Below are 71,513 nucleotides of genomic sequence, written 5' to 3'. Positions count from 1 at the left end.
TTAAATTTGCTCAATTGTCCCCCTAATTTGAAGAAATTTGTTGTAATGTCTTTTCCGTCAAAATCAGGTATTAATCTGGATGGAAAACGTCACTCATGGTTACGCATGCTTTGCTAATTAATTAAATGACTAGATTTTCCTTGAAGGGACTGCAAATGGTATTAAAACACCCAATCCCAGCCCAGACCTCTTTTCACACACATCCACCGGCAGAACCCACACAGCCCCACCCACCCAAAGCTAGCACCAAAACCAGATACATTCCTGTCCGGTCCTTTCCATTACCATCAATGTCTCCTCCTCCTCCTCCTAGCCTCTTCTTGATTCTTTTCTTGATTGCTTCAACTCCCTCCTCCTTTCTCTTCCAGATCAGCTGTGCAACCCACGAAGATGAAGAGTTGATTAAGGTTGTAGATGCAAACATGAAGTCTGACTGTCTGAGGACCCAAGGCTTCACCAAGCAGACGTGGCCTCCAAGCTTGGAAATCAACCATCTTCTTAGACCCATTCAACTTCATAGCCAGCTGGAATGGCTTGAACATCTGCTCCTACACAGTTGTCTATTCTGCCCCATCTCCTACCAATGCCTCCCTCAAAGCGGTTGCAGGCATTGACATCAACCATGCTAACATTATCGGCTTCCTCCAACCACTCGGCCTCCACATAGATCTCGCTCTCTTTCACCTCAACTTTAATCGTTTCTAGTGCATCGTGCCCAACACTTTCAGCCTTAAGCAATTGTGATTTAAGCTCACTTAGGAAACCAATTGTATTTTTCAGATTGGGATAACATATATATTGATATATACGTGTGAGCGCACGGGGGGTACCTTTTCCTGTTATGCATTTAATAGAATCTTCTGGGTTTTGGATGTCCCTCTTAGATTATCTCTCATATTTGAAACAGAGTTTTGAGACCCGAGTATTGTCATGGAATTGCCTTTTTGGTGCTAGGGAAAACATATTTGCCTTTCATTAGGGCTCAATCATGGAACTTGCTTACGTATTTTGATTAGAATGGGATGATTGTAATTGGAGAATGAGAATCTGATGCGGTTTAGTGTTTACAACATGTAACTACCCTTTCCTAACTACAAGGGTTGACGACATAAATCCAAAACTTTGCCAATTCAGCTCAGAATCACAACATTATGAGATTTACTGTTCTCTTCACAGTTCTATTGATTTACCGTGGTGGTCTTCATCTTCTTCTTCACGGGGATATTCTAGACATTTCTAGTAACTACTCAAGCGTAATGGGACACAATTCGAGAGTTAAAAATTGACTACAATGGGCCTTTAACAAGGTTTATAAAGACCAATTGCTGCCCAAACCAAAATCCACTTTAACAAGTGTAAACCTCATCTAGTAAGAAACATCAATATATTTTCATCCAAATGCTTTTTACTTTCATGGACAAAACCTGAGGAAGAAGCAGAAAAGTCCAACTCAAAAAACAGAGAGAAAGAGAGGGATAACATAAGAATTGAGGACGCCCATTAGAAAATCAAATAATTTTAAAAACCAAAAGCCAAAAAAAAAAAACTTGATTGTAGTCCAGTATGACTGCAGCATCTCCACATAAAAGCTAAACAGACTATTCTGGCCCGCTTAGAAAACTTTCCAAAAAAATTGGGCCTCCACAGGTGGCAGCCACCGCCGCAAGACAATTCCAGCGGCCAGATGGCCACTAGACACATGTGATACTGGTTCTCTTTTTTTTACTAGTTTTCAGGCCATTTACCAAACTTGTTTTTAAGAAAATAATCAACAAAAACCTTTTTTGTGTTTTTCGTTGTGTTTGGAAATTGCTTTTGAAAACGAAAAAAAGAAAACTATTTTTTTGTGGGGGCCACATCTGAAAACTTGTTTGGGCAATAATTTTTTAGAAGTGTTTTTTGTTTCCAAGAAGAGAAAACCATTTTTTAAAATAAGTTGCCCAACGGAATGTTAAACTTCCCAATTGAACTCTGAAATATTATCTGCCTAAAAATCACCATCCAACACAATACAAGCAGACATCCTTTCATGGCAATACACTTTTGCAAAGAAGCTTTATCATGAGAAGAAACAATAGTGAGAAATGAAAGATCTTAAAGCATCCTAGAACACTTTTCATATCAACGATAGTGCAAAACTAGTTAAAACGAGAAGGTGGGTGGGCAGCATACTTGTGAGCACAATTAGCAAAAATAATATTATAACAGTGCAGCAATTAAGTAGGACCTAGGAGTAATAATAATAAAGTGCAATAGTAGTCATTATGAACTTCCAAACTCACTCGGTCAGAGAGATGCATCGGGCAGAAATAGTTAACACAAGGAGGTGGTGACATCCTATTCTGACAAGAGGACAGTGGTGGCAGCATCCTTCTATCATATAAACGTGCAAATGAATCACTGCAAAAATTCAGGAATCAGAGATCTGTAGGAACAGGATATGTTTGTTGGGGGAGAGGGGGAGGGAGGGAGAGATCTTAATTTAAGCAATTAGTATTAACCAACAATAAGTACCTCCCACCAACAAGGAGCAAATGAGGTCTAGTGGAACTGATATCGCAAGATTTTAGAGCAAGAAGCTGTTTAGGAGGATCTGAAAGTGACCTCTTTGCTCCACACCGCAAGTCAAGCTGCCATTATGTATTAAATGAGAAAAACAATGATTTCCAAGGAATTCAGCTGGAGGGGACAATTCAAACAGAAAGCACCTCAGAGTCAGGAATGCAAAAGATTCATAAGTTTACAAAACTAGAAAGTATATTTCGAGTGCCAATATGTAAATATAGCCAAAGGCAACTACAATGTGGATAACGGCCTACTGTCTCAAGGATCAAGCTGTTGGCATTGGGCCTACTAAGTAAGGTCTCACTCATGTTGGTTCCGAGAAGATCCCTCTTATATAGGGTTTCCATGTAAACTTTCACAAGAAAAATAAATCTGCAATATTTGAAATATTTTTCAGAGTACCATGACAGAAGTAAAAACAAGGAGTTGTGTAACCACTTGAACATAAAGAAGCGAAATTCATAGAAATATAGCTTTAAATTGTTAACACTAGCATACTTCGATGAAAGGGAAATTGGGTTTAGGTTACAATCAAGAGAAAATTAGTCGTTAAATAAGCACATAGTTTCTGAGGTCTTATACAGGAAGGATTATACATGTGTCCTCATTTACTGATTTGACAAGTCAATTGGTTCAAGTTCAACAGAGTCTTAATGGCTGACAACTAATAAGTAATATTTCTTCCACCCTAAATATCAATATGTGGACAAGAAAAGCAATGCCATATGCACATCAAAAAGCAACAATTACGCAAAGTCAATAGCATCAAGCCAACACCTGACAAGCAAATGGAAGCCAAGCTCTAAGTTCGTCAGATCAACATGCCTTCTACAATATGCTGCTATGAAATATTTTAAATGCCACTGGAGAACTCATTTGTCAACAAAGGCAATTGGAAATTTCGGAATGCATTCCATCATAAATGATGAATGGGAAAGAAGATACAATTGTATATGCCACTTACTAGAACATTGCGACATTCTTGATGAGAAGATCCAGCTGGAGGACAAGATGTGCCCTCTCGAAAATCATGCTGTCTCAAAGTCCCATCTTCACTAGCACTCCATACCACATTGGGGTTTCCAACTTCAACCTGCAACCAAAAAAAGGCTGGTAGACATTATTAGAAGCAAAAGCAACTGACACTTAACATTTACCACGATAAACAATCATATACTTATGATTCTATTAAAGCATGTTAACAACAGCAGCAAACTAACTCTCTCAACAATGATTTTAACAAAATTCTTACAGCTAATTTTTTTACTCTTCTAGTGTGACACTGATACAGTGCAGATGGAGGAATAACATTATCATCTGGTCCTCTCCCACTTAAGCGAGACAAATTAAATAACCGAACCTGCAAAAAAATCAGTAAGTGCAATTCACCAATGATACCTGACAGCACATAGACAGCGTCAACCTATAAACATATAAACTGATTAGGAAATTACTTCTGCATCTCCAGCTCCAGATACTACAAGCTCATCAGAGGTTTCAGGCACAAACTTTGTACAGAATATGTTTGCAGAATGCCCTGTCTCTATAGAATGCAAAAGCTTCCGACTAGAGTAGCTCCAGATATTAAGCTGCATGAAAACTGAGCATTAATAACTATATGACAAGATGTGTACATAGGAGTGTTGGAGAAACAGTATAGAAAATCTAGCATCCCTAGCTGATAAGTCAATTAGCTAATTAGCACTCTCCCTTATGTTAGTAGTTTTAAGTCCAGAGATAAGCTCACTTTAGTCATGATATTTTCATTTTCCTCACCCTGCCTCCAATCCATGAAAGTTTATAGCTAATATAAGAATAAGAGGATGTCTCTCCCCCACCCACCCCAAGCAACTGTGTACTTTCACTCTTTTCTCAGCTGACTTCTTGAATGTGCTCGATACATTCATAACTTCAAATAAACAAAAAGAACCCAAGGAACAAGAGGATATAACTGAAGTATTTACTAACATAGAATTATACTGAAAGTCTCACTTCTTAAAAGGTATTATGCAATGGCATATTAGTTAAAGCAACATACAAGGAAAAGGCATGATAATTCTAAAGCAAAAAATTTTATCTTCTTCCTTAACCATGCATACTTATACAAATATGTCCATGGGCATCTCCATGTTAAGAAACATATCGCACAAATTTCTTCAAATGTATTCCAAGTCATGCTTAAAAGGTGAACACTGGGCCTGGTACTTGTTCGAGCCAAAATAGGCAAAACAATATCAGAATTCCAGAAATTCACTTCAGCAACCAAATAAGTCATAGAACACGAAAAGAGAAGATGAAAAGACATAGGCAAGAGGAATCACAACTCCCCAAGAGAAAGTATTGAAACAAATAAGAAACTATAATTACTTACGTGCTAAAATGGCAACCATAACCTTCTGTAAGGTAGGTTAAAACTATAGTTAATCACAGGTATTCCGAAGTAATAGACTACAAGAGTTGTTCTAGTTAACTGTAAAGTACTAATGACAATTACAACTAAATTGACAAAACAAAGATTGTGGGTGAATTTGTTTTGTTCATTTGTGGGTGTGAGTGATGACTAGGAAGCCAGGGAAAAAAAGAGATGGATGAGGCAGGGAACACACACAAACACATGAATGCACTGTGCATGCACATATGGAGGGAGTATGGTCACACTCCTGAGCAATTATCATGAAACTAATGCAGAAAATAATGCACTGTAACTACATATCACCACAACAAGAAATTTCTGCATTTAACCTCTGCATAAGGTAATGCATGATGTAATCGATAATGACAGGGATTGCAATAACTTCATCTAGCCTCTACATCCTCGTCTGCTAGGAGCCATCAGGTTGGCATTCTAGCTGCTACTAAAAATTCATTATTTTCCCTCCCATGACTCCTTTGATGAAACCATTTTTGCAATCTTGGACAAAATGCTCAATTGCTCCAGCAAGTAACCAAAACTTTTCATTGGACAATGATGTGACGCAATATACAAATCACCAATTATCTATTTGCATTTTTCAAGACACCAAACCACTTCTTATTCACAAGACTAAGTTTTTATAAATTTAACTGAATGATGTGGTATGAGGCACAGATAAATCACTCAAAGCAAATGGCTAGGGTTTATCAACAAGGCTTATCAGGAATTTTTTACAAAATAAAGAGGAATGGAGAATGCAATAAATTTTTTTAAAAAAAATAAATGTGGCCTAGTCTGATAAAATATGATACCAATACATAGCACACGTGAAATTTTCTCATGCTTAGCACATAATACTTAGATAATGCAAAAACAGGTCACACATGCTCCAATGTAGCCTAATGAGAAATACAATGACTCCTATTATCAATCAATAGAGAATAACTTCTATTTATCAAAAGACGAGTAATGCTACTTTTCATACCCATTAATCACATCAATTTCACACCGGTTGATATGGCATGTTTTAAATGGCTTCCCACATCAATCATTAAAAACACGCCACATAAGCTGATGTGAAATAGTGTAATAAATTGGTATGAAGAGTAGCATTACTCAAAAAAGAATCATACCCTTGTGTCATCTGATCCAGATATCAAAAGAGAACCTTTGGCATTCCAAGCCACAGCATTTACACAACCTTGATGCCCCTGATGCGAGAGAGAGGAGAAGAGAGGAAGGTAATAAATACAGTTAATTTTCAAAATATGGTTGGAACTAAGAGACCAAATACTATATTACACATAGTTTTAATGATTAAGATGCCGTGAGTCCTTATCATGGCACTCCTTTTTGGTAATCACTATTCCAGAGTCCTAGGAGTCACAAATTAGCAAGGGCTTTCATATAACAAATCTTCTGAGCTTCTTTAAGGAGACATTGGTTGAACTCTTAGTGGCTTTTTTGAGCAAAGTAGACAAATATAATTTGGATTCATCATAGTTTTGGTGTTTCAAAAAAAAGATTCCTAGAGTGCCTTAAACTTACATATTGCTTTGGCCCTTTTACTACATTATTTCTATATAATGTGGATTCACATAGGTGGACATTTTACAATCTATTATATGCTTTGACAGGATCACAAGGAAAAGTAAGAAATTCAAGATTACATTAATAGAGTACGACGAGAGAAGAAGAAAAAAAAAAAAAAAAAAAGATACAATATGAATATGTTATAAGGCCACATAAACCATGACCATTGCATCGTTCACTAAAAACATTAAATGCTAAATAAGACTAACCTCCATTACTTTTTCGAGGGAGAGCCTCCTTATCAATGATGAGTGCATCTGTAAACTGTGATTAACATCCTATATAGGTACCAAAATATTCTCTTAGACCTTGAATAAAGAAGAATTGTTTATCACATAAGAAATCACATACCTATGTAAATCAAAATCAATGCCCCAGGTGGGCAATATGACATAAATCACTCACTTCGTTTGTTATTCATAGAATTTAACAAAATTAAAAAGATACCAACTAGTGGAAGATGCTATAAACAAATGCTAGAAAGCCAGAGATCCTTGCATAGAGGAAAAAAAAAAAAAAAAGTAAAGATATTCAATTCCCCAAGTAGAATTCTCCGATTATTAAAAGAAAGTACCAAATTCTAGCTCTCAATTAAGACTACACCCACATTACTAAATCACATAAAGATGTACTTGACACTCTCACCAACCTCACATAACCCCAATCTTTCACAAAAAGGTGAGTTCCTCCCCCCAAAAGTTTTCTTCTTTCAGGTTCACCAAGCCTTAACATGATAACATATTCATCGTCCGGCAATTCAACGAAAGTGCGTGCACCACTTATAAACAAAATGCGAGCTAGAAGTACTCATGAGAACCTTATATTCAATCAAAAACTTCAAGAACCGTCACGCCAGACAAGCAAGTTTCAAAGAATTTCAGACGGAGCAACTCCTTAACCCTCCTATTCCCTTCCTATGATTCATACGCCAGTCGACTAAAATTGAACGAATGCCTCTATTCATCCAAAACATGCTTCACTCGCAGTGCAAAGTGGAATAGGGATTCAAACGCAAAAGTTAAAAAAAAAAAATTCGAATAACCGAGAAAGAACATCAACAATAATCCTATTATCACAGAAATGGGAAAATACTTGGCGAGCATCGAAGCGACGGGTGTCGAGCAAATCGTAGATGTTGCCGTCGTGGAAACCAAACGAGTCCATTGAATTGAATAAGCTCCGAGAAACCCCTCCCGAAAACCCTACCCCCGATCGACTCCGATAACCGCTTTGATCAGCACCTGGAAAAGGCGGTTCTGATCCTTTTGTCTAACTGATTCGGCACCTTTCTTTATCTCGGGCGCAGCCGAATAAGGATCGCCTTTTATAGTTTTTTTTAGTCTATCACTCGTGCGAAGGCGCTCTTCACAGCTCCACGGGAGCCTTCTAGTTATGTCCGTTTCTTATATTCTTCTACGCCTTGCAGAGTAAGTTATGCCCCCAGACCGATCCAAACTAAACTATTGCTTTCTCTTCTATTTATCATAACCGGCCGTGACACCTTTGTATTTCTTCTCATGAAATTATTGTTTTTTTAAGTGATGATATGATAGACCGTATATCATTTTTTATTTTTTAATACTTGACGTGGCACCAATCAAATAATGTCACGTGTTAACAAATTGTATAAGAATTTCGAAGGCATATATAACATTTTTCGAACCGATAATCATTGAAGTTTCCGTCATCCGCACATAACCATTATCCATTATCCGTTATCCGTATATGCGGATACGGTTAACAAAAAGCCATTATCCGCATATCCGGGTTCAAATAGCTGTTTTAATGTATGCAGATTGTGGTTTTGGAGTATACAAATTCATTTAATAACCGCATCTGCATTCCATTTACATTATATATATAATTAAATTCACTAAAACTACGTTGTTTTGAATTTGATAAGTTTATGACTTTTAAGTTATGTTAAGTTTTTTTCATTATCATCTCAAAGTCATACCTCACTACATTTTCTTTTTTTCTTTTCTTTGGGTAATCCAAATTCCAATTACTCTACGAGACAATGACCATCTATGGTTGATAATTATGAATTGTGTAACAAATGTTATCTTAATTTATTTCAGTTTGCATATAGCAATAACCGCATATAACAACCGCGCGGATATGGATAGTAATTGCATGATGCTGATGCGGATACCTAAATGTGATAATCGCATTATGCGAATGTGGATATTACTAATAACCACATTTGCATCAGCATTTTCATCCCTAGTATCGGGAAACAAACCGAAGCAATGGGATGTGAGACTTCCTTAGGTGGAGTTTGCTTTCAACAGCAAGGTCTACAAGCAAATCATTGTTCAAGATTGTCTACACCAAGCCCCCTACGCACGCTTTGGACTTGGTTATACTTTTGAAGGTCCTGAGGTTAAGCATAGCAGTCGATAATATAGCGCAACAAGTTCAGCAAATACAGCTAGATGTACGACATAAGTTAGAACAAGCAACTGACAATTACAAGGCGACAACTAATAAAACACAGCGAGTGAAGGTTTTTCGAGAAGGCAGCTAGGTCACGGCACACTTGTGCAATAACCGTTTCCCCGTCGGTTATTGAAGAGTTGCAAGTACATGTCATTTTTGAAACACAAGGAAAATCATGACAATGCCTATATGGTGGAACTCCCCGACGACATGTTAATTTCAAACACCTTCGATGTAGCTAATTTGTTTGAATATTATCCATAAGACCTATTATATAACACCCTAATATTAATAATTATAATAATTAAAGCATTTCTTTTTTTTAAGATGAGATAATAGGTTATAAAAAAAAAAAAAAAAAAAAAAAAAAAAAAAAAAAGAGCAGTACAGATGGACGTGTGTTATTTTTGTTTAGCATGAGATTTTCTGATTTTTTTTTTATGGTTGTCCGTGAATGCCGGGATCTGCAAGTTCTTTTTCTGTTTAAGCCTTATCTCCCACGTTCGCAACTTATCTAAATTATATATACCCTTAACTCTTACTTCTTTTTCATCACCTCTTCACTGAACTGAGAAAGCTTGCAAAACCAGAGCAAAACCAGCAGGTATTATCTTCAGTTTTAGTGCATTTCGTTTTGCTCTTTAGTCCTTTAATAATCTTGGCATATGTATATTACTTCTTGTATTTTTATTCTTTATTTTTTTTATGTTTCCTTTCTCTTCTTTCTATAAACGTGCGGTCCCTGCAGCACTTGATTATTTTTTTTTTCTCTCTTCTTCTTTCCTTTCTTCTTCTTCTCCTTCCTCTTTTCTTCTTTCTTCTCTGCTTGTTCTTCTTCATTTCTTTTCCTTGCACCAACCGAGAGTGGAAATGAGGGAGGAAAGAGCGTTGACCGAGAGAGAGAGGGGAGGAAGGTAGAAGACCCAGTCGGTGGGTTGGCCACCGGACTGGGCGGTCGGCGCCGCTGGGCCGGAAGGCCGCGGCCCTGCATCGGCAACGTCACCGGAGAACTTTCCGGTGATGTTTTCCGGTACCCATACCATAGAAAACCCCTTTTCTCCATGGGTAAGTTTAATCCTTGTACTTATACATTTTTGGGTTGATTTTGGTTCAATTTTGGGAGTTGATTTCTTGGGTAAATCGGTTGAGATGTGGGAAAATTCTTAGTTCAAGAAAAATTCTGGTTTGGTTTGAGCTAGGGTGGGTGTGCCGTGAAGTGGATGTGATGATTTGGTGGTTTTTGATGATTGTTATCTTGGTTGGCTTTGTGGGTTCGGCCGGTTGGTTGGAGAGGGCAGTGGGTTCGTTTGTGATTTTCTATTCAGTTGAAGGGCTGGCCGAGTGTGTTGGGATGTTGATGATTTTGGCAAATTTTGTGTGTGCAGTGTTTCAAACGAATGGGTGTTTTGTTTTGTGGTTCTTTGAGCTTTTCGGCCACTGAGTTTTGGTGAAGAATCTAGCCGTGTGTTTCCTGTTTTGAATTGTCAATTTTGGCCTGTTCAGTGTTATTGCCCTTTAAGTCTTTAGGTTCCAATTAATATTGTTTTATTTGTTGTGCTAACCGGTTTGAGTTTTGGATTCCCTGTGGTTTTGGTGGTTCTATGCCGTGTAGATTTTGGTTTTTGGTGTGTTGTTTAGGTTAGTATTAGTTTACCCTGTGTTTGTTGTGTTTTTTGGTAGACCTGTGAGTTGGGGTTGAAATTGTAGAGTTTGAGATTTAAGTTTTATTAGTTAATTTATCTCTAGGTTTGGAATTTTTTTTCTGTTTTAATTATGGGTTTATTTTTGGTTAATTAGATAGAATAATTTTTTTAGAAAAGGTATAAATAAAATGATAGTGTAATATTAGCTCTAATTTAGATTTTTAAGGTTTATAATTTACTGTTATAATGGTTATCTAAGCTACAGAATATCCTCTAAAATTTTACCCTTGTGTTTTATTTAGGTAAAAGCTCAATCTTGTCGTTAAGAGTGAATCCAGGTAAGGGGATACAACACCGAAAAATCCCAACAATATTTTATTCTAAAACTTTTGAGAAAAGTGTTGGGAAAATTTTATAAAGCATTATATTTATGTGAAATTTTAAATGTCACGCTGTTATTTCTCATATGTTTTTATTCATGCAATTTTATGCATTTTTATAATTATGATTAAGAGCACTTTTAAGATATGGATTATGCATAAGAGTAATTACAAAGTTATGATAAAGAGCATTTCAAAGATATGATTACAAAGAATTTCAAAGTATATGACTCTAATTATGAATACAGTTTTGAAAGAAAAGAGATTCTAAAGTTAAATTCTGCACATGACTACAGTTATGAAAACGGCTCTTACAGTTTTGAAATAAAGTATACAGATAAAGCAGAGCCTACAGTATTACAGAAAATCGTTCATGTGCAGTAACTGTTTAACCCTGAGGCACTATTACAGCTAGGATTGGTACCCATAGGGTAGCATGGCAAGCATACCATGTGTTGGTGTGTGCTACTAGCCGATGTTGGCCTTCACCTAGGGAAGATCCCCAACTCGGAACCGGCTCTCCCCTGTGACGACAGGCTGAGTCCATAGGTCTGTGTGACAAAAGCCAACGTGCTCCGCTCACGGGTAACAGCAGTTTAGAGTCTATAAAGGGTTAAACCACAGTTAAAGGATAAAAGAGAAAATAAAAAGAATTGATTTGATTATTCATGCCATTATTCATGTTTCTTGTTCATCTATTTTTAAGTTCTGTTAATTATACTTATAAATTCTGTCTTAATTGCTCATTTTGATATTTTTGTCATTATGCATAATTAATGATTTTATAGCATGTTTTATTTTCCTGGTGTTGATATTTCCTTACTGAGTTGCCGAACTCACCCTTTTCCCTTATAACCATTTTCAGATGAAGGTGTATATCATAGTCTTGAGGGGAGGAGTGCCTGTAGGACTCCTGGTAGTCAGTGACCCCCAGATCTGGCCCCATCCGTAGGCAACTTGGACTTACTGTACAGTGGACTAGAAGAAGATGTAGATATTTGTAAATAGTAGCAGTTATAGTACCTGGGGACTCCGTCGTGGACATAGACTGTAGAGCTGATAGATCATGATAGTACAGTCATATTTTGTTGATGGAAACTGTACTCATTTCAGTCTTTTAACTTATGTGGTGGTTTTTCTAGCAATGTTGATTGCTAGCTTTTGCTTTACCACTTCACTTTTGAGCTGTAAATAACCTTGAGCCCCAGTGTAAAATTTTGATACTGCTATCATAGTTGGTATAAATAGTACTTGTGTTTTGAAACTCTCTGTCTTTATTTACTTATTTATTTATCTTTTAGTTCGCGTTTCCCTTATTTTCCTAAACGGGGGCGTGACATATTATAAAGTAAGGGAGATTGATGTAGGACATACAGTTAGGCTTGACAATTCGGGTTGACAGGTCGGGTTCGTGTCGACCCGATTTCACAATAAGGTCCAACGCAAACCCGACCCAATTATTAATCGAGTTGGAACCTGTAATCCAAACACAACCCTATAAACACGATTACTTAATGGGTCGGCGACATGACCTGATTTTCTATTTGAGAATGTAGCCGCTGTTACCATCAAGATTCAGACACGGGCTTCCACGATCCGAGGGGCCTAAACCAAAAGCTTCAAAGCATCTCGCCGCTTCATTATTGGATGCCACGGACAATGGGGGTTATTTGGGCTTTAAAATAAAACTGTGGGATGTTTACAGTACAGACAGAGGAACAAAGATTAACGTACCTGTAATGTGTCGGTCGGTTAGAGACTCAAAGTCTCAGACGGGAAGTGCGCCGCGTGAAGGCTGAAGCCGGTGAGGCGTCGTGGCTGCCAGCTGTGTGAACGGTGAACGAGTGAAGGCAAAAATGAGAAGTGAACGAGTCCAGAAAGACTGAAAGAGTGAAAGTGATGAAAAGAGCCAAAAAGCATGCGGCTAGGGTTCTTTACTAATTCACTTTCTATATATATATATATATATATATATATTTTTAATGGAACCTTGTCATAACCATGTTCGCGTGTCAACCCGCGAGTTGACCCACCAAACACGATTATAAACCGGTCATATGAACCAAACCCGATAATGCCAAACCTAAACCCTGAATTTTCAAGTCGTGTTCGTGCCGGGTTCGAGGGTCATGTCAAAAATTGACAAGCCTAAATACAATGCCATCCCATACCGTTAGGATTAGGCTTATCAACGAATTGATGGAAAGCAAATTTCCAGGCATATCAAATGTGAACGAATGCTTATCAACAGGTTCTTCAAAGGACCAACGAATCAAAGAAGAGTGTGATTCTGCTTGCGAGTTTAATGAGCCGGACTCAAGGATCTCGACCAAAAAGAAAAAGCGACAACTAAACTAACATAGGGTGATTTGGAGAATATCCCACATAATAATTCTCATCTTTAGGTTTCATTTGGCACCAACCACTTCTATAAGTAGTTTATTATTCCGCCTTTTTGTTTTATTCTCATTCTCATAAGTTTTTTACTTTTTGTAGCTTTAGGATTTCACTATAAATTTGAACCAATTGTATCAGAATAATCAGTTTTTGCTATCAATAATGTTATTAGTTTTATTTATCAAAATGTGTGTTAAATTGTGTGTTGAGAACACAATTTTTCTTTCACTACGTCAGCTAGACGTTATTTTTCCCGTCTGTGTTGTTGCTTTGCAATTTGCAAATAAGGGAGAGGGACTGAGGGAGGGTTGGACCATTGAAAAGTAAACATGACAGAGAATTTCCCAACATACTAATATGGAATTTTCTAGTGGTGAGCATCGATTAAGTTGATTTTTGGTTCGGATAACCGACTTTGTCGGTTAAGTCAGTGAATTCCGACAAACTATATTTTCAAAATTATCGGTTAAAATAGTTAAATCGATAGGTGGTCGGTTAAGTCGAAACAACAAGTACAAAGTTTTTCTTGTAGAAACAACAAATCAAGGGAAAATTAAATCTATTTGTTTAACCATATATAACTAGATGCAACAGATCGAAGTCAGAAGCTATATATCAAGGGAAAGATGTATATCATTATATGCTTATTTTAAAGGAAAAGTAGCTAATTTAAGATTTCCAGCCATTTTTTTTTCTCTTGATTCCAGCAAAGCCAACTTCACCAATCTTGTATCCAAACCATTGCAGCAATGAATCATTCATTTTCATCAGTTTCTGAGGGGGAGGGGCGGTTGCGTCGACTTCAAATGTGAGGGTTAGGGTTCAGCGCAAATGCGGAAAGAGGAGGAGAAATGTGAAATGGGGAATGTGTCTTAGGGTTAGCCAAAATAGATGAATATATAGTCTTTCAAAACTACGTTGTTTCAATTGTAATGGAACGATATCGTTTTGATTTTTTTTTTTTTTTTTTTAAAGATCAAATGAAACGACGTTGTTTCTGTCCTGCGAAAACAACGTCGTTTCGTTTATGTCGATTTGGTTTGGTTTGAAAAGTCGGTTAAAGAGCAATTCGATTCGGTTGGGTACTAAACTAACTTTCGAAACAAAATTTTATATTGATTATTGACTATCAAACCAAAATTAGTTGGTAGACAGCAGTCGGATATTTTGCCCACCCTTAAAATTTTCATAAGTTGTTGCGTTCCTAAAGGGATTAAGGTTGGGTTTTTATATGAAGTTTGGGTTTCCATAATAGGGCTACAGGCATCAAAGCTAATATGGGTCAAACTTAATCTTCTGGCCAAAATAATATATATATAGTTCTCAAAATGAGGGGAGGGGCCATGGCTCCTACGGCTCTCCTCTTGATCTGTCTCTGCTTGACTCCTCCCAATTATCACATTCTATAAGTTATACCATCTCTTAACAACTGGTGTTAAAATTGGCCAAAAAATGTTACACATGAAGCGCTCATGAAGTTTTTATATTTGAACTACCCAAATTAAAAAATGAAAACAAAGGATTTTTGTTTTTGAATGGTGATTGAATCAACTCTTAGGCTCTTAGCCTATGGGAGTGGTTTGGCCACTCATTTATTTTATTATTATTTTTTTAAAAAATAAAATTTAAGGGCCATCTGAGTAGTTCAAATAAAAAATTCATAGCGCGTCATGAAAAAATTCATAGCGCGTCATGTGTGGCTATTTTTTCATCTATTTTAACGCTAGATGTTAACCACGCGGCGCAGGGTTGGGGGCGGAGTTCTAACTTGCAATGGGGTAGTAATTGGAGTGGGTTTTATATATATATATATAAAAGGGTTGGTCTAAATGCTAAAGGGCCCCAGGGGTGATAACTTTAAGAGGGCTAAACATGTTTTTCCCATAATTGTGCCATAGATGGCACTTTATTCTCACATATTATCACCTTTATGTCACCTTTTTTTTTCTTTTCTAAATACCTTTATGTCACTTATCCCTACACAAACTTTTTTTTTTATTATTATAGTTATAGATACTTGAAAAGAGAATACAACAGTAAAGTCATAACAATTTGGAAATCTCATTCCATAATGAATTTTTTAATGTTGAGAGAAATGGCCAAAGAAACAGCCAATTGCGCCGCTAAGGCTTCACCCATATTGGAAAGATACTTGTTGTTGATTTGGGATTTCATTTGAATAATTTGCCTAGAATAATTCCTACACACTGTTGCTTGTGCTGAATAGGACTCTCGGATGGCAGTGTCAAAATTTATTTTAAACCAAGTTGGAGGAGGAAGAACCCATTTTTCTTCAACAGGCCCTGAGAAAGATTTTTCCAAGCCGTGATATGTTCTAAAGATACCTGATTAATATTCCTGAATATTTATAAGGCATCGAAGGATAGACCATCATGATAAGCTCTATTTTGATAAGACCAAAGGAGATCACAAACAACAGCAACAAAATTTTGAAATTTGTGGTGATCTTCTTCTGGAATATTGAGTCTTGAACATGGAGAAAGCATGATTCAATCCTTCATAGATGAGAAATTCAACCCCTATTTTGAAATTTCAGTGTCAATTTTTCCTGCATCCAAACCAACCGTTATATGTGAAATTGCTAACTTTGTCCTTAACCACCAATGCACCATCCTTCCTCTTTGCCCACCACTCCCACAGTATTTTAGTCAATACTACTGGATGTGCTCTAATGTGAGAGAGGCTCTCTTTTTCACAGAAAAGGTCAATTTAGTCATTTTACATACTTTTAGTCTAACTTTACCTTCGATTTTTTTTTTTTTTTTATTTTATTTTATTTTACCTCTGATTTTGACGGACAGGATAAATTGACAGCGAAACTTCAAAATAGGCTTATTTGTCCTTAATTTTAATATTGGACTGATGAAGTGGTTGTGCTTCTCATGGGCCCATTTCTGAAATCAATGGACCGAGATGTCAGAGCCCAGATACAACACAGCGATAATGTTTGCCACGTACCCATCTCAACAAGCGAGCACATAGAGTTGACCATGAAGGCCCATAAAGTTGACGGACCAATTGAGGACTTCTTGGAATGTTCTCTCAAGAGATTAATCTACAACCTGACCCATATAATTACTACCCTTGAGAGCATTTTTCCAAAGACCCAATAAAAAATGGGGGAAAAAAAAAAAACAAAATAAGTTCCTTGAGTTTTATCGACCGGCAAATAGTTGGTACAAAGGGGACTAAAAACTTCGTGTGGGGACTAAAATTGTTAATGCTTTGTTTGTTTTGGCGTAAAATGATTTTTGAAAAAATGATTTCGGTATTTTACAGTGTTTGGTAGGGGCGAAAATAATGGTCAACGAAAATCATTTTCGGTTTGACCGTAAAACCTTCTTTAATTTTTGGAAAACGATTTACGGTTTTAAAAACCGTAAATCGTTTTCCGAAATTAATCTCTTATTCCTAGCACGCACTTTTGATATCCGATTGTCGGAATCTAGGCGGCACCGGAATTCGGCAGCATTCTCCGGCCGGATCTGGCCAAAATGGCTGGCATCTGGTCGGACCTGGATGGATTCGGCCGGATTTGGCCAATCCGACAATTTAGGCCGGATCCGGCCAAACGTGCTCGTCAAAATTCGGCAACGGTGGCCGGACGTTGACAGATTCCGGGAATAGTTGCATTTTCTCCTTTCGTAATTTTTTTGTGCAAACCAAACGCCAAAAAATATTTTAGAGAAAATTATTTTTTTTTAAAATGATTTCGTCGAACATATTTTACGACGGAAATCATTTTACATCGAAACAAAATGGAGCATAAATAAGTCTCTTTGCATCCAATTTTTATTTGAAATTTTGAAAGAAATCGTTAATAGTATCACGTCAGCACTAATAATATTGCGACGTGTGTTCTCTATAATATAAAAATATAAAACACAAAGAACAACATACTTATGAAAATTTCAGGATTAGATGTAATTTTGGTTGTAGGTTGGAATTTACCATATTAATTGCATTAATAACTATTTGAGAAGTCTTAGACTTATTGTCGATAATTAGGGTGTCACCATTACGAATGATTATACTTAGCAAACAAGGTGTAGAAGGATGCAGACATTTAATGCCAAAGGCACATGAATTTTCTCTATTTTTTGGGATTTTTGTTTATTTAGCATGGAGCCATGGACCACATCTTTTCTAATATTCTATGTGTTGTGCTCAAATATTGAGGACCAAATTGGCTTAAAAGTTAGGGTTAAAGACATATTTGGTATTTAAAGTTTAAAAATTTTAATTTTTAGTATTTTAGTTTTATTTTGTTTCACAAATAATATTTAAATTTAAAAAAAAAGATTGATTTAGTACTTTCGTCTATTTTTTCGTCCAAATTTTAATGAACTGTCACGTGTCAAACAATGAAGATCGATACGTGGTATAATAAAAAATTTAAAAATAATATTAATAAAACTTCAAAAAAAATATATTAAAAACTTAAAAATATAAAATATAAAGAAAATAAGAAAAGAAAGAAGAAGAAGAAGAAGGAGGGTCGTTGAGCCCTTTTAAGCCATCGCAACTGTAAAAAAAAAAATGTATCACGAGTGTAAAAAATGGTGGTAGCTGTACATTGGTAGAGGAGTACAGAGTACTTGTGGTACTTGAGAAGTGGACAGGTTGACCCAAAGCCACGCGCAAGAACCTAAAAAGTAACTCCTGCAACTTTTATTTAATTAATTGATGTCCTTAATCTTACCCACAATTCTGCTCAATCACCCATTTTCCTTTTCCTTTTCCTTTTCCTTTACCCTTTGCCTACAAAGGATTATTACAGGCCTGGCCCAGCCAGCAATGCATCTCACTTGCATTTGCATGACTGCCTCTACTACTACCCTACTACTAGCTGTTATAGGGCCACCATAGCAGCCATCGGACTTTGGAGGTCAGGCAATTATCTTCTAAATTTTTAAAATTTTTAAATTTAGTTTATTAATATTTTAATTTTTTAAATTCTCTTGTTCTCATAAACCATGTCAAAATATTTAATATATTTAAAAAAATTTCAAAGATTCAAGCATAAATATTTTTATAAATTCTATTAAATCTTATAACAACTACTAAATCCTTCTAATTTTCTTTTTCTTTTTTTCTAAAACAACGTAAGGGTATTTTGAAAATTTTGTCAATCATTTGATATAATTTAACGAAAAATCATAACAGATTGATGAAATTGAAAAATAAATATACAAAATTGATAAACTTTTAAGTTTAGAAAAATAATTACAAATATGATAGAAGTTTAAGGGGTTAAGTGAAGTTTTCTCAGCTACTTTTATGATTTTTCAATTTGCTCTGGCGATTCCTCTGCCTCTGAGGGCATCGTCCATTTGTTGAGCGTGTTTTGGAGGAGGGAAACCCTACGCTTCCCTCCTCCCCTGTTTATTAGTTTTAGGTTTGTTTTTCAATAAAAAGTATTTTTTCTTTGTGCTTCGTCGGCACCCTAGAGAAGAAAATGATTGTTTTTTCTTGGCCTTTTATAGTTTGAGAAAGTTGTTTTTGTGTTGGTTTGTTGGGGTTAACGACAGTCGTTCGAGACTATTTCGTGGCTACCGATGCTGATTTTTGGGTTCAAGATATGGTGTTTTTTTCCTTTCCGACGGGTATGCCTGATAATGCCCTATTATTCTTGATTGGGTCTAGGGGTTTTTATTGGTGTGCTTTGGGTGCGTTGTTGAAGGGATTGGCTTTATTTCTTGGATTTCTAGATGTGCTTGGTGGATTACGGTGCTGGATTTGGCGTTTTTTTCCACTCCGGCGGTTTGCCTGCTGATGCCCCTGTTTTGATTTTCCTAATAGTCTTGCCAGCATCAGTCCGTTGGCTTGGGTGACAGTTATTTCCCTAGGTAATTGTTTCCTTGCACAAGGGGCGTATTTTTTGGATTCAGGGGTTGTCCCGTGGGTGTGCTCGTGGGGGCGATTTTGTTGGGTGTTTTGGGTCTAGATTCTTCTAGACGGTTTGTTGGCGTAGCCCCAATTTTGTTCCGGATTTGTCGTTGTACCCTGTTGTTTTTTGTTTTAGTCTTGTTGTAATATTGTAAGGCACTTGCTCTATATTTTTATATCAAACATGGTCTGTAAAAGCTAGTGTATAGCACAGAATGTGTGACCTCTCCTCAATCTAGTAGAAGTTTATGTATACGTAGAGACATCTTCTGTTGTTTAGGTTATTTTGTAGTAGCTGTGGTCTGTTGTGGTATAAGTCTGACCTTGCTTGGGTAGAGGATACTCTGCCCTTGTGCCCCTGACTTAGTTTATTATGAAATCTTTGTAACCCTAGACATTAGACCGATTTGGTATTGTTTTCTATCTATGGAAATGGATCTTTCACTTAAAAAAAAAAAGTGAAGTTTTCTAAAAAATTTATATGAGATCCACCTACCTGAATAAGTGGTCGAATAATCTAAAATTTATTTAAACAATGAGTCTCGTATAAGATCTATCACGTTACCTGTTTAGACGAGACAAGTAATTATAATCCCAGCTTGCGCGGATGGAAGAGAAGGTTTTTATTTATTTTTATTTTTATTTTAGTATATGAAGGTCAATGTGGGCTGCGCACGATTATCCAGCGTGATAGATAGACAAAACCTAGTGCTAATTTATGGGTACGATGAGCTCATTTTGTCAAACAAATTGCTTTCTTAAAGTATTACCACGGGGAAGAAGTAAAGAATGCATATTTACTATTAATTAAATGTTTATTTTATGTTGAAAGCGACGCCCTATTCAATAATTTAAGACAGACGGGTTACTATAGCCCAGGCTAGGCGGTGACTTAACAAATTCTTTTCTTTTCTTTTTTTTTTTTTTAAAAAAAAAACTGTAATTTAGCCTGTACGAGATATTTATTGATTTATGTGCTTAATATATACTATGCACGTGAGCTAGGAATATTAATAATGTGACTATGGGTAACAAAATCTACCAAGACCTAACAAATTCCAACACCATGTTTTTTAGAATTATAAATGCCTACTTATATTATCTTCGGTCTAAATGGTTTGTTGAGATTGAAAAGATATTAAATTTTTAATATTACCGACTCAAATGACAAATTATACCGACATTCAAATTAAAATAAAGAGTAGTTCGTGAAATTTATTGAAATTAAATCCAATTAACTCTTTTTAAGCAGGCTGTATTTTCAAACATCCCAAAATATATAACAAGATAAATATCACTTACTATGAGATTAGTAAGTTGATACAAATAATTGTTAAACATTTTTAGATTAAAAATTACAAGTAATCCATCCACCTTGACTTGAAACAGGAACCGCCTTTTTTGGGGGTAGAAGATAGTCAACGGTATTCTACTACAAGTTTGGACGGTGGGAATGAAATTCCCAAAAATACATTGGGGCTGAAAACGGAAATACCGAAAAGACCGAGCACCAAACCAAGAAAATCACCGGAAAGTATGCAAAAAGTGAATAAAAGACGCCAAAGCAAGCACGCCACTGGCGGCTACGCGTCCTGAATAGCCGCCGATTGATGGACCCCACCGCACCCACAAGCGTTCTCAGTCTGACACACGTCACTCATCCGTGACTCCACACCAAACCCATCTCTATCCGCCTTTCAAATCCCCCCTCGCGTGCATGGTACCCCATTTAACTATAGTTTGACCGCGCTCGCGCGCACACACACACAACACTCTCTCTCTCTCTTCTGGAACCACGAGCCAAGGCGTGCACGAATGCATGCGCCTCTAGATCCCTACGGTGATGCGGTGCGCGCACACACACACACAGCCTGCCCTGTTTTCACGCTCATCATTTGTTGCTTCTTTTATCTCTACCCGCCTGTTATCGAGGCGTGACCTTTTGATTCCCGCCACGTGTGAATCCACTTTCTCCGTATTGGGTATTACTTTAATCCAAATTGTTCCGACATCTCCGTTTTCAACGCCTGATATCCAATGGCCCCTATTTCACCCAATATATTATTGTAGTGATCGGACGGTCGAGATAGGACAGCGTGTTAATTAAAGGTCAAGAGCCGCGTGAGAAGCTTTTCTCCTAAAGTCTGATGTTTCTTACTGTACCGGGAGATTTGGTGGTCGGGATTGCAAGATTTCGTTCCATTTTAAAATTAACATCCGGTAAACCCGAAATATCTTTCCCTTTTTAGGGTTGCCCTCTATTTTTCTAATATCGGGTACTCCGGAAATTACTTTTGATTGTTTATTGCACTAAAATCCCAAGATGAGGCGTGATCATTTTATTACAGGACTGTAATTACAATTATGGCCCTCCTCCTCAATGTGTTGTTGTCCTCTTAAATTATTTATGGGCAGCATTTCTATTTACTCCTATTCGTTTACACAAAAAGTTTTACTGTGACAGTCATAACTTTTTTTTTTTTTTTTTTTAATAATTCATTTAAAAGTTGATTATAACTAATGCATCAACATTATTAGATAATTTTAAAATATAAATATAGTTTATAACATTACTCAAAATTTATTTTCACTTTCATGAGATAAGTTCAAAGTTTTGGATTATGATTTTTTTAATCTAATAGGAAAATTATAAAAGATGTAGTGAAGAAGCAAATGAGTGGAAAATAGGATTGAGATTCCCTACGCTTGTTTGCTCAAATTGCACTCTTTTTTTTTTTTTTTTAATAATAATAATTATTATTATAGTAATGCTCAGATTGCACTAAAATAAATAAATAAAAATAAGTACTTATAGAATGACATAAATTTCTTTTAAATCGGTTTATAGGAAATTTCATACAACCCATATATAAGATTGACATGTGTCCATTGGCATGCAAGAATCATATGTTTTAATAACATGTGCTTCTCACATGTTTTTTTTATTAATGCTATTAAAATAAAAACATGTGCTTCTTATATGTTTAAAGGACACATATCAATCTTATATGTGAATTATGAATTTTTTTTACAAACCGATTTTTAGGAAATTTTTATTCATTATAGAATATGACTAAAAAGCATAACCCGTCAACTTAAGCCATGAACCCAACCCTCTATTAACTTATGGAGGCGTTTGCCTATGGGGAAATTCTGGAGTTTTTTTTTTTTTTTTTCAATTGATTTAAGGAAAATGTTACATGAGAGATTCTTACCACTTATGATCTCAAAGGAAGAAGAAGTGGCTGATCTTATAAAAAAAAGAGAAATGATCCCTACACTCATTTCTAACAACAACCCCACAACAAGCTGACGTGGCTGGTAATATTTTATTATTTTTTTTCAAAAAGAAATGAAAACAAAACAAAAAAATAATAAAATATTACCAGCCACGTCAGCTTGTTGTGGGGCTGTTGTGAGAAATGAGTGTAGGGATCATTTCTCTAAAAAAAATGGGTGTACTCCCTAGCAATAGACCCAGAACAAACCAAACACAGTGTTAAAATATATACAAAAAGTATAAAATTGGACAAATAAATAACTTGTTCATTTCAAGGGGCTGTGGCTTGTCTATATCCCCACTTGGAATCAACAACAACCACCCAAATGAGGCTGAAGTGGTAAAAACGCTGTGAAAGTCTGAAATTGAAACTACAAAAAAAAAAAAAAAAAAAACAAATTCAAATACAAGAGTATCTCCTAAAAGGAGACAATAACCCAAGTAAGATAAAAAACCATAAAAACAACAATAAAACCCAAAAAACTGTAACAACAGAGGCTGGCTAGGCGGATCTCTTCGGCGCTTGAGATCCATGCGTCAGCTCGTGGGAGTCACGCTCCGACGCGCCGATGGCTGACGGAGGAAAGACAAACGGTGTTGGGTAACTGGGGCGCCAGTGAGCACGGTGGTGAAGCACGTGGGAGGCAAAAACCGTCGTAAGAACGTAGATTTAGCTTGCAAAAAAACCAAATTTAAGAACCACACCAAAATTCTGAAGCTCTTAATTTGATGATGTTATTTATTTTAATTTTAAGGTTTAAATATAATTGATTCCTATATTTGAAAAATTTAATTTTTTTTCAAACAATTTAAAAATGAAAAAAAAAAAAGTCGTCTCTGAAATTATAATGTTTCAGTTGAAGAAATAAAAATTGAAAACGCACCAAATTTGAAGACCAAAGTGTATTTGGACCTAACTTTATAACACCAAAGATGTTACATGCTGCACTTCAATAGCACGCCAAATTCAATTATTGGGTATTAAATGCACTAAGGGCATGAACTCATGATAACTCTTCCGTGGAAATTCATGGGATAACTAGTGTGCTTCTTTTTAAGTGACATGGTAATTATGTTACTAATACTACTATTATAGGTGGATAATCTTGACATATCGATAATGCAGGTCGAAGAAAAAGCCTACCCCAATTCAATCTTTACAAAAGTCTGTTTGGAATTGAAGCCGGTTTGTAATTGCCTTTTGAAAAAAAAAAAAAAATTTAAAAAGAAAAATTCATTTCTAGAGCTTGTTTAAAGTAAAAATCGAAAAGCAACTCAATTTTTTGTTTATACTCAAATTACATTTTAAATTTATTAACGCATTCCCAAACGAGGTCTTACTCTTGCTTAATTTGTCAAGAAGAGTCGAAGAAACAGGCAAAACTCATTATATCTATACCTCCCTTTTCAAGCTTTAAATAGAAGACTAACGTGGAAGCTTCCAGCACGTCGTGTTAATAAGTAATGCTCTTATTATTACTTGGAAATGGACGCACGGAGCAACTTATCAAACTCCCGAGTCATTAATTAGTAAGGCTAACATAATTGGTTCTTCGAAGTAATTATCTCCAATCACTCCCACATGAAAGCCACGATGCATCCATGTCCACATCCACATGTTCGGCCACCTAATCTTCATAATGGAGTAATTCGTATTTATTTGTTGAGTTTTGATTATGTCGGGCATATAGATAGATATAAGATTATATATTATATTATTCAGATCAATTTAATTAAACGGATTAGACTCTTGAATCTTAACTATTGGAAATAATCATACTCCAAGCCGATTTGAGATAATAGTCCCAATTCGTGTCCAATAAAAACTCAATGAAGAATCTGATCAATAGGTCAGCTCCCATACTAAATAAATCTCCAAGCACTTATAGGTAAAGTGGGAGTAGATAACCTAATTTAGGTTTGACTCCACATTTTTGATTGTAAATAGGCTCATACACCAAGATTGAATATTTTATGCATAGAACATATTTTTCCTCTCAGAGACTGACTTAGGCATTGTAGTAAGATCTCCAGAAGGGTCTTTTAATTTTAGTTGTTTTGTACTGATTGTGGGAGCGTGAAGAACATCGAAGAATGTGACGGTCACACCGTACCGAAAACTGTTCCAACATTCGTTAATTCCGTATCGAGTTCGCAGGTCATGTAAAAAATTGTTAACTCTAATGTTATGTTTCAGGTGGGTCGCGTCAAGGCATTAGCATAAAATTATATATGTGAATCCTAATTATACAACCAATTTATTTAAACGGGTTAAATGTTTCAACCAAAACTCATTAATTTCATGTTGAGTCCGTGAATGGTGACAAAAATTGTCAACCCTAACACAACTACTGCTTGTGGTCGGCGAGTTAGTGGTTGCATAGGTGGTTTCATCAACTATCTTGGGTTGTCGTACTAACAAACGAGCAGTGGATGTTGTAGTGTGTTCGTATCCAACTAACTTGGGCCAGTTGATATGATTATTACCACCTTCTTCTCCCACTGTCATCAAAAACCATTATCATTCGATTCTGTTATAAAAGCGATCGAACTCGGTCGTCGTTGCACCGCATTTCAGTGCATCACTCAATGGTGGGAGGAAAAGGAAAAATGGGAAATTAAGTTAATCACCTTCAAAATCAGATCTAAGAGATTACGATGGGAAGCTAGTTTCGATCTGTTCTTGCCCATCCAAGGGACATAAATCTTCAACAATTGGTCTAAATATATATAAAAAAAAATACATCGTTGCTTCAAAAACCCATATTACTCATGAAAAAAAAGGCACCAAAATGGTATCATGCTTATCTAGTCATGGAATTTATGATAAGCGTGGTGTTTGGTGATCGAAATTTCAAAACTAACCACAAATATAGATACCCTATGAATGGTCTAATCTAGAAGGCACTAAACTAACTTCCCTACCCACCATTAAAAAAGGATATGGGAGGGTTGACACTTTCTAATGGACCCTTTTCTTTTCATAAAAATGTATATATATATACGTGTAGAAATATTAAAGTGTAGTAGTGGGATAAAAGTCTAAGAAAGTGGGTGATATATATGTGTGTGGTGGCATATAATATTTGACGAATTAAGGGACATGGATTCCGCCCTCCTTTTGCTCTTCGTATTGGTGTGGGTGATTTTTCAAAAGCAACAACATATGATCTTTTAGTGCGGGCTGGTGGAGAATGGGTATATTGTTTTCTGCTTTCCAAGCGTGTACGTTTTTGTTGGAGAATCCACAACCAAATGGCTCCACGGTCTCATGCCCCACGTTTCCCCCACCAAACTCAATTACCATGTTAATGGGATCGGAAGATTAATGCTTCTCAAACACCACCGGCAGGACCCCTCCCTTCTCTCCCTCTCCAACCCCCTATCATATACGTATATGCATACTGTTAACGTACGTACAAGTATGTCAATTTTCATGCAAGTATATATACCATACACGCTCATCAAGGATAGTCATAAGAGTAATACTATTTAGCAAACTGTTATATAGGGGTCGTAATTTGCGTTTGCGTGTTGGGTCGATATATGGGTATAAAACTGTACAGGTCAACTATAACATGATCAATTTAATTAAACTGGACAAACTCTACAACTCTAACCCTTTAAACTTTTATTGGGATCGTGTCGGGTTCGCGGGTCATGTAAACAATTACTTGCCATTATGTCGTGTGTCGGGTTGTGTCGAAACGTAGGTATAAGACTATATAGCTAGGTTAACCATAATTCGACCTATATAATAAAACGAGTCAGATTTCTCAACCCCAACCCCTTAATTTCATCTTGGGTTTTTGGGTTGTGTAAAAAATTGTCAGCCATAACTACTACTATACAATTGCCATGCAATTTGATAATATGATAGTATAAATTAGCTCTTATATTGGTCTCCTAGCTGATATTCACTATCACGTTATTTTAGCTGATATGGCAGACAGAGATTATGCGTATTCTTAAAAGAAATAACATTGCAACATATTTAATGTATTATTCTCATCCATTGAATATGGGGAGTCCAATATATACCCAAGTGAACATGCATCTCCAATAGCGAATATTATGCATTTGTGCATTACACTTTATATTTGTTTTTAAAATTTTTAAAACAAAATAAAAAAACGAATACAGCAGAATAAACTTTCAGACGAGCTCACAGATGCTTCAAGGTCGGTTAGCTTCTACGATTGAGGTAAGCGTTACCAGAAAACCCCAAGCGGTGAATCGACAGCCACCATGTGGCAAAACAAAACACAAAGTTGTAGAGTAATAATTTGGAGAATTGATAATTAAAGTGAAGTATGATGATTAAATAACACAAGGCGTGTGGAGGAATACTTTTCATATTTTTGACGAGTAAAGGAATCCTTGCTTTACACCTCAGTTTGTACATGGGGGAGCGTTTTGGTGCCACCAAAAGGGTAGACCCAATGGGATTGGGAGAAGGAAGAGGGAGTTGATTGGGCGTGGCCATTGTTCCCTCCCCTCCAAACAATAGAGCATGAAAGTATGCATTTCCCTATCAAATACATTTATAATTGGGTGCCATGGATCTTCTTCCCTGTGCTAAGATCTCTTCCACCTGATTAAATCTTTTATTTATTTCTTATTTATTTCTTTAATCTTACGGTACGGTACACGCCACATGGAACCATACCCTGCATCCGCACTCTATCATGTTTTCTTGCTTTACTCTCTCTCTCTCTTTTTATTATTCTTTTTTTATTCAAGTCGTCGTGTTTGGTCTGGTTATTTAAAGGCAGCGGATAAAAGTGAAATTCACAATCATTTGTTCAACAATTTTTTTTTTTTATCTATTTTAGTTTTAGCTACTTATTTTTTTCAAAACATCTATTTTAATTATTTACTTTCACTATTATATTTAAATATTATTTTTCAAAGATTCCCGTTAAAGTGTGATTAAATGACTTATTCCTATAGGTTTTTGAGTTTTTAGGATAACGGTGATTTAACGTGATGTCAGAGCTAAAGATTCAATTACTTCATATTTCAATTAAATATTCAACGTGTTGAGTATCACTTATTAAAAAAAAATTTGAGCCCACACGTAAAAATGAGTATTCAAGTATGATTAAATGATTAAATTTTACATATTCTTATCAGTTTAAAGTTTTTAGATAAGTAATGATTTAATAATTTTTGAAAATATAATGTTAGAATTTATATTTGGTGAGTGAACAATAAGTAATATAGTAGCTTACATGTGACGTCACACATTGCCTGGGAATGGGGATGTGCTTATATATATAAATGCACATTTCTTGACACAATGTGTTTTAAAGCCTTGATGACCATGAACCTATCAGAACTTCGCAGTTAAACGTGCTTCTGCAAGAGTAGTATCAGGATGGGTGACTTCCTGGGAAGTTTGGTTTAGAGGAGCTAAAAGCGGACAATATTGTATCGTTGTGGTGGGTCATTACATTACAAAATATTTCTCTAAATTACTAAGGCTAAATACAGCTCACCAAATGTTATTTTGGTTAGTCGAATGAGAATGCTCTTATATGTGATATATTCACCGGACAAAACCAATTTTTTTTTTTTTGTTAGGTGGTTCAAATATGAATAAGAGGTTAAACCTAATTTTTATATAATTTTGAGCATATATATATTGGTCTCCCACCCCGATTCCTTTGGTTCCATCCCTGACTATCGGTTGCGGCCAAAGATGGAACTAACATTTTTAGTTTAGGAGATTAAAAATAAATAGAAATAAAAATTGAGGAATGGAAGCATTTGATTTAAAGCGGATTATAAAAGTATTTATATATATTTGGGGGCCATATAGTTCGGCCCCTAGTTGCATATATATATATATATATATATATATATATATTATGATTAATATGAGGTGATGGACGGTAGTTTGTATTAGCAGGAGAAAAAGAGGTTAATATGATGATTAATTAAGAGTAAAGTGAGGCTTTAATTGAGATGCATAATGAATCTTAATCAAAGACTCCCAATCGCAGTGATCTGGGGCTACAAGTGATGGGTGTTTTGATGGTTTAGACACATCCATGCATCACATCAATGAAAAGTAGAAGCCTTTTTACCCCAAAAGGGCCAAAAACCCTCAAAAAGTTTAGGCCATCGATGTATAATAACGAGAGATACACACTGTCAGGTGGAGTGTGGGTAGCAGATGATATTATGTACCCATCGCTCATCACTCATCACTGGGTCCCTTGTCTTGTTTGGTTTCTATAATTCATAGTTTGAACGGTCAAGCTACAAATCATTGGTGTTCATGCTTTACATCGGATACCCTCTCTTTTCTATCCCCTAATAAATCTTCTTTTTTTAAAAAAAAAAAAAAATTTCTTGCCTTATTTGAATCCCTATTGATGTAGGGATCAAGATCTTCCTTAATTTCTTTGAAAGTTCGTTATATCGAACGTATTGAAATATGCCAAAATGTTACTGGAAAATTGTGGAAATGGAAGCTCAAGCTTTAGCGCTGCTGAGAGAGGGAAAACTGTTTTTGGTGCCTAAATAAGATACCACCTACTTGGACAGTTGGCAATCTTAATCCGATAGATACAAGGAACGATTGGATTTTCATATTTACAGAAATTGTAATTTTAAAGAAATTGTGAAAGATCCTAATCTAATAATAATAATGTTGAATAACTTCATAAAAGAGTATCGAATTCTCAAATTGAAGTATTCATGTTCTCAAACGTCTCACTTAAATGTATTCCTTTAGGATTTGATGTTAAATCTTAATGAAGTACCCAAAATAATCTTATTATTATTATTTTTTTTTTTGGAAAAAAAAAAGAAAGAAAAAATGTAGATGCACGAATCGTTGAAAATTTGTTTAATTTTTTTTTTTAAAAAAAACACTGGGACATTTTTTAAATTTTGGCAGGATTTAACAGCAAATTCCTAACGGAGTACCCTTAAGTGATCCGTTTGAAAACGTAGATACCTCAGTTTGTGACGTTTACTAGTTCAATACACTTATCTCATAACGGTGTATAATTTAATACCCTCTACAAAGATGTCCCCATTAATTTTTACTGCTCAAAGTGTAGCCTGAATTCAGCTGAGGCCACTAACCTGGAGCTCCCACAGAATTTGGAGCAACGACTTCATACCAATCCAATTAAGTACCCAATGTTTTCTAGCATTCACGTGAAGAAAAAAAAATCATACAAGAATCTAACAAGATCTAGCTGCTTCTTATATTTTAGTTCACCAATGTTAAAATACAAATAACAAACTTCACGCATGATTGATTTGATATTCTTTCTTATTCAAATAATACGATAAAGTACAAGTTTGGTTAGGAAGAAAAAAAAAAAAACCATACATCATTGGGCATTGAGAAGACACGAACTCATGATCATATGACTTCACACTTTCGGATAAGTTTATAAAAAACATTAGATCGAAACATTGAAATAGTTTTTGTCTAAAGTCGGCGAGACTTCAAATTCTATAACTAAAAGTGATTAAATTAAGTTTGTTCGTAGTTAATATTACATCATGGCCAAGTAAACCTGCAACAAAAAAGAAAAATAAAAGGAAACCAATGGAATATCTTTCGGTTTTAGATGTCACCTGCAAAGGCTATTGTAATTAAAGACAATTAAGGAAGTGATAATCTAATCTAATAGGGTTCATTATAATATAATAAAAGTATTAGGCTAAATACTGTACCTCATCATACCGTCATCTCACTGTAGTGATGTAATATTGTTAATCCACCTTTTGATCAATTATCTTTAAAAGGGAAAGAAAGAAAAAAGAAAAGAAAAATCAGTGGTTCATTGACAATGCTACATGTGGAATGAGAGTAGGATGGTGGCGTAATATTTAAGAGTACTCATTTTAAAAAGAAATTCTGTTTAACAATTTTTTTTTTTTGTTTCCTTTTATTTTTTATTTTCAAAACAAAAATATTAAAGTTTCATATTACACAAATATAAACATCTCATAAAGCTGACGTGACAAGTAGCAACAAAATACTTAAAACTATTTTTCACATTTATATCTCATAAGAACATTTTTTCAAACAAAAAAGGGTCTCTAAAAATAAGTAATTCTGGAAGTTCTTCTTGTGTTCCTCCGAAAATTAAGAGACTTTTAAAATCATAATTTAATCAAAATTTAACAATAATAAATTATTAGCCCAATAATAATTTTAAAAGAAATATTATTATTAGAGGAGCACAAGATGAACTTTTAACATTACTCTTTAAAAAGTATCAACAAACAAAATTATTTATTTATTTTTTTAAAAAAATAATTTGAAAGAATTTTTATTTTTTTTAATTTAGTCTATTAAAATGACATGCCTGGTTCAAAGTAATATATATATATATATTTTTTTTTGAAGAAATGCCTGGTTCAAAGTTGTACATACTATTAATTTTATTAAAAAAAATATGATATGTTATAATTCGATGTCACTTTGTCCTATTGGAAATTGGTGAATGGAGTGGGCATGATAATATTCCCGCGCGGGAGACGATTGGTCGGTAAAATAGAACCGGCCTCGGAGCAGAACGTGTGGGTGTTGTTTGAATTCCAGGGACATGGACGCGGTCAATAAAAAACGAGGACATGGAAGTAATTTTTGAAAATGAGAGGGAACCCAAAGGTCATGATCCAACCACACAGTTTTTATCGACTGTGTTTCATGATTGTACACTAATACCTTGCGTGCACTCCTCGCGCACACGTATCAAACTCACTTTTTTAATTGATTTATTTTTATTCTTTTTTTTTCTATGATTCCCCAACCGAATAGGGATATATATGTCACTTTCGATTCTATAATCTTATCTTCCCCGTGCTCTCTCTCTCTCTCTGCAAGCTTCGACTTTGACTTTACCCTCTCTCTCTCTCTCTCTCTGTGAAAAACGCCTATTTTTAAGTGTTGGGTGTGCGATCTGGGTCTCTGAGAAGCATTGGGGTTTGACGCTTTTGCAAATTTGAGATCTTCGTAGTTTTTTGTTCTGGAATTGGGTCTGAGCGCTGTCTGGGTTTTTCAGTGTAAGTTGGCTGGTCTCTGGTCTTAATGTTGAATGATTGTTTCTGTAATGTTATTTTTGATTTTGTGTGATGCTTTGTTTGTGTAGGTTGACTCTCTTTGATTTTCTTGGTCCATTGTTTGTTTAGGCTGACTTCCTTGGGTTTTCCTGGTCCATGTTGATGTTAATCTCCTCGTTTTGGGCCTTCGGCTCTTGTGAATGAAGTTTCCGTTTTTTGTTCCATTGTATGTTTTGATTCGACCCCTTTGTGTTTTTTTCTCTAAACTCACTGTTTATAGTTGATTTTCTCAGTTCTCTCTCTCTCTCTCTCTCTCTCTCTCTCTCTCTCATAATTATTTCCCCACTGAGTCTTCTCAGTTTCTTTGAATGACTACTCTTATCTCTTTGTTTATTTCATGTGCTATGACTGCTTAATTCGTTTGTGTCTCCTTTTTGTGTTCAGAGATTTTCATTTTCACTGTCAATTTTTTATGGGTTGCTCTCTGCTTGGTTCCTGAGAAACTTTAACGAATTAAATTCATGAGTTAAACAGAAATAAATTTGTAACACACAACATGTGTATATATTGTTTCATCGCTTCCAAATAACAAAAAAAGAAAAAAGAAAAGAGAGAGAGAGAGATCTTGAAATCAATGTTATGCAATAGATTCGTGTCTGATTTCTGAGAATCTGTTGCAGGGCCTTGGAATAGAGGAAGACTGGTGCGATCTGTTTTGAGGAGAAGAAGAGAACAGCATGCGGTGGTGTTTGAGTCTCTCTGTTGATGTCTTCCGCAAAGTCATCTCATTGAATCTCTATTGTAGAGTTATTCTATAATTCCTTCAATCTTAGTCAGACCCCTCAAGCTTTCTCTACCTTTTTTTACCTCACTCTATTTTTTTCAATGGGATCAAGCTTCTTTGTTGTTGTTCCTTGTTATGTCCGCCAGATTAGTTGAATACTAGTTAACCTTGTTCCCATATTTCCTTTTGAATCGCTTTTTTTTTCGCAGTAGATTTCTTTTTCTGTTCTATTTTCCAATTCAACTCCTTGGTTACCGATATTGGGTTTCTATTTCTTGGTTATAAAGATCTGGTTTTCTGTTAGATTGGTTTCTCTCTGGTCAAAGTTTACGGACTCTTGAAGGCTTTGTGTTCTCTAGGACAGTTGGGTTTCTTTTCCTCATAGTGAAGGGTTGGAAAGTAGTTATGGTAAGCCAAGCAGCGAGCCAGACAAGATTTCGGGCTACGAAACACGAAAGTGGGATTGCAGGGTGCGCGACCATTATTGTTAGAGTAATAGCTTGCTTTCAACCTCTCCAGGACTGCCAGGTTTGTAAAAGATTATTGGATGCATATAGTCGAATTGCTTTTGAAAGAATGGATACGCAATTAGTAAATATTGTGGTCATTTTGTTGTATTCTCATTATCGACTCAGACAATCCCTTGCTCCTTTTGGTTCTTGATAATGTTTGAGAACTTATATCATGCCTACTAATCCTATTTCTTGGGTTTTTGCCAGGCCGAATATTTCCGCCATTTGCTCAAACCTGTTACGTAGATTACTTTTGCACAGTAGTGTTCGAGTTTAAGCTGGAGTTTTTAGTTAGTTTCCATCTTCCTGATAGAGAGAGAATATAATCAGCTATTTCTAGGCCTAAAACATCCTTCGGGTATGATTTATGTTGTCCGGTTCATGAAAATTCTATTTGGTCTTCTAATTACATTGATAAATTGTAAAGTCTTATGGTGTTTGTCTTTTAATCTTTAGGTGATTGTTTTGGTTGGATGGGAGGAGACTGTGGAACCTGGTTTCCTCCGCTGGATTTTCATTGGCAATCATCCAATTTGAATTCATTGGGTGCTCCCCTTGACATGGGGCAGCAAAATCCCGTCTCTGCATATATAAACCCTGGCACTAATATGGCTTCGACAAATGGGACTTTGCCAGTATATGCATCTTCTAAAGTACTGCCTCATTCTCGGTTAGGCCAAGCAAATGAACCTCATGGTTGGTTTTATTGTTTGCCTCGATTCCGGCAATCCTTCACACCTTACTCGAACTACACCATTGGCGATGGTAGATTTCCTGCTGACCCTTGTCAGAGCTGCAGGGAGGCCATCACACCCAATGCAGGGTCTGATTGTTGCCAGAAGAGGTTTGTTGTTGTTGATCAATCGAGGGACCAAACCACTTTGATCTTTAGTTCTGGGATTGGGTCTCCTGTCCAGTGCCTTACTTCTATGAGGCCAAAACCTAATGCTGCTTGTAATATGAATGGGGAAGATCTTGGAATTAAAAGAGATTCGAATTATCTCTCAGGACCAATACTGACAGACGAATTTAATGAAAATCCCAGAACTGACATGCAAAGTGAGATGCATGAAGACACAGAAGAACTCAATGCCTTGCTTTACTCAGATGATGAGAGCGATTATACTGAAGATGGTGAAGTTACTAGCACAGCTCATTCACCCTGTATGATGACACCTCATGATAAGAAAGATTGGTGCGAGGGAAGCACTGAAGAAGTTGCTAGTTCTGCCGGGCCAACTAAAAAGCGGAAACTGTGTGACGGAGGTTATGATAGTTTACCATCACTGATGGACACTGCAAGTTCTATGAAACCCGGCGGACCCTTTGAAGAATATGAAGCGGATGCGGAATCCAATTGTGCCAATGGCAACAACGAAGGGTCAGGAGAAATGGGTTCTTCCTTATCAGGCAGCAAGAGGATGAAGGAGAAAATACGCGAGACTGTGAACATTCTGCAAAGCATGATTCCTGGTGTTAGGGGCAAGGATCCGATTGTGGTTCTTGATGAAACTATACATTACTTGAAATCATTGAAGCACAGAGCCAAGGCTTTAGGACTCGATGCTCTGTGAGATGCAGGATTATTTAATTTCCTAGTAGTATTATTAAGTAGTACGTGGCATTATCAGTTCTAAATGGCATGTTGGGTGTTAATTTTCACTGCACTGTTGGGAGTTCCCTGCAATGGAGATAAAATTCAGAAACAGTGGAGAGAAAGCTTGAATGCATACACCTTGCCCCAAGTCTTTTTCTTGAATGATTTAAGTTGGAAATCAGCAGCAGCCTTGGCTTGTAGAAGAGGTGCGGTATATTATGTCCCAATAAAAGGGTGGTGAATCATTAAGTCTTTATCTTAGGGTCTAGAGAAAGTAATACTGATCACACCTGGGCGTGGGGTGTGGATGAGAAGACTGGTTGTTGTTCCGGGAAGGGGGTGGACCCAGATAAGAGGAGAGCGAGCGTGCAAGCCCCATGGGTGCCTTGGGACCCATTTTTACACTTTCACTTTCCCACTCTTTTTGTATTCTTGTCATGTTTAATTGCTTGTGGGGTTTTATCTTTTTCCTTTGATGTAGAAATCTGCACCAGCCAAAAAGCCGTCCCACTTCATCATGCAACTTGCTGGAGGGCCCCTCGATTCACCATTTCACGCAATCCTTTTGTCCTTCCAACTCTCTCTCTCTCTCTCTCGCGGGGATTTATATTTGATTTCCCTTGTTTTTATGGCTTAATGTAATTTGACGCTGTTGTGTTTTGTTAAGTGCTACCATGTGTTGTATTATTATTATTATTATTATTATTATTATTAGCAGTAGTAGTAATTGTTGTTACTGTGGTGGTTTGGTTGTTAGAAGGGTGATGATTTAGTTGCTTAGGTGGGTTTTTGTTGTCTCTATGCCTTTGTTCCTACGTCGCATGCACGCATTTATGACACGAGACAGCGATGTGTTTTGTGATTTCTCACTTCATAGGGGCTGTCTGATGGATGTGCTCCCAAATTGTGTTTCCTCGCGGAGATGATGGCGTGTGTGAGGGACCACCACAAAGTTGCATTATTAGGTAGAGGATGAGCCCATCCTCTAAAGACTAAACATGAAGATGATATTATTTAGTGTTTATTTATTTATTTATTTTTATTATTAATATTATTTATAACTCATTATATCATTGTCGGCTTATATTTTTAAAACCCACTATTTGGAAAAATAAAATATATTGTTCTTTCAAAAATTTTATTGGGTAAACTAACTAGGGTTCTATTTGTATTTTCACCTCTAAATTAAAATTCAATACAACTCATTGTATGAACTTTCAAAAGGTTTTCCACCCCCAATGGCTGATTAGGGTGGCTGCGGCGTCACCCCTATTTTATTGATATAATTTTCGTAAATATTTCATTTTCGCCATTGATTTTGAAAAAACAAACTCAGGTCTTATTTTATGAATTGAAAATTTTATGAAAGTAACCTCTCTTTTTTTTTTAAAAAAGAAAAAGAAAAAAAAAGAGCAGCTGTGTTTTTGATTATTAAGCCGAAGAATGTAATTATTGATTGACAATAGAAAATTCTGTTTCTATCTTTATTGTTTTTGTTTGAGGTTGGGGGTCGACTGAGGCCGGAATATATTCCGCATGACATGAAAAGATTCCTGATCCTAAACATGCTTCCTAGTTCCTAGTTCCTCCCTCCTCGTATAAACAACAAAAGACTTTCCTAAATGTTGACATAGTTTTACAAAAAACCAAAAATAACATTAAAATTTTGAGAAACTTTTGAATTTCTTGAATTTTATTTGTGAGGAGATCCACTTGAGCTTCTATTTTTCTGAGCATATTAAACTAAGCTTCAAAATCTTCATATGATCTCAAAGTCATAACTAAACTTTGTCACATTCATTTGGTTTGAAAGATGCTTAACTTTAAATATGCCTTTTCCCATATTTATCAAACGACAAATTACTTTTATTTATTTTTTTTAAAAAAAAAAAAAATTAAAAATTAAACTACTGCAGTGCCTTTATTTAGGTAATAAATTATTATCAATTTGGGAGGTTATTTGACTTCGATTTATTTAAATCAACTTGAACTATTATTTAGTTAAATATCTCAAATGAATCTTTGCACTATAATTGGGAGTATACATAGAAAGGAAGACGACAACACTCGGATCTGCGAGCATATTTTTGTGCGACCCGCAGCCGGTAACCCAAATATGAATATTTTAAACTAAAATAATATAAACTTTGGTTTTACATTGAGTTTTAATACGATCATATGAAGCTATAATTTCCAAAGAATATAAAAATTAACAGTTGGAAATATTAAAATATAAAAATAATGGAAAATATTAACACTTACGGGGCTATATTTTGATCTTTATTTCAATGCCATTTCAGCTTATGGACGCTTCGTGCAGCATGGAAAATGACCACTTTGTTTTTATTTTTTTCAATTTAAACGTGATAGGTCTATGTATTTTTAAAAACGGATGCTACACGTACACTCACCTTCTCAAATGCATATGGACAGTGAAAATTACCATGAAGCTTTAAATGGATATCAATAGTAATTTTTACCGCCACGTTAGAGAATTCATGTAAGAGTGCGAGAAGAAAGTGTGTAGAATTTCTCTTTTCAAATAGACCGTCAATGTGACACATGCTCAAGTCTCTGTAGACGTTAGCCCTGTGTGATGCACGAGATTATTTTGCGCGAATTTGTAATGTCATTGCAATTTAATGGGAAAAGAAAAAAAAAAGTTCCAATATATATATATATATATATATATATATATATATATAAAGTGCTGATTTGCACTGCCACATCATTAAGTTGTATGATAATCCAGTAAATAGCATTACACATTCACCAAATCAAGTTTTTTTTTTTTTTTTGTAGGATATTATTCACTAATCAAGAATTGTTTGTATAATATGTTAATCAGTACAATGCTCTTTTCTTTCTGGGTGTAACAATTATATCCACCTGGACTTTCCAATTAATCCTTCTCATGAAAAATTTCAATCCAAGTTGGAGCCCATCTTGCTCAAGTAAAAAAGCCCAAGCCTTGGTTGGACGGTCCAAAATCCACATGGGCATTGGGATGCAGTGTATACCCCAGAAATTAAAAAAGAAAAAAGAAAAATAAAGAATGACTTGTTCGTAATTTTTATTTTTAAGCCACTGAAAATAAGATTAATAAGGTATAAAAATGCCTTACATTTATTTTAAAATAGTGGTTTAATTTATATAGCTAGGATAATTATAACTGGGTCATTTTTTTTCTTTTGAGGTAAAAATTCGAGAAAAAAGTACTTGTATCTCCAAACTTTACCCGATTGTCAATATCCTCTCAAAACTAAAGATTGCATTAATGCCTTCAAAACTACTCAAAACTGTTAATGTCTTCTCAATGCTAGCAAAAATACAATAATGAACCTAAATTTTTTTTCAATAAGACAAAAAATACTTCTATAATTTTTTTTTTTTTTAAATTACGAACTAGAAATTAATAGAAAACTAAAAACTATTTTTTATTTTTTATGTTTTTTAAAAAAAGGCTAGAAAATGGTTGAGAAGATTAGACACTATCTAATTTGAATTTAATTATTTAATCTTAAAATAGTTATTAAAATTTAGAAGTTACATTTGATCAAATTTAAAAGTTTTAATTCCATGATTATACGTTTATGCACAATGATCTTGCTCATATTACTTACTGAGTTTTTCGCTCACCTTTATTTTTTTCTTCCTTTTTCGGGTTTTGAAACGGGTGATATAGGTGGCTGAGATGCTTACACATTATATTGGTTACATGCTGTGGGTCTTAAATCTTTTTTATTTTTTTATATAGATAAAGGGGGTCTTAAAACTTAATAGATAACCTTTACACCTGAGAGACTTTCTCATCAAACTGGAGCCTTTCTTTTTGCCTTTTCTTCACAATCTAATCCGCTGCTGGATGACCCATTGACCACTGTGGAAGCATTTATCTTGTTGTCCAGGAGTAAATACAATCTGAAATGGACCCTTTAGATATATATTGAAAAGTAGAACCCCATTTTCCTAACAAATGAGCATCTACATGACTTTTTTGATAAGTAAATGAGCATCTACTTAACTATAAAAACAACACACAGAAAAGAGGATCCATGGCTTTCTTCGTTTCTTCAATTAAAAATCTATCCTACATAACTTGATAGTTTACGGGACATTACTAATTGGATGGTAATTTGAGAAAAGTATGTGGACTTTTCTCTAACTTTAACAAAAATTAAAACGAAAAAAAAAAAGAAAAAAAAAAAGAAAAAGAAAGTAAACAAGCACTTTAGTGGTTTTAATTTCTTTATTTTAATCTGTTATAAAGAAAATGAGAGTTGATTATCACTTTGCATACTGGAAACAAAATTAAAAATTTAAAAAAAAAAAAAAAAAAAAGGTACAAAAGAAATAAGTCCTTTCACCGACAAGACATTATTGTCATTTGTCCCTCACCGGTTTTTATTGTTGTCTTCTTTCTTTCATTGCAGTTAGTATGCGTCAACTCGTGGGCTCCGTTTTTTTTTATATTCCATGTTACTATGAGTAATGCCCTAACGGCATGTTTGGGTACATTTTTTTCAATTTTATCTCAGGTTTTTTAAATTATTTAAAAATAAATTTTAAAAAGTAAGTTAATTAGTAAATGTATGATTTCATATTATTTCATTTTTTTTTAAAAAAAAATGTGTTAACTATTTTAACCATGAAATAGACGCTATTAATTTAATTTGAAATGGAGAAAACACTTATCAGTTTTCTCATTCTAGAGGCACTAACAAACACCCATATGTTTGAAATTAACCTCAAGTAATCTTCAACGTATCCTGCCTAAACAATTGACCCAATAGTTGGGAACTCCCACTTTTATTAAAAAAATAGATGAATATATATATCTTTGTACAAGGCAAAATAAAGAGATTTCCACGTTGATTCAGAAGCTAAAGCCGGCCACCTCTTTCTTTGCTGCGTAATTTGAACAGATAACATATATGGGAGGCATGTGTGGCTTCTCTAACACTCGGTCTAATGCCTTAACAAGCTCTTTTATGACGCAATGCTAAAGGAATACGCAAGGGCGCATTCAGATTTTCATGGACAATGGAACTTGGAGCGCATAAAAGGTCAAAGGAATTGCGGGGGAAGGTTTAGGGTTAAGGTTAGGGTTTTGGGGAAATAGGAAAGCAGCGGAACAACAAGAATTCACAGTGAGATTTTGAAATAGGGTTGGAGAAATTGAAGTAATGGAAGAGCCAGAATTCGATTCCATCGATGGTGAGGATATTGAGAATTGGTTTATATAGCGGAAAATAAAAATTCTCAAGCCAAGAACGAACTTTATGAAGAACAAGTGAAAAACTATGATATTTTAAAATAAATTGCAAGACATAGATAATTACTTGAAGAATTCGGCAACTCCTTGGCTTTATGGGTAAGAATAAGCTCCTTACTCTTCGACGAAAAACATGTTATGAGACCTTCAAATATTCTTACTAATGACTTATGATAGCCAGAGAGTGGGCTCTCAACTTGTTCTTCAAAACTTAAACTTATTCTCGAGAGTTAACTCGATCCGAACTTGATTTATGACTGCATAAACCCGCTCGATTATTAAGTGACACGTGCCAAATTTGCTCGACAAAACTTGATTAATACTCACGAGTATAGCTCGAATAAAGCTTGATCCGACTTGACTAAAACTCGCGAGCCTAGCTCGCATATTGAATAGTTAGTGTATATATATATATATATATATATATATATATATGACACATCACACATGATTAACAATAATTATGTACTGTAGTTAATTAGTTATATATAGTTAACTAGACTTACTACTTGCTCACATTATACATATATTATTGTTTCTATTCTCTAATAATATGTAATAACATATTATTAATTTGTTACCTATAGACTATAGATACATGCAATATTTTATAATATGCCTCACATGGTCACATATTATATATTTATACTATAGATAAATCTATAGAGGTTATTTCCCAAGTTTGGGTTTGAATTTCACTTGAATCACAAAGTAAAAAATTTAACAAGACTCTAGAGGAAGCGTGTGTATATATATATATATGAAGCTTGGTTCTCATGGTTGTCGGTTTGGGGATGTTAATGTCTAAACTTCATATTGTTGATCCTTCAAACCATACCATCCCAAAAGACTGGCACCCCTTGTCCATTGTTTTACACTGCTCACTGCGCTAGTCGGGAAAATCCTGATACACATTAAGAAGATCCACAAAGTCCAAACCTACTGTGGCCGGAGAGACCGAAGGCACCACCAAGTGACAAGAAGGGCTAGCTCGATATATTTTGAGACTTAAAATGATAAGGTTAAGCGAGGGTTTTTTTTTTTTTTTTTTTTTAAAAGAAAAATTAATATTATATTTTTATTTAAAAATTAATTTTCTCACTTTTTGGGATGCAAAATTGTTCTCTTTAAATTCTAATTAGAATTTTGGATGCTCAATGCTCATCACAAGGCCCAAAAAATTTCTACCCACAACATAATTGAATATTATTATTATTTGGGTTAAATACCTCATTGGTACCTGAGTTTTAAGCGTTTTTAAATTTAGTACCTAAGTTTTCATTTGTGTCCTAGGTTGTATCTGAGTTAGGGGTAAAAACCCATTTGGTACATCTATTAGATTTTTCGTCCAAATTTTAATGACACATGGCACTATATAAAAAAAATAAATTTTTAAAAAAATTAAAAAAGAAAAAAAGAAAAAGAAGAGGCTGGTCTGCCATGGCAGGAAAAAAAATTGATGGGTTTTGGCCCATGCCCCATGGGCAAACCCTCAAAAAAAAAAAATTATGGGTTTTGGCCATTAAGGGTGGCTATAATTTTATTTATTTTTTTTTTTTTCCTGTCATATGGTGGTTCGGCCACCCTCATGGTGGCCAAGGGCGGTGGCTCAACCACCCCTCTCTCTCTCTCTCTCTCTCTCTCTCTTTCTTCTTCTTTTTAATTTTATTAATTTTAATTATTTTTTATTTTGTTTATATAGTGTCACATGTCAACAGCGAACCATTAAAATTTAGATGGAAAATCTAACAAAAGTATCAAATGAGTTTTTACTCCTAACTCAGGTATCGCCTATGATACAAATGAAAACTCACGTATTATTTCTAAGAATAGAACATTTAAAGTTGGAAAATGGATTTTTTTTAAGAATGTCTTTAATATTATTTGATTCTTTTATTTAATACTATCATTTTCTTGAAGATTTATTTCAAGAATGGAATGTTGGAGAATGAAATGATAATAATGCCATTTTAATTACTTATTACTATAATTAGAGCGTTAATTAAAGAATATTAACTATAATTAAGCCTTAAAATATTTTGTTATATATATATTTTTTAATTAATATTCATTAATTGGGAGCCTTATTAAATTTGGGGTCTTAGGTGACCGCCTAATTTTTTTTTTTTCTATATAGAGCTAGCCCCGATGACAAGTACTGGCATGACACAGATGACTGTGTTTATTTGAAGATGCAGATGGAGTCGTTGATACGATGAGGGAGGTTGTTGCAATCTGTAAAGGATAACCGAGACTCACAATCTTAGCCTCCCCAAGATCAAGAAGAGCCTAGGAGGAAACCGAGAAGAGACAGACCTCAATGGATTAGGATCATTTACAATTATTAGCCCGAATTTAAAAGAATTCGCGCAGATAATTGTGAGAGACCACTTATTTATGGGACATACCTTATCAAATAAAAATTGAGCTGCCTAACCACTTATCTGATTAGGTGGGTCTCATAAGTAGTCTCTCACAATCACCTACTCAAATTCTATTAAATTCAGACAAATAATTATAAAAAATCCTTATCCGACCTCCACTAGGTAGGCAATTGTTGGGAATATAATACAAAGTTACAGCGAAAAAAGATCCTAAAAATAGCACCATAAAAACATAGCATCAAATTATGTAAACCGACAGTTGGTGTATGACCCACTCATCCTTCAGATTTCAGAATGTAAATACAACTTTAAATGCCAGGCTAAACTATTCAAAAAAAAAAAAATGCCAGGCTAAAAACATAAATGCAGTGTAAACATGTAAAGATCAAAATCCTTATCCAGAATTTGGCACAGTACCCATTTTCTGATTTTCTCACAAAATGATAATCATGTGGGTTAGACAGACGAATTTCATTAATGGTCATGTATCAGGATTGACACACAGCATGCCTTCAGTACTGGCCTGCTGCTATGGAACCACTTGGCATTAATTAGTTCCTTTCTTTTTTCCCCAGCTCCTCAGGCATTAACTAGTTCATGTACTGACGAAAATTAATATGTTTTTAATAATCACATTAATATTTTAGATCCATGATCAATGCTATTGGTGCTCTATTTATACTTGCACCCCACTTTTTTAAGAGACTATGGAATCATGTCTGAAAGTTGGTGTGGCCTTTATATAGTTGGGCATTGAATGCCTCTGAATTCTTTCAACTTACATGTATTTTTAATGTATTCAGAATAATGCAGATTAAGACTTGGGATTAAAGACATAGACAAACTTGAGAGATTGTCCCTTTCAGATAACTCTAGAGAGAGAAACTCCCGATACTTTCTAGAGAGAGAGCTAGTAGATGTTGAGGCGTGGGGGGAGGGAGGTTTTTCACGCCTCCCTCCTCCCCACGGTGTTTTTTCTGACCTCTTAGTAGGTCTTTTGTCTTCCCCTTAGCTAGTTCCGGGGGTGGTTTTGCTTCCTAACCTTTAGGGTTATGGAATGATGTTTTCTCTCTGGTTTTTAGAACCAGTAGAGTGTTTTATTTTTAGTATTTGGTTGGATTTGTGTGTTTGTTTTTTTGGCAGGAATGGCAAGCAAGTTGGTTCGTTTGGGGTGGATTTTTTTGGCCGAGCTTCATGAGTTTCTTTGTCTTCGTCGCTACATATACACCCATCCGCCGTGCTTTTCGAGATACGCGCCTCTTAGTGGGGTTCGCCATCGCTCTCTGGTCCTATCGCCGTCAGCCACGGCCATGTGGGCTTACGATGGTCGGCGCGTGGCCTGCACGCGCCAAGACTTATTCCTTTTGTTTCTGCACGTGTGGGTCACGGGTCTCATTTCTTGGTCTTGGCCAGTGGTGGGAAGGGCTTCTGGCGGTTGGCTATCATTGTGGTGGTGTTTGTGTTCGGCGCGTGTTGTTCACGCGCTGGCATTGGCGAGATTTTCCGGCGACCGCTTGTTTGATGTTTCTGTCTGTATTTTTGTTTGTTGTTTTTTATGTTTGTTGTTTTTTATGTTCCTTGTTTTTAAGTCTGTCTGTAAGTACTCAGATATTACTGATCTGTTTTAGGGCTTGATTGCTCGGATCAGCCTTCTCATCTTTAGTAATGGTGCTTACATGTAGAGAGTGGCTCAAATGCTTAATCTTGTAATATTTGTTTATTTGTAGATAACGCCCAAATCAAATTTTCTGGCTTAATAAGTAGCATGCATTTGTATTTTTACTCACTGTGATGTGCCTTCGGCCTGTTAGATTTAATGCAATGCTAGGAGCCTTGAGCTCACTGTTTTCAAAAAAAAAAAAAGAACAATGCAGATCAGTGCTACTTCTGAAAGACCTTTTTTTTCCTTTGCCCTAAAATAAAATATTGTCATTGAGTGGGTCCTTGTCAGATAGATTAAGGACAGCAGAAGCACTGTTAGATAATAAAAAAAATAAACAAAAAAAATACCCTTTATAAAGCATTAACAAATGGAGTCTTGACTCTTTTATAAACAAACAACAAAGCACCCGAATCAAGGCTCTCAGTCTCTCACTTCAATCACAAATTATTATTAAGGGGTTGGTAGGCATGCATTAAATTACTGAGCAGTTTATGGCCTAACCAGAGGCATGGTCAAACAAAGAATTGCTGACATGGCTGTGAATAAAGTAGATAATCATTTCTGTTATGCTAGTTAATAAATTAAAAGGCATAGAATATGAAATAATAAACAAACATACGAAAACTTCTTAAATTATACAATTCTCGCAAATATATCTCAGGACTTTTTACTTTTTTGTTCTTTTATCCTTTTCTTTTTCCAACCAATGAAAAACTCCAGACACACGCAAAGTAATCTCTCAAACACAACACATTTTTTTTTTTTTTTGTTCCTTTCTCTTTCTACTTCATCTCTAGCCGTTAAGAATTCTAATATTTAACAGCTGGTGAGTGTTCTTCATGCTAAGAGCATGAAGTATGCTAATTCTGTTCCTCATCCACCATCATCTACCCATGACTCAACTTATTCAAGTCCTCTTATACATCCAATTTTCCTACCTCCCTCCTTTTTCCTTTTCAACCCCTCTCTTTGTCTCCATTCTTTTTCGGTATCCTTTCAAGGCCCACCTTAATAATCAAACTAATTAAAGTTCCTATGTAACAAAATCACACATTTGTTCAGGAGGCCAAGTGAAAATCCCACATTCCATGACCTTATTTATAGCTCCACTTCAAAGGTTCTGTTTAGCTTCCTCCTTTTAGCATCAGGGGTATTATGTGAAGAATTTGTACATGAACCAACCGTAGCTTCATCACTTTTATAGCTCAAGCATGCAGCATCCAAGACCCCAATTGGGCTTTGGGGTATAGGTGGGACTGACGCAGTCGAATCCTTAACAGAGTCACTAACTAATGACAAATCTCGGATCATCTTAAGACACTTGAGCACTCTCTCCTGCATCAACCATAATTAGGAGGGGGGTGGGGAATTAACATTAGCTTATCTCACTTAAATCAAATTGGTACGTAATCAGCTAAGAATGATAAGAGCAAAAAAGCAAAAGCAAAATCATCATATGAATATCCCTTTGTGATTCGTGGACCAATGACTATATACCTTTTTCACATGTTCAATGAGAAGAGAAGTTGCTGTCTCAATGTCTACTGTTTGGGTTTCTCCAGCAACAGCTACTGCCACTGCTGCTGCAACCTCTGAAGGCCTGAACTCCAAGAAATCAATCCCTGCATTGAATTCCCATCCACCAAAACATTAAGACCCTCTATCATCTCTCTCTATCATAATTGTTACCACTGCAAAAAAACTAAAGCACTACATTCCGTTCGTGTCACCTTTTATTGTGCTTAATATGAGTTGGATTGATCTCAAGATTGATGTTCTAAGTGGGATTTGATCACCATTGATCTTGCAGAGGAAGTAGTCTATGAATGAGAAAGGGGTGACTGCTTGCATTCTCCACCTCAAGGTACTCAAAACCAGAAGTTCCATCCTTTGTATTGTTCTAGCATCAAAAACAAATTTCGCTTCACCCACCTGTTAAGAGGATTATGATCATCAGGTCACAGATGAAAAGAAAACTGAACAGCTATGCAGATGGCAATCGAAAATCATTATAACCTGCAAATCTAGACATAGAGGAACTTCAGTCTCCTCAACTTTGGCAGCCAGAGATAAACATCCCACAGCCAACAATTGCATTGTCCAATGTTTGCTCTTCTGCAAATGTGCATGCAGAGTTTATGCAATCAGAAATGGACTTCGGAACATGATGCATAAAAGATTGGAAACAAAAGAATAGCTACTATTCATCCAAAAAAAAGAAAAAGAAAGAATAGCTACTTCTTTTTTCGACTTACAGGTAATTCATAAGCAGAAAGGAAACGATCCAAGTAGTTTACAGCTAAATATGCACACAGAGGTCCAAAACTGAAATGGGCATGTACCTGTTACACCAGTTTAACCATTAGCGTCGATCGTCAATTAATGCCAGTGGAAAGAAATTAATCAAACAGTTCTTCAGCAGTTGCTAAACAAGGATAAGGGAATGAAAGCAAATCAGAGGCATGCAGAAGGAAGAAACGCATAAATAGGATTAAGATGCCAGCATCTACCCTTCAAGCAAAAACAGAGTGATGCCACCGATATCCAATACCACTTGATTGTGTTCGGCATTTTGGAGGATTTCCAAGGCCAAAAAAAAAAAAACTTTTTTCATCAAACTACCTCAAAGTTTCAAGAGAATGAAACTAATAATAATTGTAAAGGCAGCAATTTCTCTGCATAAACCCAGTTCCATAGTGAATCTTACTACCTAAAAAGCAAAAGATGAGACTAATTACAAGGGGAAACACACAATTCTGATGTCGCCATTCATTCAAGCAAGCAAAAAAAGAAATCGATTGGCAAACTCTAGAAAGTCATCAAAAAATGCCATAAACCCACCTTTCCAATCCAATCAACAGTCTGTCTTCTAGCCCCCAAGTCCAAATCCCCGCTTCGCAGCCTCTTCAAGTAATCAGCAGCAGGCAAATGCTGGCATTCCTTTTCAACCATCAAAGCCAAACACTCGTCACTCTGCAAGGGCAACCCATTGCCACCGCCAAAGCTCCGGTCTTGACCATGGTTTCGATGATTCCGATGAAGCCACTTGTCCTCAAGCACTTCCTCCACGGTCCCATAATCGTTATCATCGAAAATGCTGTTGTCTTCCGCACAAAGAAGGCTTGAAACTGCACTATCAAAACTGGGTGCCATTTGCAAGGCCCAAGAAATCTCTCTCTCTCTCTCTCTCTAAACAAGTTTCGTCAAATGAAAAATAGAAGCGAAAACTTTGCTTGGGCTTTGAGTACTGATTGATTTCAGATATTGTAGACCAACAAGCAGAGATTTTATTTTTAAAATCAAAGACTTGACGAACAGCGAATGATGTAAGGAGATAATACAGAAATGCTACGCAGTGAGGCACCCTCTTCCTCTCTCTCTCTCACCCCCTATCCCTTGCTCTCTCAAAGATGGGGCCGAAAAGACTGCTGCTTGAGAAGGGTTTATGAAGGAAATCAGTGCGTGTTTATAGGGGAGAGATAGAGGAGTGTGTGTTTGTATGTGATAGTGTCTTGTCAGGAAAGTGGATGTCCAATGGGCACCAATAAAAAAATATCAAAGGGTCTACGTGAAAAACCATGATCGAATGCGATTATTCAATTTCCGATATTTACGTCGCCAAAGTAAAGATGATTAATAATTTTATTCTCTAAAAGTGACAAAGTGATATAAGAAATAAGAAAAAAAAAAAGGAGGAAAAATTCGTTGAATCTGATGAGGAATTATTTGGACATGCTTTTGTCATTGAATTATCAGAAATGCTAAGAGTATTAATCTTTTACGAAGAGATAGGTATTAAGATGATGTTTAGTTTATTTATTGGCACCATGTCACAATGAAAAAAGAGAAATGATTCCTACACTCATTTCTCACAATAGCTCCACAACAAGCTGATGTAGCTGGTAATATTTTATTATTTTTTTACAAAAAGAAATGAAAACAAAACAAAAAAATAATAAAATATTACAAGCCACATCAGCTTGTTGTAAGGTTGTTGTAAGAAATGAGTGTAGGGATCATTTCTCATGAAAAAAAGTATCAAAATATAAATAAAAAAAAAAATATAGGAGTCACGTGTTATAATTTTAATGGTTTGACGTGAAAATCTATCAGTTTTGAATAGAAAAAATTGATGGAAGTATCGTAATTATCTTTTCGACCTATAAAAAAAATAAAAATTGAATAAGTAAAAAATAAGGTTTTTAAACCACACGGACAAATATGTATTTAACTTTCAAAGAAAAAAAATTATTTTGTCAATTGGGTTTTTTTAAATAAAAATAAAAATATTAACAAATAATCAGAAATACAAAACACTTTAATTATGTCATATCGGAATATTATAAAAAAAAAAAATAACATTTTAAGACACGTTAATAAACAGAACCCTGTTTTCTTTTTAAAATATTTGAGCACAATTATATATATATTTTTATAATTCTGTCATATATTAACTTTCCTTGCTATTCTCCACTTTGTTGAACTTCGCCATATTGATGTTATAATAATGAGACGGTTTTTTAGGGCCTTACCCTTTTGTGTCAGGAAAGAAAACGACATGTTCGGTGTAGTAATATAATTCAAGTTGCAAGGACAAAAGCGTAATATGGGCAGTGGTGAGTGACCAATCGGACAAGAGTCTGTCTTTTTTCCTTTCATGCTGACGCGTGTACTCTGAGCTGGCAGCTGGTGACTGGAAGCACCCGTTTCTTTGTGAAATTACGATATGACGCAACCTTTTGCAGTCTTTTTCGCTAAACAGAACAATATATATATATATATTTCCTTGATATACGCCATTTGTTATTAAAAATAGAACATTATTATAAGACATGTATTTTTGTTCTCAAACTTATGTTTGTGTGTGTTTTTTTTCCTTTTTCCTAATTTTGGATTTTTCTTATTTCTCACGGTCTGGACAGTTCGGTGTGAAGGGTTATTTCTTACAGTTAGTTTAAATAAATTTTTAAGATATTTGACTACCATTGTCTTATATCTAGTCTGCTCAGAGTAAATCTATTCTTTAACTTTTTTTTACACGGGTTAGCGGAAGATGAAAGTTATAAATATCACTTTATTGTGAGAATTTTATTTGCATTCATGACTATGGGTCCGTTTGGGTTTGCGATTTCAAAAAGTGCGATTTAAAATCACGATTTTAAAATGTACGATTTTAAAAAAATAATTTTTAAAAACACAGTTAAGCGTTTGACAAAATCGCAGTTTAACGTTTAAAATCGCAAATTAACCTTTAAAATTCTGCGTTTTCAAAAAAACATTATCTTACCTGCGTGCAATTTTTAAAAACGTAGTTCCCAAACGATTTATGTTCTGCGATTTTGTTTTAAATCGCACTTATTGTCTACGAAATCGCAATTACAAACGCACCCTATGTAATTACATAGCATGTGACTATGATTTTAAAAAATTTTATGTTTTGTAATGTAAAAAGTTTATGCTCATAATTTTTAATCAATAAAATACTCAAACTTTTTATTAAAAAGGAGACAATTTAATGATCGGGACTCGTCTATTGATTTGAAAGAGATTTTTAAAAAGTAAAAGATAAAAAGGAAACATCGAATATTGGGGTCAATCAACTCTATTTGTGGTTAATTAAAAGATTTAGGTGGATTATAATGCAACGGAGTTTTAGTTGTCAAAAATATGGCATTGTTTTCTTTTGTTCTTTAGAAATTATATCAATTTTTTATAAATCGGTTTGTAGGAAATTTCATACAACTCGCATTAATGAATGTGCTTCTCACATTCCAAGAGACACATGTAAATGCTTTCTAAGTTAACGGGATGATCAGTAAAGATTTTGAATTCGAATTCAAATTATACATTTTAAAGCTAAATATTTTAAATATTTAGCTTTACTTAGTAAGTATAAGTTTAGGTCCACACGTAAAAAGATGATTACAATATTAATTAAATAATTAAATTCACGCTTCCTATAAAATTAAACTTTTGAGATAAAATTATATTACCTAACGAAATTGGTGAAGTGTTAATCTAAGAGTCCTCCGAAAAGGAAAAAAAAAAAAATACTTACAATTGTAAAGTGGTGTCACGTACATGATAATAATACAACATGACATACATACATCATATTATAAAACAGTGATATAATATATAGGATTTTATCGAAATGGCAACATTATGAACTGATTATTTTACTACTATAAACTCAGTTTGTCCCCAACAGAGCTGTAGATTGTTTTACTGCTATAAACTGATTATGTTAGGGTTATTGCTTGTTCTTTTGCAATTTCGACATGACAAGAGATAACAGTTAGTCAACTAGTTTTGGTGTGTCTTGAATCGATGGGGGCATAAAGGCATCAACCCTTAATATTCTGTTTCTTACTTAATTAAGCCTCTTTTTGTTTTGCCGATGTTCATTTCCGGTCGTGTCAATGTATAGGTGTAAAACTATAAAAGACGAGTAATGTTATCTACAAAAAATGATGCGACTTTTTAAATCACCATTAGATTTGTGATAGATATATCGTTATTGGATTTTGATTCGATGGTAATTTTACGGGTCAGACGTCTCAATTCTAATCAGCTATATAATTTGGTGTTAATTAGGTTCGTGTAAAAAATTATCATTCTTAAAATGCCACGCGTCGAGTTCGAGTCGTGTTGAACCCTATCTGACCCATTTAATTACATTATTCGACCCTAACCTACTAATTTCGTGTTAGGTTAATTCAGCGTTAAAATCGTATACACAACCTTTTTTTTATGTTTTTGTACACTTGTGGACTAGCTAGCTAGGTATGGTGAATTGTATACAAGTTGACAACTCATTGGGTATTAGAATTATGGAAATTCACATTGTCACAATTCATGGAAAAGGAAATGAGTTGCAAGAAAAGGCATGAAGGGTGTATTATATTTTGTGAAACTTGGACCAGCCTGTGTCATTTTCAGTGACCAACAAAGATAAATCTTAATGATGAAATGTGGAAATCTTGTCCAAGTTGGCCAAAAATCTGGTTGGGGGAAATTAAAGGATTGTCTCTCTAGACAGGCCAAAGAATTACAAAAAGAGATGCACTTTTTCTCCCTTTTTTTTTTCTTTCTTTTTTTCACACTTTTGGGCGCGTCTCCTTTTGGGTTTTGTAACATGTGGACGACAATTTAGGAAGTACAAAATTTTTCTAACATTCAGCAATCACTGCTATTAAGACATTGAGGTGTACTTAGTGAAAATGATATGACTAAGAAGAGATTATAGCCTTATATTATACACATTCAAAGATTGCTAATTTGGTATTATGAGATTGATTAGTGGAGCCTCTGATTAATTCTGATCATCCAAGAGATATGTCTAGTTGACTGTGCCTTGGCAATGGAGTTATTAACTTTCTTTTTCTTCTTTGTTCTTGGAGGAGGTGGGGGAGATAAATCATGGAAATTGTTAAAGACGAGCAAGTTTAGGGGATCAAACAATTTTCTGTCAACAAGTTGGACCAATTTTTGTGGTTCAATATCCTTCACCAGATGCCCCTCGACTAGGTGTTTCTCAATGGACTAATTATCTACCATTTTGACTTTTACTTTTTCCCCCCACCCCCCCATCTTTGTGTGTGTGCACAAAGAATTCGGTGGTCTTTGTGGCATGACAAGTCCAAGATGGTCCAATAATTGTAATTTGTACCTCATGGATTTGTATGGTGGTACAACAAACAGCCTTTCTCTTTTTACTTAGAAAGGAAATTTCGAAAAGGTTTAGACGATCATAAGATAGGCATTAAGGTTTTCCGCTTAATTGTCTATCGTTTTTAGTTCGTTTTCATCGAATAATGGGATTTCGCTCTCCCGTTTGGTCTACCGTACGTCCAGGACAAAAGATAAAGTTTTCTGGCCTCCAGCTGATCAGTCTATTAAACTGACATGTATTTTAGATAGACGTAAAGTTTAATAGATTATCTTCAATACTTTGTCGTTTGGTCTAATGGTATAATGACTTAATAAGAGAACCTCTAAAATAAATTTGCCCTTGAATTTTTTCACCATGGGTATTAATTATCTTCCCAAGTGCATAAATAAATATACTTGGTTGAATCAAAACAAAGATGGGGTTATATGATCTCTCATTAAGAACTGGACCACACTGTAAACTATATTGACCATAATCAGTGAAATCAACGGTAAAAATTGTTGACCACTGACCAAGGTAACTAAATTCTACTTAGGATGCTTGTTCTTGGATTCACTCAGGCATGCTAAACAAATGGATTTCCTAAAGAGACTTTAGGGACACAAATTTCTAACCCCTTTTATATATCCCTTCATTCTTTTAAATGCTCTTCTTTTCTTTTTTTTTGGAATTCACCCTTTTTCCACTTTTGCAGATTCAGTCTAGAAAATTTCTCTGAGGGCCAATGCCAATTGCCAAAGCAACCAAACACTTTTGTGGATCATATGGCACATGTCAGTTTGTGCAAATTTCAAAGACTATATCCCACCTTTATTTTATGGAGCTGAGAAGCACGAGTGAGGCCCCTCCTCCCCTCCTAGCTCCCTAGTCCCTAGGGTCTAAACCCTAAAGAGATCGAGTCTTCCTCAACTGTTTGAGATCCGAGCTTAACAGGGTGTCATTCACAGATCACAACCCCACTACAGATTTTTTTAACTCATCCCTTCGGATTGTTTTTCCTTTCTTTCCTTTGCTGCTACAAGTCCAAGGTTAGGTCATATGTTAGCAGGAGCAGCACTGCAATATTGAACCCTTTTTGAAATTCTTTAAGTTTAATTTTTTATACCATATGCTCATATAGAATGGTCCTCAAAAGATAATCCATTAAACGTATGATTCTCTATTATTGTTTAATTATAAACAATCTCTTCTTTAAACTCCAGTCTATGACCATGGGCGGAATTAGGATTTTTTGTGGGGAAGATCGAAGGGACGGCCAAAACACATTAAGATTACTACCACCTTAAAAACTGGATCTTTCATGTATATTTGGTCGCATGGATAGGCATATCAGATTATGGTTTTTGGGTTATCTATACGCACGTGGTCTCTAATTGTTGGAAAATTCACATAAGTAGTGAACATTATTATCACTTTCGTTTCTTTTTCATTACAGAAGAAATTTTGCCTTCTTGGTGTTCTTTTTTTGACAGCTATCATAATCAACCCATTTTTAATATTTCTTGAATATTTGAAGTATAACATGTTGGAAATATAAAGATGCGGAACTACATAAAATTAAAGAAAGCAAAAAAAAAAAAAAAAAAAAAAAACTGTATAGAAAGAACACTGGACAGTAAGGTGAATGTAAATCTGTCTCTTAGACAAATATTACTTCCTACTTAAACAATAAGTTTTGCAAAAGGGAATACACCAATTTTGTCATCAGGATACAATACTGCCCGAATGTAGTGTGCAGATTGTAAATTCTGAACACTACTCTGAATTCAGAAATTCTGTAACAGCAGAGAAAATGAAAAAGAAGAGAAGGAAAAAAAAAAAAAAAAAAGATGTCGAAATTAAATATGCTGGAAAAATATAGTTTTTATCTAAAACTCAGAATCAGAAAGTGCATCTAAAGCGTCAAAGCGACACACGTGCGTACGACTAGTGTTTTGCACTGGGTGACGCAACTAGCACAATTAACATATGTATACTCAAAATCTTATTTAATATAAGAGCTTGATAAATATTTATAAAGCACAAAAAATACTCATAGCTTTTCAATGTGGGACAAAAAGTAATAAAAAGAAATAGAGGAAAGTTTAAATATTCAAATTTAAAATAAACTTAAATTTCATGAAATAATATTTCAACATAACATGCATAGATAAGGAATACCCAAGAAAGGGAATTCCGAGGTCTGGCCCTTTTAATTTTATTTATTTTTTATCTTCTTGCTAGCTCCAAAGAAAATGACAAGGACATGCAGTAACAGTTGTACATTGAGGAGCCATTAATCCTGCAGATACTTGAATCTGGTTGCAAGCCAATTGCTAAGTTCAGATTAGATATGGTATTTAACTAATAACTCTTGCATCTTATGGAAGTCCTTGAGATTCCCCACTAATATAAACTAATTAATTCCAATTAACCTTATATAATAGAAATCAGCAGCGTTTACTTATTAATTACAGAAGAAGAAAAGAAGAGAAAAGAAAAGATAAAGTTCCTCCCTATGCATTGAGTTTGTAACAACTGGTCGTTTAGGCATGTGAAACCAAGACAACTTCCTTGTCCGCCATCAAAAGCTTCCAGAACATCCGCCGTATCTTCTGTGTCTCCACGAACAATCTCAGCCCTTCCATTTTTTTTTTTTTAAAAAGGAAATTGTAGAAAATTCCTCACTTCGTGTAACTTTGGTGCATTTCTTATTGGTCATAACATTCTTAATATTTGTAACATATTCAAGCATACCAGTTTGAGCTGTCAAAGTCACCTGTCTTAATTGGCTCAAGTCTTGTCTTCTCAAAGTTGTCAAAAAAATTCAAGAAAAAAGCCATTGTTGGGTGAGAATGCATTTTGGTGTTAGGGACCATATGCTTGGGAAAGAGGGTTTCTTAGTCTTATTTAATTGTGAGCCTCGATTGATGTTTGATAGGAATAGTCAAGTGGAGTTTCACCATGGGGATTGTAAATAGGGATTAGGATATATAATAATGTCATAGCCATTGGTAACCGACATGACATAAAGTGTTTATGCTTCCTCGACCAATTAACGACATTCATGAATCATAACCACAGTCCAAACAATCTAGTTGAATGAACCATGTCTTTACTTGATTTGTCTTCTGTATTTTTTGTTCATCCATTTTGTCATTCAACTGCTGCGTTTTACTGCTTGCTAACTGGAATTTGTCTTTACAGTTGAAGTTATCGCAGGTTGGAATTGCTTGCTAAGGAGACTGTTTCCACTTATCACCAACATTTCCCAATTACTGCAGATGAAGAATTGCTGCACTGACTTTCTGCTAGTAGGACTGACTTGCGGTCGGGTCAATCGAGAACCGAACGTTTGGTTAGGTACGTGAAATGACCATTCCATTAAAAAATTAAATAATTTTTATTGAAAATAGAAGAATGTGTAACAGCTATTTTAAGTGTTAAGAGTATAAACACCGGCGCTTCTTTATTCCACTTCCTATTTTTTTTAATATTTTTTATTTCTTAATAAAATAATCATTTTGCATACGAAACATATCCTCGGTCTCTTGTACGAACTTAATGGGCCACTATGCTATGGGGCAACAATCGAGGCATAGTGCAATTATGCACCTGGACCAATTATGACTTTCTGGTCCAAACACCAAATTCATGTGCCTTAAGCTGTGATGCCAATCGTGAGAACACAAAACAAATTAACAATGAAAGGAAAGGGTTGACGTAGGAACCACTATCACGAGCAGCTAGAGAAAAAATTGACAATGCTTTCACTTCAGTTAGTAAGACGACTCATTTAATAAGATTATGTGCAGACCAATAGTAAGATTGATTGGTGATAGAACAGTTTCTTAATACCAAACACTGGATCAGTTCACACCTGCAAAATAAAAAGGATGTAAGCACGAGAGCTTGTCGATGGGTATCGGCGAGGGAAACCTCTGATGCTTAAGTTAGTAAAGTGTGTGTGAAGGAAATATAAATACGCTAAGCTTGCGTTTTGAGCTTTGGGCCAAAAGTCCTTTTTACCTATTCAAATTTAGCTTTTAAAGAGGTTCTAATATAACCGCTTTCATGTTAAGTACGCTCCAACTTTCATGTGAGTACCCCCATGATGGCCTAAACTTGAGCGTCAATTATCCTTTAAACCAATAATGTATCTCATGTTTGGAGTGAAAATTTAGATGCATTTGTTAGTAATATCCGCACCCACATCCGCAAAATGCGATTATCACTTTTAGATATCCGCATCCACATTATGTTATTGCTATTTACATTCGCGCGGTTATTACAACTATTAAATGCGGTTATTATTCACTATCGGCATAAAAGGTAATAGGTATTTTGGATTACTATCTAAATCTATATGCAAGATTAAATAATGTAGTTATTACTATATGCAAACTTAAAAAAATTAAGATTTCATTGGTTACCCAATTCACGATTATTAGTCATAGAAAGTCATTGTCTCATAGAGTAAATGGGATTTGGATTACCAAAAAAAAGTTAAATACAGTGAGGTATGACTTTGAGATGATAATGAAAAAAACCTAACCTAAAAGTGTTACACTTACCTATATATATATATAAAGGGAATGCAGATATGGTTATTAACCGCATCCGCATTCTCTAAACCCGCTATCCGCATCTGCGTATGTGGATATTGATTTTTGCTAACCGCATCTGCATTCGCATGTGTAGATAGCAAATAACGGTTAAATGCGAATAGCAAATACATACAATTATTATATGCACGCATTTTCACCCTTATCCTATGTTGTGGGTTTGTGGCTTTGTGCACTGTTATTGTCATTCAGACGCACTTCATTGGTTTGGGAATGTATTCCCTGCCAAGTAAGATTGGACCGGGATTTCGATAAGATTCGGGCTCATGGATCAGTTTTATGGTCTTCGCATATAAATTTCATAGGCCGTATGACCTTATCGGCCCAATTCGCAACTATTAGCAAAGTTGATATGGAGTCTACTTTGTTTTTTACTTGGGCTTGATTAGCAAACTTACCACATATAGAGTCTTCTCAAAATGGGTTCCTTCATTCATATAGATTCTCTTGCCTAGAACCAAAGAAAGAAAAAAAAAAATTAAAAATTAAAAAATTAGAAAGATTCTCAAGCAAGAGTTCTCTGCGGCTCTTCTAAATAGCTTGTTTTCTTGAGCTAAATGCTGTACTCCAGGCTCCATGATCTCAGTTTAGTTGGGCAGCAATGGGCCTAGAACCAGAACAAAAACACATGTTTAAATTGGGCCCGGCCACTAACTCCAGCTGGAGACATTACCACCGTCCAATCAAACTTCCATTCTCACGTGGCACAATCAGGACCACACCATCGTACAATTAGCAGCTTCTGGAGAAGGAATTTGTCTTTGTTCCAGAGCAAGAGCATCAAGCAACGAACCCAAACCCAAACCCAAACCCTTGTAAATACAAAGTTAAGTATTAAGAAATGGCATTTAGCCTCTGCTGCAGGGCATCCTCGTCCTGGCCCATTGTCTCCGCGACCGCACTACGACGCCGTTTGCCCCTGGTCGGTGCCTTTTGCATGCTCAGCTTTGGCCTCTCCAATCTCTGTCTCTCCTACAGCTCTTCCCTAAAAACGGGTTGTGCTCAGTCTCTCCCCTTTGCCCCTCTCTTACGGTACCCACCACTACCACCCCCACTATCTCTGCGATATATATGTTGTGGGTTTTATTGATTTCATTCAAATTTGATACCCATTTATGTGTACTTGCGTTTGATGGGTACTTGGGGTACTGGGGTTTCTGTCTCAGATCGAAGTTTGGTGGGCAATCGCCAGCTAAGAACGTCCATACTATCAGAATGGAAGGGAGTAGCAACACTGTGCCGAGTATCGTCGTCTATGTTACCGTCCCTAACAAAGAACTGGGTTTGTGGTTTTCGATTTTTTTTTTTTTTCGTCACAATTCTGCTCGTGAGGGTTTGAGATAAATAAGCTGAAGATGTGATTTTTGAAGTTATTATATTTGTAGCTGACTGCCATTGATCCTTATGCTTTAGCTTTTGGATTGCTATTGTAGTCAGTGAAGTGTACCGAAGATTTGAGTCCTAAACTACTAACTTATTGGGGAATGAACAATCTTTGTCTAGGTAAGAAGTTGGCTGAAAGCATTGTCAGAGAAAAACTTGCGGCATGTGTAAACCGAGTACCGGGTATGCACTTCATAATTCTTCTGTCAGCATACAACCTTGAACTGCATGTTCCCTCTTTGGTTAATGGTCAGCATGGATTGGAAAATGTGACCTTTTTTTCTTTTCTTTTTTTTTTCAGTACAAATTGCTTGTTCTAATGAAAATTGTGAACTCGATTATTCATGTTGACATTGTTTTATGCATTCATTTTGAAGGTTTGGATCATTTAAAAATTTCAGCTTTTTCTGTGTCTAGAAATATTTTTCAAATATGAATCGTCATGGTTTAACTTTCTGAAATCACCTGACTGAAAATAATGTTTGAAAAACTTTTGAAGTGGGGTTATTTTTCAAATGTTATATAGTTTCTAACCATGTTTAGAAAGGCATGTAAGTACTAGTTGCTTTTGAATATGCACCTGCTTTAGCCATGCATGATGAAATGGAGATTTCAAACAATACGGGAGCCATGTTTTGAACATAGCTCTTTATTTAAACTGTTGTAAGTTTGTTTCTGGACATATCTCTTTCTCTCTATTTCAAGCTGTCATGTTCTTGTTTCTTATTACCCCCCGGCGTCAATTTATTTATCTTGGATTTGGAGTTGAATTTTATGGTTCTGCTGATTGATATTCTTTTGAATAACCGGCATCAAATCAACCGCATGGGCCTTGGCTTAGTTGGCATCAGGATGGAATTGGGTTGGGGCAGTGTGTAGGTTGGATCTTTGCATAACAAAGTAGAGAAAGAAAAGAAAAGAGGAAAGAAGAAGAAGAATGGAATTGGCATAGACTGTTTCCTTTATTGGATTTTTTTGTGACCATGTTTGTTTTGTGTTTACAGGTATTGAGTCAGTGTATCAGTGGCAGGGAGAGGTATGGACTGCATTTCCCCACTAATTAAGAGTACCATTTGAATATAGAGAAGAGTGGATATCAACCTTTCGAGCCCTTTACTTTTCATTCCAGTCAGGACAGTTTACACGTTCTTGTATATGTGCATATCCAAGAATGACTCGTATGAATAAGTTTACAACTTGTTTTGTAGCTTATTTCTCTCGGTTTTGTATTGTGGGCTCAGATCCAGACAGATTCTGAGGAACTTCTTATAATCAAGACCAGGCAATCCCTTTTAGAAGCTCTCACAGAGCATGTCAAGGCAAACCATGAATATGAGTAAGCCCAAAGCCTCTGCATTGTATTTTCTTAAAAATACAAGTAACTTGCCTAAGAATTTTACATACTATGGAGTAGACAATTCTGACATGTTACCTACTTGGACCTTTTTCATAGTATCTAACTATCTATGTGGAGTATTTAGATATTGCCTGCATTCCCATGAGTCTGAAGGCAGACGATCCCTTTGGATGAAATAAGATTTTCTTTCCTCCCTCATGCCCTTTTCTTTGTCTGTCTCAGGGTACCGGAAGTAATTGCCTTGCCCATAACTGGTGGCAGTCTCCAGTATCTAGAATGGATCAAAAACAGCACAAGGGACTGACTTTCACACTCATCAAGATATTGATGAAGCTATACAAGCATTTGTTGAAGTAACAGATTGCCTTTTGGATTGTACGTGTGGATGGACTTTTTATGGTTTTGGGTGTGTATGCAGGTGCGTGTGGTAGACTCAAATAAACTGGCATGTCATCTTTCGGCAATAGAAATCGAAATCTGTTATGATGTAAAAAGGATTGCATTATGTCCCTGTTTGTGACTCTTAAATGGTCTGTTATGATGTAAATAGGATTGCATTGTGTCCCTGTTTGTGACTTCTTAAATGGTATAAGATATACGAGATATGATATATTGTCATTTCAAGTTACAATTCTTTATCATCTTTGTCCACGTGACAATTTTTACTTTATAAAATAAAAATAAATAAATAAAAACCCCAAAGCTAATTAGGGGTGTCACATGGGCAAAGTGCTCAAGAGTTGTCTTGAGGTGGCAAATCATCATATCTCAAGATATACAACCTTGGTCCCCAACTGTCTTGCCTTCTGTGGATTAACTATTAAATATCGAGTGATATTGACCATTTCAAATTTATGAAGACAGAACTTACTATTAACTTTTACGAGCTAAGAAGATTTTTTTTTAACAAAACTTGATATCAAGTCTAATATAAATACTATTTGGCCCACAATTGACCTCTTATGGTTCGATCATGCTTAGAACAAGAGGTTACACAACCCGTCAACCCCCAAGTAACCACCGGCCATGTCTTTGGAGCATCTCTCCCACAGCCATTGAAGGTGGCTCCCTCTTGACTATCTCGGCCATTAACAAGGCAAACTTGTTTTCGAATTGGAGCATCTCTCCCCATTATTGCAGACATCCACCATAAGCTTCTTTTACAAGGTATGTTACATTTCATGTGGGTCTCACAAATTAAATGGTAATTCACCCCTCCACTATACGGAAATGGGTTAAAAATGAAGCGGATAATGAGTTTTATCATTTCTCTTTTATTTATTAGCTGGTCTGCTTCTAAATTCTCAAGATGCGTCAATTTTAAAGCTCATCAAGTTACAAAATCTACATCTAACTTGGTATTTGGATGCATTTCCACCTCTATTCACATGGTCAACTCTATCCACAATAGGAGTGAAAAAGAACCCCTTTAATTTTCCCATTTTTCCCTTTATCATATAAATAAATAAAAAGTAAAACTTTAACTGACATCCTGAATTGTCATTTCTTTTGCAATGTTTCCGTAAAGTTCAAAACCTCTCAATTTAGTATATTGAACTTTTACTTTTTGCAATGTTCCCTTCCATTAGGATTCTTTGTTAAATCCTAACAGATGGATATAAAATTCTCAAAGTGCCTTCATTTTTTTTCTTTAAAAAATAAATGATACGGATTAACCCACTCACCTTGTGACCCAGGCCTATGGGTCACCTAATGACCCGCCGTGGGTCAACAGATCCCACGACTGGGTCTGGTGACCCATAATGGGTCACATTTTGTCTTAGTTTTTTTTTTTTTTTGAAGGGTAAATTTGAAATTTTATAAAAATTTTAGGAGTATAAAGTTCATTTTATCCTTTTTACTGTCTGATTTAATCCCAAACCCTAAACCTTAACGAATAGACGATATTACAAAAAAAATAAAAGTCTAAAACACTAAATTGAGAGGTTTTAAACTTTACGAAGTCGTATCAAAAGGGGTGACAATTCTCCAAACAAATAAACCACATGCCACGAATCTACACCATGTTTCCCTTCGTAATATTCGGCCCAACGAATGGAAGAATTGGAAGTCTGTGTTTTTGGTAGCAGATTAAATGAAAATTGTAACACCAATGATTGATAGCCATTCAGCTGCAGAAATCCAAAAGACGTCCCACTTAATCCAAAGATTAAGTTTGTTAAGCAGAATGGCTAGCTGTTCCATTAAGAAAATAAATACTTTTTTATTAAAAATAGAAAAATATAAAATAAAATAATTTTGAAATAGTTATTCTCATAACCCATAAAAAAATAGCCATTCTAAGTATTAGATCATTGATTCATTATCATATATTCTAACACCAAAACTATTCTATTCCACTTTTTTCCATTCCTAATAAAAACTGTACTTTTTTTCTAATGAAATAGCCATTCTGCGTATCAAAACATAATCTAAGATTTTGAAAATAATACGATGCCATAAACCACGACAATATGAAGCTCGCATCAAATATTGCTAGCAGGTACTCTTATCAAATGCTACCCTTTTCCATACAAATTGGTTTAGTCTGAATATTAAAAAAAAAAAAAAACATCATGTTATGGGTTCATGCCCATAATCTTCAAAATATTACACACTATTAAACAACACACAAATGACATTCGAAGCCCACCTCCTTCAGAAGAAGAATAGGACCGCACAAGCTTTTTCAATATTTCTTTCTATGGTTCGTCTAACTGGTCCTGCAGGAAGGCAAACATAACCTAACATTAGATCATGATCAACTAATTTATCTAATCATGAAGTCAAGGATATATTTTGCCTTAAATGAAATAGAAAAGAGACTTACCTGCACATCAGAAGTCCAAAGAGTGAGGTTGTCCCTTAGAAGTTGCATGATGAGGGTGCTGTCCTTGTATGATTCTTCTCCCAAAGTGTCTAGCTCAGCGATGGCTTCCTCAAACGCCTTAACAAAAGGAAAATAAAAAATTCAATGCATTTCTAACATTTACACAATGTAAACAAGGGCGGATTTTTTTGCCTATGAAAAAGCAGTAACTGGAGACTAGCAATTGCAAAAGGCTAACGAAAACAACACTGTCAAAGCCACAATAATTAAGGTAAAGAAATACTTTGACCACTAAGATAGCAGAGCTCCCAGCATTTATCTCACAGAAGTCTCATCCTATTGATTGCATAAGTAACTCCAAGAAATACATCACCAGATCTTAACTACAACAAGATTACAATAAACTAAGAATACTATGTGTTAAAGTGTCCCACATTGCTAAGATTTCTTTCACCTGAACACTTTATAAGTCATGGAATCCTCTCCTCTCTTACTTATCAAAAAAAAATCTCCTCTTCTCTCAAGGCGTTTTTTGAGAGTGTCAATGGGTCCATAGACTTTTCACATGATATCAGAGCTACAGGTTTCTTGCGATGATAGGCATTTCCCTCCTGTTGTTGTCCACGTGTTTGGCCATTAGTTGCCACATGTGAGGAAGCGTGTTAAAGTGTCCCACATCGCTAAGATTTCCTTCACCTGGGCGCTTTATAAGTCATAGTGTCATCTCCTCTCTCAATGCGTCTTTTGAGAGTGTCAATGGATCCATGGACTTTTCACACTATGTAAACTTCCTTATGTGTGAATTATTATTCATCTCACCCAAGATGAAGCATGTGGGAAATTAGCAATTCAGTGACAATGTATGCCCGTGATTCAACACAAGCAACTCTAACATCACCACGTGATCCAACAATTTAGTGAATCATGCAAAATACCAAGCAATACAAGAAAAAACATATCAACAATCATGTCAAACATGGAGTTCCATTATTATATGCTTCCAAACACACAAAGGAAAAGTGGTGGGAGTATATATGCATCACTGCAGCAAAAGAATATAGTCCCTAAGATTGACCGGAATAGCCACTCGCATAAAGATGGTTGATTGGAATTTTCCTATACCAACCATCAACAGGATGGACTACAAACTTCCAGCTGACATTTTACAGATTTAAGTGATTAAACCAATCAAATCCTCTACTATTAGCCCCATCTAAATGATACATTATGTCATTGGCTTCGTAAATTTTTTTTGCCCATGTACACAAGCAACACAACTACCATAAGAAAACACAGCATCAATAGTCAGAGCAAAGACTTCAAGAAATTTATGCCATCGATTACTTTTCTTTTCTTTCCCTTTTTTTCCGCTATGATATTATGCTAGGGATTGTTATCCAAATTTTTCTTCAGATACCTCATAAATTTGTAAAATCAGCCAAATATGCAGACTAAAATGCCAAATAATGAATAGACATTACAATCAAGTCAATAGACAATAAATAAACTAATGGGACCCCGATTCAAGTTCATCGAGAACAGCTCAACAGAGTAAAACTTTTTTCTTTTTCTTTTTTTCCCTTTGGGGAAGAAGCCTGTTAATTAGCCACGGGTCATAAATGTCATAACTTTGAAGGGGCCGACACTGCTATTTTTATCAAAGGGCCTATGTGTACGTATAACTACTTTCTAAAGCAAAGTTTTAGACTTGGTAGGACTTTGCGGGGACAGGGCCCCAAGGCCCTTCCTGAATTCGTACATCTAATTCTACTTCTAAGTCTCTGACATGTAAGCCATGCAAAAACCAGTTTTGACAATTAATGTTCACATGAATCTTCTTTTTCCTCTTATAACAAAAAGTTCTAAAATTAAAGAAAAAAAAAAAGCCCATACAGAAAAAAAAAAAAAAAAAAAAAAAAAAAAAAAAAGGTCAAACTGAACTGAGCAACATAATCGTGCCTCAAAATCCAGAAAAGGACTAGCAAAGAGAAATGATGATTTTTGAGACATTTCACAAGGGTAATTGGAGATGAAGAAGAATACCTGTTTAGCCATGCTACACGCTTTGTCTGACTGATTCAGAATCTCGAAGTAGAACACAGAGAAGTTGAGCGCTAGACCCAACCTTATCGGATGCGTTGGAGCAAGATCCGTAAGCGCAATATCCTTCCAAAACACACAAACATCGACAATCAACAAACACCCAATTGGAATACCCACTCAAACGAAACAAATCGGAACCAGAAAATCCAATCCTACGCTTCTAATCAAAACCACCGTACCTCTAAAATCAATTCATTAGCCGCATTCACTTCCAAGTTAAATTCACCGAGTCAAAACCCTAAATCCACAGTTATCTAAGCACCCTATCTCCAATTAAACCTTAAATTTCAGATCATTCAAAATTTCAAACCTAATTCAAGTCCGACAGCGAAAAAAAATAGAACCCACAAATTTTCCACTTCCGTGTCACTTTCCCCACACTTTCTAACCAACCGAACAGAGCCCAAAAACCAAAAACCCACACGAGAGCGAGCGAGAGTACCTGTGCAGCCTTGTACGCAAGCATAGTATCCTCCGCAGCAGCTTTCCTCTCATCCCCGACCTTGAACTCCGCCATGTAGCGATGATAGTCCCCCTTCATCTTCAAGTAGAAGACCTTGGACTCACTGGCCGAGGCAGAGGGCACGAGATTGGAGTCCAGGAGCCTGAGAATGCTAGCGCAGACCTCCGAGAGCTCGGCCTCGACCTTCGATCTGTACTCCTTGACTAAGGCCACGTGCTCCTCGTTCTTGCGGCTCTCCTCCTTCTGCTCGATCGACGACACGATCCGCCACGCGGCTCGGAGCGACCCGATCACGTTCTTGTAGGCCACGGACATGAGGTTCCGCTCCTCCACGTTGAGCTCCGAGGCCGGGGTCGACCCCAGGACCAGCTTCTGCATGAACTGCACCATTTCCTCGTAGCGCTCCGCTTGCTCCGCCAGCTTCGCCAGGAACACGTACTGCTCTCGGGTTAGGTTTTCAGGAATCGTGGACGCCATTGTCACCGACTATCACAGAGAGAGAGAGAGAGAGAGAGAGAGAGAGAGAGAGGGAAGGGGTTGAGGCTTGTGGGTTGAAAGAGCGAGGGACAGCTCTCCTCGGTGTATATGAGGGGTCTGGTGTATATGAGAGTACTGTGTGAGTGGAGTGGTTGGCCGTTGGATTTGAGTGGAAGAGTAAAGTGCTATTTTTGTCACTTCTTAGAATTTGGATTGGAAAGAAAGAGATGGAGTTTGGGCCTCGCTGGGCCTTACTCTCTCCGACGCCGTTTCTTGATCTTCCCCAATTCTATTCACATTGGGGTAGGAGTGACTCTCGTGAATTGGTTTGGGAAATTGATTTTAGTTTATGCTCCGTTTGTTTCGGCGTAAAATGATTTCGGTATTTTACGGTGTTTGGTTGGGGCGAAAATAATGATCATCAAAAATCATTTTCGGTTTGACCGAAAATGCTTCTTTAATTTTCGGAAAACGATTTACGATTTTTAGAATCGTAAATCGTTTTTCGAAATTAAGCTCTTCGTCCTTACACACATGTTTGATATCCGATCGTCAGAATTTAGCAATTGTCGGTCGTCGGGATCCAGTCGGCGCCAAAGTCCGATAACATCCGATCGCTAGAAACCTGCCGGCGCCAGAATCAGGCCACCGGAATTCTGCCAGTGCCAGAATCCGGCGGCTGGAATTCTGCCGGCACCGGAATCCGGCACCGGCAGACCACATTCCGGCAAGAATATTGCCGGATTCGGCCAAGCCGGCCGGATCTGGACAAATCCGGCTATTGATCCAGCCGGATCTGGCCAAAACGGCCAAGATCCGGAAGATTCCGGCCTGAATCCAGCCATTTTGGCCGGATTCGATCAAACTTTCTCGCCGGAATCCTGCAACGGCGACCAGACGTTGCTGGATTCCGGCGACAATTACCAAACTCTTATTTTTGCATTTTGTAATTTTTTCATGCGAACCAAACATCGAAAAATATTTTCGAGAAAATCATTTTTCCTGAAAATAATTTCGTCGAAATCATTTTACGACGGAAATCATTTTACGTCGAAACAAACGGAGCATTAAAGAAAAAAAAAAAAAAAACTTTTGTTCAAATGTTCTCAGAATATTACGATAATATTCATTATTGACTCTTCACCATAATTGTTGTAAATCAATTTGTATTAATTCCTAATTTTATGTTTGTAGTATTTTCATTTTTTCACTGACCTCGTTGAACTATAAATAGACTTGACTATTGTATAATTTAATATCCATTCAGAAATACAAAATTATATTTTACATATTTTCTCTTTTAACATGGTATCAAACCCAATTTTTTCCCCTTTTTTTTTCTTTGGATATTATTCTACTCAATAGATGATACTTCTAAAATTCTACGCTGCCTGAGCTACACTAATGGTGAAAAGTAGTTTCAACACTGCACAGTACACACACACGGCCATGCGCCGATGGAAGGCAGCTTGGTTTACGCCAGCTCACCATGCACAGCCTTAAGCCCATATCCGATCCAGCCCAAAGCTAAATAACCCAAGCTCTGTCGCCATAGTTTAGCCCAGCCCTCTATTTTTGTCCCTAGCTTTATTCAAGTACTATAAATAGATTTGACCGTCGTACAGTTTAATATACACTATAAAATACAGAATTCTCTTTTACATATTTTCCTTTTCTCTCTTTCTTTTAAAAAGAGTTGTCATGGACTCATGGTCAAATTGCAAGCTTTTAACAGAGATGGAGAAGCAAGGATTCATCAAATGAGACATGCTTCGGTTGGTCAAAAACTCAAAGCAATGTTATTTTAGCATAGAAGTAATCTGGTGTAACGCATTCATGCGTTTTCCTCGTTACTTTTTTCTCTTAGCAAGGTTACACTATAAAGTACTTGAAACTAGTGTGTCTATTCTGCTATGAATGTGTTCTCATTTTTGTACCTTATTTAGTGATAATGGGGAATCTTCCAATTATTAATGTAAACTTATGTGTTTCAATGCCATGTAAGACTATCATGGTTCGTTTCATTTCATGACACCTGTTACCTCTATATATCAATGGAATTAAGTAAAAGATACTGAAAAAGAGTTTAAATGAATTCAATTCATTGTTGAAGAAGTCATTTTGATGTCTATAGCATGAAAGTACACTGACTGTACAACATTTGGTCAATTAACTTCAGCTCTGAAGGAAGCACCACCCTTGTTTCTTACAGGAATATTTTGACCTCATAACACATGATAATTTCTAACCAACCGTCGATTAAATAGGTCAAGATTGCAAAATCGATCAAAAGGGAAGCTGCCTGTTTCTTTTCTCACATCATCTCCAATTGCTTTCGTCTGCGTTCTTGTCAAACCAAGGATTCAATTTTCTTGTTGCTTCCATTATTTGGTTGATGGGCCAGTCGTGGAACCCAAGCTCTCTCAAACAACCAATTCATCAAGCAGCTCAAATGCAGGTAACAGCTTTCTTTCTCTGCAAATCAGTTCAAGCACATGAGTCCATGAGTCAGGCTCTGGTTTAAACCCCATCTCTACCAATCCAAACAATGCAATAACTGCATCATCCACCATTCCAGCCTTGCAAAGGCGAACCAGCAACTCATTTGAAGTTGCGTAATGTGGCAGAAGCCCCCTACCCAGCATCAAATCCAACAACTCTGTGGCCTTGTTCAACTCACCTTTTTGGCATAAGGAATTCAACACAATCCTGTAACTTGCTTTGTTCAGATAAATACCATCGTAGGGAAGTTTCTCAAGCATATCAAGGGCCTCCTCGAACCTACCTTCTCTGCACAGTCCTCCAAGTATCACATTGAAAGTCACTGTATCGGCTTTGCATTCTCTTTCTTTCATCTCTTTGAGCAACTCCGTGGCTTCATCAACTTTGCCAGCCCTACAGAAGCAATTGATTAAAGTAGTGTAGCCAACTGTATCCGATTTCAGACCAAAGCTACTCATCTCATCAAAAACCTCCTTGGCCTCTTGCAGTCTTCCCTCCTTACAAAACCCATTCATCAAGGTTGAGTAATTGAATACATTTGGATTGCATCCGTTGCTCCTCATAAATTCCATTATCTTCCTAGCCTGATCAACTTTCCCTCCACAGCAAAACCCATTGATCAAAACATTGTAAGATAGTGCATCAGGAAAGATCTGATCCTTTGAGACCATTTCCTCAAACAGATCAATAGCTTCTTTGAGTCTTCCACTTTCACAAAGACCATCCATCAGCGTTGAGTACGTAATCAAATTAGGATAGGAAATCTTCGATTTTTTCATTTCGTTAACAATTTCAAAGGCAGATTCAAGATCCCTGTTCTTGCAATGGAGCTTAACCAAGATGTTATAAATGCAGGTATTCAGCTCCAATTCAAGCTTCTTCATTGAATGCAAGAGCAACTGTCGAGCCAAATCAATCCGGTTTGATTCAACTAGGAGATTGAGACAAGTGCTGATGGCTTTGAGAGAAGGCTTTTCACGAGCAACTGGCTGGATCGCATAGAACATCTCAAGCACTCTTTCATGCAGAGAGGATTTAGAAAAATGCTTCATGAGATTAAGGAATATACCCTCATGAAATTTACAAGTTTCATAAGTCATTTGACGAAGAACTGCATCAACAGCCTGAAACTTCTTGGACCAGGCGAGCTTGTCAAGGATAGTTGCATAAGTTGCGCAATTGTGATTAAAACCTTTTTGCTCTGCTACTAAATTAAATATTTCCAGGGCATGTTGTGGATCTCTCTCACGTTTGATCAGGTTGATGGCATATTCGTGAGAGATATACTTGGATTTCCTTTGAACATCTACAGAGGGAGTAGTTGTTTCAGTTGGATGTTCTGGTTTGGGCAAGGTGGCTTTTGACAATTGAAGAGGAGAGATCCATGGAAGTGAAGATGATGGTGCTGAAGGGCGAGAGGAGGAGAACCGCCGGTACCTAGTAAAAGATACTGCAACAAAATTCCTGAAAACCATCTCTGTTTTCATCCAGCCCTGTCATCTGAAGAAGTAGAGAATCTATTAGTTGCTATTCGTGTAGCAACTAATTTCATAAACTGGTGTAAAAAGTAGCCCTATAAATGAAGAATCAAAGCAAACAGTGGCCTGCTTGTCAATGTTATAAGCTAATTACAAAAAGAACAAGAAAATCTAGACGAGACAAATCATAGAGAAAAGATACATAAAGTTAAGAGTCATCCAAAAGAATTACAAACTGTAGCATGAATGCATACATGAAATTTCCATCTCAGGAAGAACAATTGAAACCATAAAATGAACATCTAGCAGAGCACATACAAAGAATCAGTGGGCAAATCCTAAGAACCATCTTTAATAATCTAAGATGCCTTCAAACTATCAAACAAACAACAGGAAACAAGATGATTCAAACATCACTGTGGCTTGATCGCCAATCTAATTAAACCTTTTATTCTTCTTCTTGTAAAGCATTGTTTGTCTTAATGCTCTTCCTAATGTCCCAGATTCCCAGCACTCTCCAATAGTTTCTCTTGGAATTTAGGACTCTAATCCTAGCTGCCCATGATTATTAAATGCCAGAAAGCACTGGTTGCATTTGAAAGTTGTTGAAAACTAATTACATAAGAACTGTGCTATAGAGCTGCTTCAGCCCTCTCCATCCCAATCAATCACAGTGAACTTGAAAGTCATCGCAGGCTAGCTGATTAATTGTTTAAAAGCTTAGGGCATTCACATCCAACTAGGCATTTCTTTCGCTAAATTTTAGCTAAAAAAATCCCACTTTTTTTTTCTATTTTAGCTCCCCACTTTTCTAAAACACTTACATCTCACTCAATATTTTAGCTATCCATTTTCATTACTCCATTTAAATATTATTTCTTTCTTTTTCTTTTTTTATTCTTTCTTTCCAACCAACATCATATATCTAGTGCATACACATGGCAGATCAACCGAGGCCTCCATTTGGTCAGTGTCAAATCTAAGCAAAATAAAATTGAGAGAAAAACACAAGAAATGCATGTCGCATATCAATAGCTCAACTCAAACGAAGCCTAATAGTTGGAGATTCAAAGTTCAATTCTATTCTACTTAATCATTATTCTAACAACCCAATGGAGTATAAAGGGAAGGGTTTTCATTTTTCTAGATAGCCAAAAATGAAAAATAAAAACGCACGTACACACACACACACACTTGAAAAATTGCAAAGATGTTCAGGCCAAATAATTACACCAATATCCCGAAAGCAATCGCCAATTTTTTCCAGCTACCAAACAACCCCACAAGTGAAAGAAAAAGCTCAATTGAGCTCACCGGATTGCGATTGAAGAGCGGACTGGTACCGGTTCGAGCCAGAGACGAGCGCTCCACGAATCACCATCCATAGCTCAACCTCCTCTTTCTCTGTCGTCCTCCTCCCGCTCGAATCAATTCCAAACTACACAGTACACCCCACCCAAAATGCAGCGTTTCACACCTAAATTATCTGGCGCTCCAACCGAGTCCGATCTCCTTAGTGACTCGGACCAATTCAATTGCAGTGGGGGATAGAGAGAAATTGGGTTAGCGTTGGTCTCAGAGAGAGAGGGAGAAAGTGAGTGAGAGTGGAGGATTAAATGCAGATTTTCACTAAAATAGGAAGAGGGCCTTCTTTCTGTAGAGCGGGAGAGCGTATAGAGAGAGAGAGTTCCTTAAGAAGACAAAACGAAGGAGAGAGAGAGAGAGAGAGAGAGGAGGAAAGAGTCAAAAGTTAAAATTAAAATATTTAGGGTTAAATATAATTTCTCGTGTTTTCTTGTAATGGCATAAATATAATTAAAAAGTTACATCTATGTCATTTCAGGAGAACACCAAAAAATACTCTAACATTTTTCTAAATACTTTGCGATATGCGGTTTAACGACTTTTTTCTTTTTCTATTTCATTTTGCTGCATTTCTTATCATAAATAATATTAATACTATGAGTATGGCTATTGGCTAAGGACTAAATAGTATTTCCTTCAAAAAGTTGCCTAATATCGTAGTCTACCTCACTAGCCTTAAAAAATCGAAATGTATCCCTATAACTAATTAAAAAGAAAAAAAACTTAGGGTTTGGCCCTTGGGCCATCCCCATTTTGTCCAAAAGGATGACTCGAGCCACCCTACTATTTTTTTTTTTCAAAAAGTTTTTTTTTTAATGCTTTTAATTGTTTTATTGTTAATGGGGCACAGAACATGTGTCAGTTTCTTAAGAGTGCTGACGTAGACTTCCGTTAATTTTTGGACGTGAATACCATCTTCGTCTTTACCCATAAATAAGGTATCATATGTGATACAAAATGAAACGCATAAGACAAGAAAAAGTTTTGAAATCGGCAAAAAGGTATTTAACCCAAATTTTTATCAAACAATGCTAGCGGCACTTCTAAGCACCTAACTAATATTTTATTTTTAAAAAAAAAGAATAAGTTAAAAATTAATTGGTACTGCCACATTAAAATAATTGTAAGATAAAAAATATATGATATGTTATCATTAAATCTGTAAATCTCATATTTAATCTTATAGATTCAATGATAGATTTGCACATCTCCGTAGAAGAGATGTGCAATAGAATAAAACCAAACATTTCTTTAAAAATATAGTATCTAGAGTATTGTAAAGTAATTGTAAAATAAAAATATAATATACGATATTACTCAATAAAAAAATTGAGAGGAAAGAGAAGCGCGATATATAGTATTGCGATGTATTGTAGTGTTGCTATGAGTTGCGAAAGCC

General features: G+C 35.8%; 6 protein-coding genes across 9 annotated transcripts in view; 2 read left to right on the top strand and 4 right to left on the bottom strand.

The window, feature by feature from the left end:
• LOC133870866 (protein ALTERED SEED GERMINATION 2) overlaps window positions 1-8,009 on the bottom strand; it is a 17,532-nt gene extending 9,523 nt beyond the window's left edge. The window contains exons 1-8 of one of the 2 annotated variants that reach the window (XM_062308113.1): window positions 7,664-8,009; window positions 6,781-6,849; window positions 6,112-6,189; window positions 4,020-4,154; window positions 3,818-3,925; window positions 3,530-3,658; window positions 2,515-2,630; window positions 2,283-2,400 (exon numbers count right to left, since the gene is read on the bottom strand). In XM_062308113.1, the coding sequence (XP_062164097.1) occupies window positions 2,283-2,400; window positions 2,515-2,630; window positions 3,530-3,658; window positions 3,818-3,925; window positions 4,020-4,154; window positions 6,112-6,189; window positions 6,781-6,849; window positions 7,664-7,735 (825 nt within the window). In that variant the 5' untranslated portion in view covers window positions 7,736-8,009. The remainder of the gene's footprint in view (window positions 1-2,282; window positions 2,401-2,514; window positions 2,631-3,529; window positions 3,659-3,817; window positions 3,926-4,019; window positions 4,155-6,111; window positions 6,190-6,780; window positions 6,850-7,663) is intronic. The other variant, XM_062308112.1, reaches the window with a different exon arrangement.
• Window positions 8,010-31,462: 23,453 nt separating this feature from the next.
• LOC133871158 (transcription factor bHLH143) lies at window positions 31,463-35,221 on the top strand. 2 transcript variants are annotated; one of them, XM_062308538.1, is made up of 3 exons: window positions 31,463-31,665; window positions 32,343-32,974; window positions 33,415-35,221. In XM_062308538.1, exon 3 carries the CDS (start codon window positions 33,432-33,434, stop codon window positions 34,530-34,532), a length of 1,101 nt encoding a protein of 366 aa, XP_062164522.1. In that variant the 5' UTR covers window positions 31,463-31,665; window positions 32,343-32,974; window positions 33,415-33,431; the 3' UTR covers window positions 34,533-35,221. The 2 variants fall into 2 exon arrangements, with proteins under 2 accessions (XP_062164522.1, XP_062164523.1); XM_062308539.1 differs by lacking the exons at window positions 31,463-31,665; window positions 32,343-32,974 and adding an exon at window positions 33,179-33,316.
• A 9,297-nt stretch (window positions 35,222-44,518) lies between these two features.
• Window positions 44,519-47,394, bottom strand: LOC133871159 (cyclin-D2-1-like). The gene is made up of 6 exons (XM_062308540.1): window positions 46,719-47,394; window positions 46,133-46,219; window positions 45,894-45,992; window positions 45,608-45,809; window positions 45,375-45,499; window positions 44,519-45,212 (listed from the first exon to the last, which is right to left on the bottom strand). The coding sequence occupies exons 1-6, from the start codon at window positions 47,028-47,030 to the stop codon at window positions 44,976-44,978; spliced, it is 1,062 nt and encodes a 353-aa protein (XP_062164524.1). The 5' UTR covers window positions 47,031-47,394; the 3' UTR covers window positions 44,519-44,975.
• A 9,527-nt stretch (window positions 47,395-56,921) lies between these two features.
• LOC133870337 (protein CutA, chloroplastic) lies at window positions 56,922-59,462 on the top strand. 2 transcript variants are annotated; one of them, XM_062307429.1, is made up of 6 exons: window positions 56,922-57,188; window positions 57,323-57,438; window positions 57,660-57,722; window positions 58,544-58,575; window positions 58,748-58,875; window positions 59,119-59,462. In XM_062307429.1, exons 1-6 carry the CDS (start codon window positions 56,998-57,000, stop codon window positions 59,198-59,200), a joined length of 612 nt encoding a protein of 203 aa, XP_062163413.1. In that variant the 5' UTR covers window positions 56,922-56,997; the 3' UTR covers window positions 59,201-59,462. The 2 variants fall into 2 exon arrangements, with proteins under 2 accessions (XP_062163413.1, XP_062163414.1); XM_062307430.1 differs by having other exon boundaries at window positions 56,925-57,188; window positions 58,781-58,875.
• Window positions 59,463-61,377: 1,915 nt separating this feature from the next.
• On the bottom strand, window positions 61,378-64,908 carry LOC133870336 (14-3-3-like protein B). The gene is made up of 4 exons (XM_062307428.1): window positions 64,272-64,908; window positions 63,770-63,892; window positions 61,727-61,843; window positions 61,378-61,619 (listed from the first exon to the last, which is right to left on the bottom strand). Exons 1-4 carry the CDS (start codon window positions 64,767-64,769, stop codon window positions 61,599-61,601), a joined length of 759 nt encoding a protein of 252 aa, XP_062163412.1. The 5' UTR covers window positions 64,770-64,908; the 3' UTR covers window positions 61,378-61,598.
• A 1,942-nt stretch (window positions 64,909-66,850) lies between these two features.
• LOC133872010 (pentatricopeptide repeat-containing protein At5g18475) lies at window positions 66,851-70,449 on the bottom strand. The gene is made up of 2 exons (XM_062309513.1): window positions 70,064-70,449; window positions 66,851-68,771 (listed from the first exon to the last, which is right to left on the bottom strand). The coding sequence occupies exon 2, from the start codon at window positions 68,756-68,758 to the stop codon at window positions 67,193-67,195; it is 1,566 nt and encodes a 521-aa protein (XP_062165497.1). The 5' UTR covers window positions 68,759-68,771; window positions 70,064-70,449; the 3' UTR covers window positions 66,851-67,192.
• Window positions 70,450-71,513: the final 1,064 nt, after the last annotated feature.

Source organism: Alnus glutinosa, chromosome 6 (assembly GCF_958979055.1).
Source record: "Alnus glutinosa chromosome 6, dhAlnGlut1.1, whole genome shotgun sequence".
Classification (NCBI taxonomy): domain Eukaryota; kingdom Viridiplantae; phylum Streptophyta; class Magnoliopsida; order Fagales; family Betulaceae; genus Alnus; species Alnus glutinosa.
Note: the sequence above shows the minus strand (reverse complement) of the source record. Positions and strands in the feature narration are given on the sequence as shown.

Coding starts and splice junctions, on each gene's coding strand:
- LOC133870336 (XM_062307428.1), bottom strand. CDS start 64,769: ATGGCGTCCACGATTCCTGAAAACCTAACCCGAGAGCAGTACGTGTTC. Junction 63,893..64,271: donor TTGCGTACAAGGCTGCACAG/GTACTCTCGCTC, acceptor GTGTTTTGGAAG/GATATTGCGCTTACGGATCT. Junction 61,620..61,726: donor TTTGGACTTCTGATGTGCAG/GTAAGTCTCTTT, acceptor GCCTTCCTGCAG/GACCAGTTAGACGAACCATA.
- LOC133872010 (XM_062309513.1), bottom strand. CDS start 68,758: ATGAAAACAGAGATGGTTTTCAGGAATTTTGTTGCAGTATCTTTTACT.
- LOC133871158 (XM_062308538.1), top strand. CDS start 33,432: ATGGGAGGAGACTGTGGAACCTGGTTTCCTCCGCTGGATTTTCATTGG.
- LOC133870337 (XM_062307429.1), top strand. CDS start 56,998: ATGGCATTTAGCCTCTGCTGCAGGGCATCCTCGTCCTGGCCCATTGTC. Junction 57,189..57,322: donor CCCTTTGCCCCTCTCTTACG/GTACCCACCACT, acceptor TTTCTGTCTCAG/ATCGAAGTTTGGTGGGCAAT. Junction 58,876..59,118: donor AAGGCAAACCATGAATATGA/GTAAGCCCAAAG, acceptor TGTCTGTCTCAG/GGTACCGGAAGTAATTGCCT.
- LOC133871159 (XM_062308540.1), bottom strand. CDS start 47,030: ATGGCACCCAGTTTTGATAGTGCAGTTTCAAGCCTTCTTTGTGCGGAA. Junction 46,220..46,718: donor CTGTTGATTGGATTGGAAAG/GTGGGTTTATGG, acceptor CTGGTGTAACAG/GTACATGCCCATTTCAGTTT. Junction 45,993..46,132: donor TTTCTGCTTATGAATTACCT/GTAAGTCGAAAA, acceptor GCACATTTGCAG/AAGAGCAAACATTGGACAAT.